Source organism: Zalophus californianus, chromosome X (assembly GCF_009762305.2).
Source record: "Zalophus californianus isolate mZalCal1 chromosome X, mZalCal1.pri.v2, whole genome shotgun sequence".
Taxonomy (NCBI): Eukaryota; Metazoa; Chordata; class Mammalia; order Carnivora; family Otariidae; genus Zalophus; species Zalophus californianus.
In genome coordinates this window covers 24,405,464-24,477,552 of record NC_045612.1, presented here as the reverse complement: position 1 = coordinate 24,477,552, position 72,089 = coordinate 24,405,464, and the positions used below count along the sequence as shown (strand labels likewise).

The 72,089-nt window shown below is 37.2% G+C and overlaps 1 pseudogene; it reads left to right on the top strand.

Moving 5' to 3' along the window:
• The first annotated feature begins 39,545 nt into the window (after positions 1-39,545).
• On the top strand, positions 39,546-39,956 carry LOC113930505 (annotated as a pseudogene).
• Positions 39,957-72,089: the final 32,133 nt, after the last annotated feature.

Here is a 72,089-nt window from a genome sequence, read left to right as displayed (position 1 = left end):
TTTTCCTTCATGGATGATACCTTTCATATAAAAAATCATTGACGGGCACCTGGGTGGCTCAGATGGTTAAGCATCTGCCTTCAGCTCGGGTTATGATCCCAGGGTCGTGGGATCGAGTCCCACATCAGGCTCCCTGCTCAGCAGGGGGCCTGCTTCTCCCTCTCCCTCTACTGCTCCCCCTGCTTGTGCTCTTTTGCTCTCTCTCAAAAAAAAATAAATAAAATCTTAAAAACAATCATTGACAAACCCATGGGCACCTATATTTTCTCCTATATTATCTTCTAAAATATTATAGTTTTGTATTTTACAATTAGGTCTATGATTCATTCTGAGTTAATTTTTATAAAAGATATGAAGTTTGTCCTTAAAATACTCTTTCTTTCTTTCTTTCTTTCTTTCTTTCTTTCTTTCTTTCTTTCTTTCTTTCTTTCTTCTTTCTCTTGCTCATAGATGTCCAGTTTTTCCAGCATCATTTGTTGAAAAATTTCCTTTATATTTTAATATTCTTTTCTGTTTATTCTTTTGAATCTTTACATTTTCTATACAGAAAACCATAATGTCAGGCAATAACGGGAGTTTGTTTCTTCTCTTTTAACTTCATATGTTTTTGTTAATATCTTTATCAAATGTATTGGCTTGGGCCTCCAATGTTATGTTAAATTGATGTAGTGATAAAACATGTGCTATCTTAATTCCTGATTTTTAAGTGAATGATTTCATCATTTCTTCATAGAATATGATGCTTGTCATAAGTTTTAAAAACTATTTTATTCATTGGGGGACCCGGCTGGCTCAGTGGGTAAAGCATGCAACTCTTGATCTCGGGGTTGTGGATTCAAGCCCTACTTTGGGGGTAGAGTTTACTTAATAAAAATAAATAAGTAAATATTTTATTTGTATATAATTCATATATCATAAAATTTACCCTTTAAAGTATATAATTCAGTGCTTTTTACTATATTCAGGAAGTTGTGTAACCATCACCACTATCTAATACAAGAATATTTTCATCACCCTAAATATAAATTCCTTGCTCATTAATAGTCAGCACCCATTCCCTCCAATCCCCAGTCCCTGGAAACCACTAATCTATCTTTTGTATAGATTTGCCTGTTCAGGACACTTTTGTATAAATACAATTGTACAGTATGCGGCCTTTTGTGTCTGTTTCTTTAACTTAGCATAATGATTTAAAAGTTCATCCATATATTGTAGCAAATATCAGTATTTCATTAGTCTTGATTGGTGAATACTTCTTCATTGTATGGATATACCATCATTTTAAAATAAATTCATCAGTTGAGGAACATTTGGATTGTTTCTACTTTTTGCCTTTTTAACATAATGCTATTTAAAAAATATGTACAAGGGTGCTTGGTGGCTCAATTGGTTGACCTACAACTCTTGGTTTCAGCTTGGGACATAATCTCAGGGTCATAGGATCAAGCCCCATATTGGGCTCCATGCTCAGTGTGGAGTCTGCTTGAGATTCTCTCTCCCTTTCCTTCTCCCTTTCACTCAGCCCCTCACCCCTGCTCATGCCTGCACCCTCTCTTTCTCTCTCTCTCTAAAATAAATAGGGGTGCCTGGGTGGCTCAGTTGGCTAAGCGTCTGTCTTTGGCTTGGGTTATGGTTCTGGAGTCTTGGGATTGAGCCCCTCATAGGGCTCCCTGCTCAGCAGGGAGTCTGCTTCTTCCTCTGCCCCTCACCCCACTTGTGCTCTCTCTCTGTCAAACAAATAAATAAAATCTTAAAAAAAATAAAAAATAAAATAAAATCTTTTAAAAATATTACTGTACAAGTTTTTATTTATACATGTTTTCAATTATCTCAGGTAAATACCTAGGCCATATGGAAACTCTATATTTAATTTCATGAGGAACTGCTAAACTGTTTTTCAAAGCAACTGTACTATAAATTTTTAAGATAACTTTTTAAAGTAAGTGAAGCTTTTTTCCATTTATATTTGTTTGCACACCTTCATGCACCCCAATTTTTATAGCAGCAATGTCCACAGTAGCCAAACTATGGAAAGAGCCAAGATGTCCATCAACAGATGGATAGATAAAGAAGGTGTGGTATATATATATACAATGGAATATTGTTTCAATCAAATTTGAATTTATATTAAAATTATGAATGGATGTTGTATTTTACCAAATTATTTTTTCTGCATTTATTGAGATATATGTTTTTTCCTCCTTAATTTTAAAATTACATTAGTAGATCTTCTAACATTGAATCAAACTATCATTCTTAGTATAAATCCATCCAGGCTATAATGGTTTGACTAATTTATACATGTCTGGAATTCATGCATTCATAACTTAGTTGGAATTTTTGCTTTAATGTTGATGGATAAGGGTCCTATACTTTTTTCTTTTCTCATTTGATTCTTTCTTTGTGTTGGTATAAAAGTTATAATGCTTTCCTAAAATTGGTTTGGAGTATTTCTTCTTTATCTATGCCTTTAAAATTTAAAATATTCCTTTTCTTGAATGTTTGACAGAACACACTCATAAAACTGCCTGGGTTTAGTGATTTTTTTTGTGATAAGACTTTTAAATACTGATCTCATTTTGTTAATAATTGCAAAAGACAAATAAGAAGGCTTATTTCTTTTATTTCACTCATGTTTTCAAAATTATTAAGATAATGTTGTTAATACTATTTTCCATTTATCTTTTAATATCTGCTACATTTTCACTTTTCCTATGTTTTAGTGATATAAACCTAGTCCAGGAATTTTGGTTTCCAGCATATATCCAGGCAAAACTGTATCCTGGACTTAGTTATATTTGAAATTGAGGAAGAAGTGAGTTACCTGGAAGTCTGATATGACCTCACTCTCTTCTAATTTCAAAAGCAAATTACGTATTTCTTTGGTGTTTGTTGTGATCTCTCCTCTTTCATTCATGATTTTATTTATTTGGGTCATTTCTCTTTTCTTTTTGATAAGTCCGGCCAAGGGTTTATCAATCTTATTACTGGGTATTTACCACAAAGATACAAATATAGTGATCCGAAGGGCTATGTGCACCCCCATGTTTATAGCAGCAATGTCCACAGTAGCCAAACTATGGAAAGAGCCAAGATGTCCATCAACAGATGAATGGATAAAGAAGATGTGGTATATATATATATATATATATATATATATATATATATATATATATATACACACACACAATGGAATATTATGCAGCCATCAAAAAATTGAAATCTTGCCATTTGCCACTATGTAGATAGAACTGTATTATGCTAAGTGAAATAAGTCAATCAGAGAAGGACATGTATCATATACTCTCACTGATATGAGGAATTCTTAATCTCAGGAAACAAACTGAGGGTTGCTGGAGTGGTGGGGGGTGGGAGGGATGGGGTGGCTGGGTGATGGACACTGGGGAGCGTATGTACTATGCTGAGTGCTGTGACTTATGTAAGACTGTTGAATCACAAACCTGTACCTCTGAAACAAATAATGCCTTATATGTTAAAAAGAAAAAGATAGTAGGAAAAGAAAAATGAAGGGGGGGAATTGGAGGGGGAGATGAACCTTGAGAGACTATGCACTCTGAGAAACAAACTGAGGGTTTTAGAGGGGAGGGCAGGTGGGGGGAGACGTTAGCCTGGTGATGGGTATTAAAGAGGGCATGTATTGAATGGAGCACTGGGTGTTATATGCAAACAATGAATCATGAAACACTACATCAAAAATGAATGATGTGATGTGTGGTGATTAACATAACATAATAAAATTAAATCTAAAAAAAAGTAAATTATGGTTGTTTAAAAAAATAAAGTGAGGGGCGCCTGAGTGGCTCAATCAATTAAGCATCTGTCTTCAGCTGAGGTTATGATCCCAGGGTCCTGGGATTTAGCCCCACATTGGGCTCCCTGCTCAGCAGGGAGCCTGCTTCTCCCTCTCCCTTTGCCACTCCCCCTGCTTGTGCTCTCTGTCAAATAAATTTTAAAAATCTTTAAAAAATTGTTTTTAAATAAAGTGATATAAAAATACATGATTTTAAAAGTTACAATCTCTTATTATTTTTTCCCAGGTGTAACCACTGTTAACACTTTGGAATATACTCATTCCAGATATTATTTATTTATGTACATATTTATTTCCATTCAAATGAGAGCATAAATATACTCTTTTAAAACTTCACTTTTTTTAACTTAATACATCTTAAGTATATTTTCATGTCCTATATCCTAGAATTTAAGAGTATTTTTGATAGGCTGCATACTAGAAGTCTAATCTATTTTCATTTCTACCATGGTTCCTCTTTTGAATACTCCAGCTCACAGTTACCTCTCCCTTCTTTGACCTCCTTTAATATTTATCTTATTTAATTCCTCTACAATTTAGCACTTGACTATATACCATCTTCTATTTTCTTTAATACATTGGTCTCTTATTGTTTCATATTAACCAGTCTTGTTTCCTTGGTAAGATTGTTTCATTTTCTTGTATTCCACCATCACAGTAAGAACACAGTGGATGCTCACCTACTTGTTTACTTCATTTGATCTTATAAATCTGGGCTTCTCAAATTCAGTAAGCAAATGCATACAAATGATATTCACATTGATTTCTCTTTAACTAACCAGGAAATTTTTTTTCTCACTACAATCTTGAAGAAAGAAAACATGTTGTGTTCACATTCTGCACAGCCGCCAGAAAGAAAACATGTTGTGTTCACATTCTGCACAGCCGCCAGCACACTGTCCAATCTCAATAAATGTTAAACAAGAAAAGCTGAGGTATATTAAACATTGCCCTGAAGTTCATTTTCTCTGCAGATTCAGTATTTATTCTAACCCAAGCTTTCTCTGGCCTACAGTTGATTTTCATAAAGGGATTCATTTGTTCATCTGTCTCCTTATTTTAGGCCGAATGTGTTTACATGTAGGGATGGGGCCAGGACAGAAATAGTTTAATATTTCTAATTATTTTATTTGTTCATTAACAAATGAGAGTATTTTTACACCAAATTAAAAAGAAAACAAAGCTTTTCAATAGCTGATGAGCTTTCCTGACACATTCTCATTCACTTGTGCTAATCAACAAAGCATATGTATAGAGTACTTACTATATTTAATATAGGATATTCTTAGTATAATATATATTCTTAATTTTAATGTTGGTAACTACAATTTGTATCTTTTGACATCCTCTGGAAACATTTTTCTTTTTATATGTAAGAGAATAGCTTCACACATGAAGTATTTTGTTCTGAAAAATCCCTCTGCATTGCTTCCCTGCTTATGCTGTACTAAACACTAGGTGTTTTATTAATATCTTGCAATTTCCTTATCTTTCAAACTGTTGTATAATAGAATCTCTCTGCTACTGGTGAGAGGAAAGTATATCTTGCCATAAGATTTCTGAATGTGCAATCTTCTCAACAGGAATGCCAAATGCATCTGTAGTTCCCTTTCCAGTTGTTTTGTACACAGGCTTCTAACAAGATTGTGTCCAGATAGTTTTTGCTGAGGTATAGAGTAAATGTCTTACAAGAAAAGGATTTATAATTTGACATAGACAAGAGCTTTCATGGCCAGCTGTGTGCTCCACTATTTTTAGAGGAGAGCTTTGAAACCCCTCATACAGAGCAGTGTTTAGAATAAATGCCAATGCATGATAATCCTTAAGTTCATCTGGCCTAGCTAAGATATAAATTACCATAGCGAGAAATCAAACTGAGTCTTAGTATCTGAAATCCTTCAGATGAGAGTCTTTCCAATATTACTCTATAACTGTGAAGTATGTTAAAAACCAAACGTATTCTGTACTACATGCACCTGCTTCTTACATTTTATGTGTTCTAGAATCACATCAAGATGAGCCAGTAATACCTTCTCTAGCAGAAGTGAAGTCATTTAAAGATATTTTTTAAGTTTCTAAGATTCACATTTCGTATTTTAAGAAACACAGGACAGTATTTGCTTACAAAAGGAGGAAATAAAGATGTTGGTGACTTATGATTAAGCATGGCTGATTAAATCTATGAAAATTAGATAAAAATCATAAGATTGAAGAAAGCAGAAGAGGTAAAAACAATAGAGGAGAGATGCGAATAACATGAGGGAGCAGTTACAGATATAATAAAACCTAGAAGGCTGAAAGCTAAGTGTATAAGAGAAATGCAGAAACAGGATAGAGAATAACAGTGAAACAGTCAAATTTTTCTGTTCAGAACCTAGGGTAGGATCAGAAATTATAATCACCAGGTAATTCTGAAGGTCTAGATGGGGGCATGTTTCAAAAAAAAATACAAGAAGAGTGTTTTATAGTCTGTGTAAAGAACACTTAGACCTCTAGATCCACTCCCAATTCTGACATAAAAGGGAAATATTGAAACAAAGGGATTCTGAACTTGTAGATCATTGGCACAACTAAGAAATGCAGATGCAGTATCTAGAATATTATTTCAGAGTCTACATCCTGAATGATGCAATGCTCTCAGCCCTTTCTCCCCCAATTTCTAGAGCACTGGCATTCAAAATTAAAATCCCAGGAAAGGAATTGGTGAATGGATTTCTACCTGGGCTGATTAAGCAACTCAGAAAAGATAATGCACATGTAAAGATTGCAATCAGCTTTTTAGTGCCTCATTCTTAAATATGAAAAAGTCCTACAATGAAAACTGCAAAAATGAAAAATAGACCAAAACAAACAAAATTGGGATTTTAGAGGAAACAAAGTTAGTACAGAGAGCAAAACAGGATGCCATCATCTTCATCATCATCATCATCATCATCATCATCATCACCATGCACTGAACAATAAAAGAAATCAATAAAATGGTTGGGAAAAAAAGTCAATGAAACTGCACAGAAAAAGTAGGTAAAATGTCAGAACTTGTATACAACAGAAAAGATAAGAAAACAGTAGGAAGCCCTACTTCTGCATAACAGAATTTACAGAAAAGTTTGAAAATTAATTAAAGAGAAGAAATTATCAATAAAATCATAAAATGGAATTTCCCATAGCTGAAGAATATGAGCTTCCATAATGAAGGTGCCAACCAAATACAATTAGTGAAAGAAGGCTTATACAAAGGCACACTATTGTGAAATTTCAGACAACTGGAACAATGGGAATATCCTACATGTTTCCCTAGAGAAAACAAAACAAAACAACCAGATAAACAAAGAAGGTGGCATACAAAAGATGTGAAAAAAGAATAATATCAGTTTTCTCCTCTTAACTATAGAGAACAAACTGATGGTTACCCAAGGGGAGGAGTGAGGGAAGGGTTAAATAGGTGATGGGGATTAAGGAGGGCACTTGTGGTGATAAGGTGCTGGTGATGTATGGAAGTGTTGAATCACTATATTGTACACCTGAAACTAATATTACACTGTATTTAACTAACTGGAATTTAAACAAAAACGTTAAAAAGAGAGTAACATCAATTTTCTCAACAGGAACCCTGGAAAGTAGATGATATTTGAGAAATATTTTTAAAAATCAATAAGAAAATCATTTCCAACCTAAAAAATATATCTGGTTAAAGCATCAAACAAGCAAGAGGTAAAATAAATAAATACATTTTCATATATGAAAGATTTAAAAGAAAAATCAAACACACAGCCTTTCTCAAGAAACTACTGAAGACAGTGTGGAGATTCCTCAAAAAGTTAAAAATAGAGCTACCCTATGACCCAGCAATTGCACTACTGGGTGTTTACCCCAAAGATACAGAGGTAGTGAAAAGATGGGCCATATGCATTGCAATGTTCATAGCAGCAATGTCCACAATAGCCAAACTGTGGAAAGAGCCGAGATGCCCTTCAACAGATGAATGGATAAAGATGTGGTCCATATATACAATGGAATATTACTCAGCCATCAGAAAGGATGAATACCCAACTTTTACATCAACATGGATGGAACTGGAGGAGATTATGCTAAGTAAAATAAGTCAAGCAGAGATGCTAAGTGAAATAAGTCAAACAGAGAAAGACAATTATCATATGGTTTCACTTATTTGTGGAACAAAAGGAATAGTATGGAGGACATTAGGAGAAGGAAGGGAAAAATGAAGGGGGCGGATCAGAAGGGGAGATGAACCATGAGAGACTATGGACTTCAAGAAACAAACTGAGGGTTTTAGAAGGGGGTGTTGGGGGATGGGTTAGCCCAGTGATGGTTATTAAGGAAGGCAGGTATTGCATGGAGCACTGGATGTTATATGCAAACAATGAATCATAGAACACTACATCAAAAACTAATAATGTATGGTATGGTGACTAACATAACATAATAAAAAATAATTAAAAAATAAATAAATAAGATAAAAAATGATGCTGGCCTGCCAATAAAAATTAAAATAAAAAATAAATAAAAGAATCATGAATTCAAAACTTGAAAAAAAAGAAGCTACTGAAAAATATACTCCATGAAATCAAAACAAAATAGAGATACAGGAAACAGAGTGAGGCAAATGCAATCCTTAAGATGATGCTTAAAGAGGCGGAGCAAGATGGCAGAGGAGTAGGAGACCTGGATTTTGTCTGGTCTCAGGGATTCATCGGAATAGGGATCAAACCATTCTGAACACCAAGGAACTCAACAGGAGACCGAAGAAGAGAGTAGCAACAACTACCTGAACAGAGAAGCGACCACTTACTGGAAGGTAGGACGTGCGGAGAAGTGAATCTGAGGCAATATTCGGGAGGATAGATGGCGGGAGAGGGGGCCTCCGTCGGCCGCTTCTGGCAACTGATAGAGCGGAGCCCAAAATCGGAACTTTAGAAGCCGGCTCCACTGAGGGAGTTGCTCCAGTGGCTAAGCGGGGAGTGGAACCCTTGTGGGACAGTGTGGTCTCAGGACCCTCAGGGTCACAGAAAGACTGGGGGTGCCTGAGTGCAGCAGAGCTCCCGGGTATCAGAGCAGGGAAGCCGGCTGCAGAGACGGAGCCGAGGCGTGGACTCTCAGCTCGGGGTTGCCATAAACTGTGATCTGCGGTCCAGTTGGGCCACTTCTCCTCCAGCAGGGACCCAACAAGTGGCAGATCCGGGGATACTCCCCTTCCTCCCCCTGGAAGAGCGGCGCGGGAGCGCACCGCAGGGATCTGCTGGGTTTGGAGACCCCACACGGGGTTGGGTGCCAGAGATAGAAACGCTCGGTCACAGGCCAGGTGAGCACGCAGTGCGGCTGGAGACAAGGGAGACGGGAGTGACTGCTTTCTCTGGGGGCGCACTGAGGAGCGGGGCCCCGAGTTCTCAGCTCCTCCGAATGGAGATTGGGAGGCCACCATTTTCACCCTGGTACTCCAAAGCTGTACCAGAGCTTTCAGGGAACAAAAGCTCCTGAGAGCAAACCCAAGCAGCTTGCTTAGCCCGGACCCACAAGGGTGGGGCAATTCCGCCTCTGGCAAAGACATTTGGGAACCATGGCAACAGGCCCCTCCCCCAGAAGATCGCCCGAACAGCCAGCAAGCCGAGACCAAGTTTACCGATCAAGGAGAACGGGAGAACTGCAGCACTAGGGGAATACTGCACATAGAATTCATGGCTTTTTTTTACCATGATTCATTAGTTTTTCAAAGTTAATTTTTTAAAATTTTTTTTAATTTTTCTTTTTCCCTTTTTCAACCAACACTTTATCAATCCCTTTTTTAAAAAAAACATTTTTTATTTTTCATTTTTAGAGTCATATTTTATCCCTTCATAGTAGTTACCCTTATTTTTGGCATATATATATACAAGTTGTTCTCTCTTTAAAATTTTTAGATACAGTTTCTTCTAACAGATCAAAATATACCCTAAATCACTAGTGTATGGCTTTGTTCTAGTCTCCTGCCTGATCACATTCTCTCCCTTTTTTTTCTCTTTCTTTTTTTTTTAATCTTCTTCTTTCTTTTTGCAAACAATATATGTTATCAATTCCTTTTATAAAATCCTTTATAATTTCCATCTTTACAGTCATCTTCCATCCCTTCATTGTATCAACCCTTATTTTGTACATATATAAGTCTTACTTCCTTTAAAATTTTAGGAGGCACTTTTTTCTAACAGACCAAGATATGCCCAAAATATACTGTGTGGCACTGATCTATGAACTAGCCTGATTGTATTTGATCATATTCTGCTTTTTTTGTATTCTGTTTTTGTTTTTATCTTTTTTATCTTTTTTTTTCTTTCTTTCCCTTTCTTTTCCCCTGGTTTGAGGTCTTTTCTGATTTGTATACGATATATTTGCTGGGGACATTGTTAATCTGTTAGCATTTTCTTCTCTCATTCATCTATTCTCCTCTGGACAAAATGACAAGACGAAAAAAATCACCTCAGCAAAAAGAACAGGAGGTAGTACCGTCAGCCAGGGACCTACTGAATACGGACATTAGTACAATGTCGGACCTAAAGTTCAGAATCATGACTTCAAAGAAACTAGCTGGGCTTGAAAAAAGCGTGGAAGTTATTAGAGAAACCCTTTCTGGAGAAATAAAAGAACTAAAACCTAACCAAGTGGAAATCAAAAAGGCTATTGATGAGGTGTAATAAAAAATGGGGGCACTAACTGCTAAGATAAATGAGGCAGAAGAGAGAATCAACGATATAGAAGACCAAATGATGGAAAATAAAGAGGCTGAGAAAAAGAGAGATAAACAACTACAGGATCACGAGGGCAGAATTCGAGAGAAAAACGATACGATAAGATGAAACATTAGAATAATTGGGATCCCAGAAGAAGAAGAAAGAGAGAGAGGGGCAGAAGGTATATTGGAGCAAATTATAACAGAGAACTTCCTTAATGTGGGGAAGGAAACAGGCATCAAAACCCAGGAGGCACAAAGAACCCCTCTCAAAATCAATAAAAATAGGTCAACACCCCAACATCTAATAGTAAAACTTACGAGTCTCAGAGACAAAGAGAAAATCTTGAAAGCAGCTCGGGAGAAGAGATATGTAACCTACAATGGTAAAAATATTAGATTGGCAACAGACCTATCCACAGAGACCTGGCAGGCCAGAAAGGACTGGCAAGATATCTTCAGAGCACTAAACGAGAAAAATATGCAGCCAAGAATACTATATCCAGCTAGGCTGTCATTGAAAATAGAAGGAAAGATAAAAAGCTTCCAGAACAAACAATACTAAAGGAATTTGCAAACACGAAAACAGCCCTCCAAGGAATATTGAAAGGGGTCCTCTAAGCAAAGAGAGAGCCTAAAGCAACATAGACCAGAAAGGAACACAGACAATATACAGTAACAGTCACCATACAGGCAATACAATGGCACTAAATTCATACCTTTCAATAGTTACCCTGAATGTAAATGGGCTAAATGCCCCAATCAAAAGACACAGGCTATCAGATTGGATTCAAAAACAAGACCCATCAATATGCTGTCTGCAAGAGACTCATTTTAGACCCAAAGACACCCCCAGATTGAAAGTGAGGGGGTGGAAAACCATTTACCATGCTAATGGACACCAAAAGAAAGCTGGGGTGGCAATCCTTATATCAGACAAATTAGATTTTAAACCAAAGACTGTAATAAGAGATGAGGAAGGACACTATATCCTACTTAAAGGGTCTATCCAACAAGAAGATCTAACAATTGTAAATATCTATACCCCTAACATGGGAGCAGCCAATTATATAAGGCAATTAATAACAAAAGCGAAGAAACACATTGACAACAATACAATAATAGTGGGGGACTTTAACACCCCCTGACTGAAATGGACAGAAAATCTAAGCAAACGATCAACAAGGAAATAAGGACTTTAAATGACACAATGGACCAAATGGACTTCACATACATATTCAGAACATTCCATCCCAAAGGAACGGAATACACATTCTTCTCTAGTGCCCATGGAACATTGTCCAGAATTGATCACATCCTAGGTCACAAATCAGGTCTCCAACCAGTACCAAAAGATTGGGATTATTCCCTGCATATTTTCAGACCACAATGCTTTGAAACTAGAACTCAATCACAAGAGGAAAGTCGGAAAGAACTCAAATATGTGGAGACTAAAGAGCATCCTACTAAAGAATGAATGGGTAAACCAGGAAATTAAAGAAGAATTAAAAAATTCATGGAAACCAATGAAAATGAAAACACAACTGATCAAAATCTTTCGGATACAGCAAAGACCGTACTGAGAGGAAAGTATATAGCAATACAAGCCTTTCTCAAGAAACAAGAAAGGCCTGGGCGCCTGGGTGGCTCAGTTGGTTAAGCAACTGCCTTCGGCTCAGGTCATGATCCTGGAGTCCCGGGATCGAGTCCCACATCGGGCTCCCTGCTCGGCAGGGAGTCTGCCTCTCCCTCTGACCCTCTTCCCTCTCGTGCTCTCTATCGCTCTCATTCTCTCTCTCTCAAATAAATAAATAAATCTTTAAAAAAAAAAAAAAGAAACAAGAAAGGCCTCAAATACACAACCTAACCCTACACCTAAAGGATCTGGACAAAGATCAGCGAACAAAGCCTAAACCCAGCAGGAGAAGAGAAATAATAAAGATCAGAGCAGAAATCAATTAACTGGAACACAAAAGAACAGTGGAACAGATCAACGAAACTAGGAGCTGGTTCTTTGAATGAATTAACAAGACTGATAAACCCCTGGCCAGACTTATCAAAAAGAAAAGAGAAATGACCCAAAACAACAAAATCATGAATGAAAGAGGAGAGATCACAACCAACACCAAAGAAATACAAACAATTATAAGAATATATTATGAGCAACTCTATGCCAGCAAATTAGATAACCTGGAAGAAATGGGTGCATTCCTAGAGATGTATCAACTACCAAAATTGAACCAGGAAGAAATAGAAAACTTGAACAGACCTATAGCCACTAAGGAAATTGAAGCAGTAATCAAGAATCTCCCAAGAAACAAAAGCTCAGGGCCCGATGGCTTCCCAGGGGAAATCTAACAGACATTTTAAGAAGAATTAATACCTATTCTCCTGAAACTGTTCCAAAAAATAGAAATGGAAGTTAAACTTCCACATTCATTTTATGAGGCCACCATTACCTTGATCCCAAAACCATACAAAGACCCCATCAAAAAGGAGCATTACAGACCAATATCCTTGATGAACATGGATGCAAAAATTCTCACCAAAATACTAGCCAATAGGATCCAACAGTACATTAAAAGGATTATTCACCACGACAAAGTGGGATTTATCCCTGGGCTACAAGGACGGTTCAACATCCCCAAATCAATCAATGTGATACAATACATTAACAAAAGAGAGAACAAGAATCATATGATCCTCTCAATAGATGTAGAAAAAGCATTTGACAAAGTACAGCATCCTTTCTTGATCAAAACTCTTCAGAGTATAGGGATAGAGGGTACATACCTCAACATGATAAAAGCCATCTATGAAAACCTACAGCAAATATCATTCTCAATGGGGAAAAGCTGAGAGCTTTTCCCCTAAGGTCAGGACCGTGGCAGGGATGTCCACTCTCACCACTGCTATTCAACATAGTATTATAAGTCCTAGCCACAGCAATCAGACAACAAAAAGAAATCAAAGCATCCAAATCAGCAAAGAGGAAGTCAAACTCTCACTCTTTGCAGATGATATGATACTGTATGTGGAAAACCCAAAAGACTCCACCCCAAAACTGCTAGAACTCATACAGGAATTCAGTAAGGTAGCAGGATATAAAATCAATGCACAGAAATCAGTTGCATTCCTATACACCAACAACAAGACAGAAGAGAGACAAATCAAGGAGTCTATCCCACTTACAATTGCACCCGAAACCATAAGATACCTAGGAATAAATTTAACCAAAGTGGCAAAGGATCTGTACTCAGAAAACTATAAAATACTCATAAAAGACATTGAGGAAGACACAAAGAAATGGAAAAACGTTCCATGCTCATGGATTGGAAGAACAAACATTGTGAAAATGTCAATGCTACCTAGAGCAATCTACACATTCAATGCAATCCCCATCAAAATACCATCCACTTTTTTCAAAGAAATGGAACAAATATTCCTAAAATTTGTATGGAAATAGAAGAGACCCCGAATAGCCAGCGGAATATTGAAAAAGAAAAGCAAAGCTGGTGGCATTACGTTTCCGGACTTCCAGCTCTATTACAAAGCTGCCATCATCAAGACAGTATGGTACTGGCACAAAAACAGACACATAGATCAATGGAACAGAATAGAGAGCCCAGAAATGGACCCTCAACTCTATGGTCAACTCATCCTTGATAAAGCAGGAAAGAATGTCCAATGGAAAAAAGACAGTCTCTTCAACAAATGGTGTTGGGAAAATTGGACAGTCACATGCAGAAGAATGAAACTGGACCATTTCCTTACACCACACACAAAAATAGTCTCCAAATGGTTGAAAGACCTAAACGTGAGACAGGAGTTCATCAAAACCTAAAGGAGAACACAGGTAGCAACCTCTTCCACCTCAGCCACAGCAACTTCTTCCTAGAAACATCGCCAAAGGCAAGGGAAGCAAGGGCAAAAATGAGCTATTGGGATTTCATCAAGATAAAAAGCTTTTGCACAGGAAAAGAAACAGTCCACAAAACCAAAAGACAACCGACAGAATGGGGGAAAATATTGGCAAATGACATATCAGATAAAAGGCTAGTATCCAAAATCTATGAAGAACTTATCAAACTCAACACCCAAAGAACCAATAATCCAATCAAGAAATGGGCAGAAGACATGAACAGACATTTTTCCAAAGAAGACATCCAAATGGCCAGCAGACATATGAAAAAGTGCTCAACATCGCTCGGCATCAGGGAAATCCAAATCAAAACCTCAATGAGATACCACCTCACACCAGTCAGAATGGCTAAAATTAACAAGTCAGGAAACGACAGATGTTGGCGGGGATGCGAAGAAAGGGGAACCCTCCTACACTTGTGGTGGGAATGCAAGATGGTGCAACCACTCTGGAAAACAGTATGGAGGTTCCTCAAACAGTTGAAAATAGAGCTACCATACGATCCAGCAATTGCACTACTGGGTATTTACCCCAAAGATACAAATGTAGGGTTCCGAAGGCATACGTGCACCCCAATGTTTATAGCAGCAATGTCCACAAGAGCCAAACTGTGGAAAGAGCCAAGATGTCCATCAACAGATGAATGGATAAGGAAGAAGTGGTATATATACCCAATGGAATATTATGCAGCCATCAAAAGGAATGAGATCTTGCCATTTGCAACGACGTGGATGGAACTGGAGGGTGTTATGCTGAGTGAAATAAGTCAATCAGAGAAAGACATGTATCATATGACCTCACTGATATGAGGAATTCTTAATCTCAGGAAACAAACTGAGTGTTGCTGGAGTGGTGGGGGGTGGGAGAGATGGGGGGGCTGGGTGATAGACATTGGGGAGGGTATGTGCTATGGTGAGCGCTGTGAATTGTGCAAGACTGTTGAATCACAGATCTGTACTTCTGAAACAAATAATGCAACATATGTTAAGAAAAAAGAAAAAGAAAAGATCGCAGGAGGGGAAGATTGAAGGGGAGTAAGTCAGAGGGGGAGAGGAACCATAAGAGAGGATGGACTCTGAATAACAAATTGAGGGTTCTAGAGGGGAGGAGGGTAGGGGGATGGGTTAGCCTGGTGATGGGTATTAAAGAGGGCACATTCTGCATGGAGCACTGGGTGTTATGCACAAACAGTGAATCATGGAATGCTACATCAAAAACTGATGATGTAATATATGGTGATTAACATAAGAATAAAAAAATTTAAAAAAAATATTTGATTTATAAAGTAGGCACAATATGACATTAACAACAGTAACTAATAAAATAGAACAAATATAATATACTGTAATGAAGTATGTGAATATAGTCTCTCTCTCTCAAAATATCTTAGTGTTCTGTACTCACCCTTCTTCTTGTGATGATGTGAGGTGATAAAATTCCTATGTGATGAGACAAAATGAGGTGAATAACATAGGCATTATGACTCAGCCTCAGACTGCTATTGGCTTTCTGACAGAATGTCAGGAGTAGGATCATCTGCTTCCAAACTATGGTGGACCATGGGTAACTGAAAACTTGGATAAGGGAGGACTACTATATACTACTATATACTACTACTACTATATACTACTATACTATATGTGCTCACCATAGCACATACCCTCCCCAATGTCTATACAGAGGTGAAGCGCATCTTGGCTTGTATCCATTATTTTATAAGAACCTACCATATAACTTTTTGGAACTATTTATTTGGGCTACAGCTTTTTATTTAAGTTTGGTCTGGATTTCAAAGTGAGTCTTACTATTTCAAACCCTCCAAGTAAGAGTCCTTCCACCAAGTGCTTCCAGTCTTACTCTACAACTGTGAAGCACTTAGAAATCATTATGTCTAGAGTTGCTATGCCTTCTTTAAATATTTTTGAACAAAAGTGTAGATATGATGTAGAAGCTATGAATTTGTAAAACGTCCCTTTCATTCACCTCCAATATTACATGATTTCCCTACATAGACAGGGACTTTTATATGTTTTCTTGCTTCTACTTTAGGACTTTTTCTGATGGTTTAATCTGTCTTCTCCCCCTCTTGTATGTGAGATATGCATTTAGCAAGGTCTCTGATGTTACAACTCAACATCTAGTTATTGGTCATGTACTTGGTATCTGGACCATATTAGACGACAAAGAAAAGGGTTAAGAAAAAAAAGAAAAGATGTCTCAGATACACTGCTATTGGTTGAATCCTAAAAAAGTTTGCCTGTAAGTATGTAAGAAATACCAGTAAGATAATAATATAGAGCAATGCATAGCTAAGACCTTAAGCACAAATGTGTTATGAATTTTTACATAAAGGTACAGCACCCTCGGGACGCCTGGGTGGCTCAGTCGGTTAAGCGGCTGCCTTGGGCTGGGGTCGGGGTCCCAGTGCCCTGGGGATCAAGCCCCGCATCAGGCTCCTTGCTCAGTGGGGATCCTGCTTCTCCCTCTGCCTGCAGCTCCCCCTGCTTGTACTCTCGCTCACTCTCTCTCGCCCATGCTCTCTCTTTCTAACAAATAAATAAAATTAAAAAAAAAAGAATATATGTATTTAAAAAAAAGGTACAGCACCCTGGCCCTACTGCACACTTCTTGTCAATGTAAAGACTCAGGCAGTTAGAGTGCTACATTGAGTCCTCCTCCTTGGTAAACTGAAAGAGCTTTTCCTTTCCTTATCTATATTTTCCTTCAGGCTATGATATAATTTTCCTCCATGCCCTCCAAAGTCCATTCTTTCATTTCTCAGACCGATCTCATTTGGTAAACTGCATTAAATTTCTCATTTCTTCTCCAAAGGAAAAAAAAAAGTCAGGAGGGAGAATAGAGAGGGGGAAATGACTAGATCTCAAGAATTATAATCTTATGCTCCTTTTTTTCATTTCAAATACAGAAAGCCTGATAGAAAAACCTTAACTTGTTTTTTTAATTAAGTTTACAGTACAGCAAAAAAAAAAAAAAAAAAGAAATATTTAATTTTGATAAAATTCACACCAGGCTAACTTGAGTCCTGGGAAAATCAAAAGATTTTATTTCCTCAGCTGGACTGTAGTTCTCTCTGGGACACTAGAATAATTCACATTAATATTGATAGTCCCACTCTTTGGGACTATCTACAGAACAGAGGAATATTGTCCAGTTACCTCTTCTACAGAGACATGTAAAATTTGTCAGCAGCTCTCTTTGTTGTCCCTACACAAGCCACAAGCCACAAATTTTTTTCTTTTATAGAGCTTAAAAACAACCAGGACTTTGAAAATTACCAAATGAAACACTTCTTAGTAGATTTTCCCTGGAAGCAAAATATCAGTAAAGACAGCAAGGTAGCAGCCTCCTGGACAGTGCATATTAGTACAGCTCAAAGCTATCTAAAGAAGAGTCTCTGGGTGGAATGAGGTTCCTTCAGCAGATAGGATAAAATTTGAAAGTGCTAGTAGTGGGGAAGGAAAAGGTGAAATAAGTGGTAACTGGAGAAAAGAATTTGTACTGTTCTGATTGTTAAGTGGCGGTTTTTATTCTAGTATAGCATATCTAAGGAAGCCTTTATGATCATAATAGGACCTTAAAATACCTCATGTAAAAGTTGTGTCTTTGTCTTGAAGCACCTATTTTAATTTAAGTGGTTCAAAGATTAGCTGTGGCTCATTAGAAATTCTGTTGGTAGGGAAGACAGGTTTCTGGACTTGCATTTGAAAATAGTTCATTGAACAGATTTCTAAGGATTCCACTTCACAGTTAGAGCTGTATAATAATATCACTAGCAGTTTATAGGAAAATGGAATGGGGCATGGAAATTAGAATTTGTAACATCTAAGTAGCAACAAACAAGGTGAGGTGAAACTGCCCTTTGCATCTTAGAATTACAGAAATAACCCCACCCTAATTTCTATGGTATGCAAATAAAAGGGACAAATGAGAAAATCTATATGCCATCTACGTATGGCTAGATTTCTTGTCAAAATCTTGACTCTTTTTGGGCGCCTGGGTGGCTCAGTCATTAGGCATCTGCCTTCGGCTCAGGTCATGATCCCAGAGTCCTGGGATCAGGCCCCACATCGGGCTCCCTCCTCCGGGGGGGAAGCCTGCTATCCCTCTCCCACTCCCGCTGCTTGTGCTCCTGCTCTCGCTATCTCTGTCTCTGTCAAATAAATAAATAAAATCTTTAAAAAAACATCTTGACTCTTCTTCAGTGTCTTTCTAAAATGTTCTCTGATCCTTTCTCCTATCATTTTGTTTATCCAAAGAGTAACTCAAGACTTCAATAATTACATTTAACATATTTGAAAAGCTTCCACTTATTCATTATTAATAAATCTCATTGCAAAATGGAATCCAGCCATGCACTGGAAAAAAGTGCACTGGACTATAATTCAGGAGATATACTTTGTCCATATTCTGCCTTGAGCAAGTGTCTCAGTCTCTCTCTCTGTTTCTCTGTCTCTGTCTCTCTCTGTGCCTCAATTTCACCTTTTGTAAAATAAAGTGAATCAATTATATGTTCTTCAAGGTCCCTTCCAAATATAAAGTTCTATGATTCCATCTATGGTCCTGTTAAAGAATAAACAGCAAAAAGCAAGCTATAGTCCAAGCAAATAGCCAGGAAAAGTAACACATCTTATTTTTTTTAAGATTTTATTTATTTATTTATTTGAGAAAGAGAGAATGACAGAGAGGCACAAACAGTGGGGGGGAGCAGAGGGAAAGGGAGAAGCAGGATCCCCGCTGAGCTGGGAGACTGATGGGGGACTCGATTCCAGCACCCTGGGATCATGACCTGAGCTGAAGGCAGATGCTTAACCGACTGAGCCACCCAGGTGCCCCAGTAACACATCTTGTTAAAAGTAAAACAAAAACCAAAAAGTACATTGGTAAGGAACCACAATAAAATGACTTTTTGTGGCAAAATCAGCTCATCAAAAGGAATAGAATAGTAATTCTACACTAATCATATTTTAAAAAGTAACCCTCTGCTGTTCCATGCACTAAGAGTCACTACAGATTGCTGTATTTTGGTCAGTTGATAACTGGTAATCACAATAAGTGGAAAGAGATTCAGCAATTTATTGAAGCAAGATGATTAGAATGTCATACACACACAGAAGAGGATGCACTTAAGTAGAAGATATAGTTGGCTATGTAAGGATTTCTGTCTTACTGGGGCTTTGCATTTGCTCTGCCTGGAACTCTGCTCCTGAACAGAAAAGACTTTTAAGGCAAACGTTCCTAAAATATGTACTCATTGCAGGCACTAATGGCCTCAGTCAGAGTAAATACTCTTATTGAATCACATAGAATTTAAAAACAGCAATCTAGAAAAAAGCATGGACTTGTCCTTTTTTCTTCCATTACTGTAAATATTAAATGGTTTTGGTCTTCAGCTATAAAACAACCAAGTCATGTAGCATCTGCAACAAGAGGAAGCTTACCTATGAACTCTGTGTTGAAAGAAGACTTCTTTACATGTTGGCTGTCATGATTTCACATTTAGGGCACAAGTTCTTTGAGTTTAGAGGCTATGACTTACTTGTTTTCATATCACCCCACAATCTCTTACAGAGTATCTAGCATAATCTCATAAATTGTAGGCACCAAAGCTCTCATGTCAATCAATAAAGAAGTTCTTGCATTTTCAGGATCCAAAGTTAGTAAAAAAAAAAAAAAAATGTCTATTATGTACTATGCTGGCTTTTAGTGGATACATAAGAACCCTTTGTAATAAAAATGTTCGGTGTCCAAGGCACACTGACATACCTAAGAACCTTTGGAAGATTTCTTGACTGTTTTAAACATACTCAAATCTAGTTAACATGGTTAATTTATTTAGAAAATATTTTTTCTACACAGGTAGTTTAAAAGGTAATCTATCTAACCTATGTGAGGGTTATTAATAACATGTTAGAGGTGTTTGAATTTGTGAAATTTTATAAATATCTGGCACCAAATTTTCCATGTTGAGTGAAGGTTGATCATGGTTTGGAAAGGCAGTCTCATGTGCACAGTGTCAGGACCCCCCACTCAGCCACATAAGAATGAGCATTGGGCCTGGAACACCTCATTATGTAGAAATAAAGTGCTTGGAGCACCTGGTTGGCTCAGTCAGTTAAGGATTTGACTCTTGATTTTGGCTCAGGTCATGATCTCAAGTTTGTGAGATTGAGCCCACAGTGGACTCTGCTCAGTGTAGAGTCTGCTTGAAATTCTCTCTCTTCCTCTCCCTCTGCCTTCATGCTTTCTCTCCTGCCCTCCTCACTCTCTCAAAATAAATAAATAAAATATTTTTAAAAAGGGAAAGATAAAGGGCTCACACAACCTCTCTTGGGCTTCTCACCTTGTATAAGAATATCCTTTCCTGTTTAAGACTCAATGATTGTTCCACTGTTCTGCTTAAACAAATACATTAACGGTCCTCAGACACACATCCAGCTTTCAGTATTTCAGACTGCATGGGGAGGAAAGGGGTCTTGCTGGAGCATGACCATGGTGCCCATTGTCTGTTCAGGACACTCATTGGCCATGAGGACTGATGTCCACTTTTGGAACTGATCTTGTTCTGTCTCTTCTCTAGGTGCATAAAGATTTTGTCCATTTAGCACTTGACTGTGTTATGTTTTCCTTGGCAACTCCAAAACCAAGATGCAGTGGGCAGAAATGTCTGGACTTTCATACCTGGGGGCTAGCATGGTGATGATCTTTATTAATCCTTTATGTAGTCAAACTCCTTCTCTGACATTGGTTACCAATACATGACATTCTTCTCAACAGTTATAGATAGTGATCATAAGATGATACTGATGCAAATGATAATAGAAAACATAAGGGTTTCAAAGTCAAATACCACTGTCTGTATATAAAAATTATTTTTTCACTATGAAATTCTTTATTTTATTTTTTTATTTTTAATGTCTTTTCTTCTCTTTTTTAATTTAAATTCAGTTAGCCAATATGCAGTATAACATTAGTTTCAGATGTAGTGTTCAATGATTCATCAGTTGTGTATAACACCCAGTGCTCATCACATCATGTGCCTTCTTTAATGTCCATCACCTGATTATCCCATCCCACCACCACCTCCCCCTTGACAACCCTCAGTTTGTTTCCCAGAGTCAAGAGTCTCCGTTGGTTTGTCTCCCTCTCTGATTTCTTCCCCTTCAGTTTTCCCTCCCTTCCCCTTTGATCTTCTGCATTATTTCTTATATTCCAAATAAGTGGAACCATATGATAATTGTCTTTCTCTGATTGACTTATTTCACAGAGCATAATACCCTCCAGTTCCATCCATGTCGATGTAAATGGTAGGTATTCATCCTTTCTGATGGCTGAGTAATATTCCATTGCATATATAAACCACATCTTTATCCAATCATCTATTAAAGGACATCTGAGTTCCTTCCACAGTTTGGCCATTGTGGACACTGTTGCTATGAACATTGGGGTGCAGGTGCTCCTTCGTTTCACTACATCTGTATCTTTGGGGTAAATACCCACCAGTGCAATTGCTGGGTTATAGGGTAGCTTTATTTTTAACTTTTTGAGGAAATTCCATACTGTTTTCCAGAGGGGCTGTACAAGCTTGCATTCCCACCAACAGTGTAGGAGGGCTCCCCTTTCTCCACATCCTCGCCACTATCTGTCATTTCCTGACTTGTTAATTTTAGCCATTCTGATGGGTGTAAGGTGGTATCACATTGTGGTTTTGATTTGTATTTCCCTGATGACAAGTGATGTGGAGCATTTTTTCATATGTCTCTTGACCACTTGTACGTCTTCTTTGATGAAATGTCTGTTCATGTCTTCTGCCCATTTCTTGACTGGGTTATTTGGTTTTGGGGTATTGAGTTTGATAAGTTCTTTATAAATCTTGGATACTAGCCCTTTATCTGATAAGTCATTTGCAAATACCTTCTCCCATTCCATAGGTCGCCTTTTAGTTTTTTTGACTGTTTCCTTTGCTGAGCAGAATCTTTCTATCTTATGGTTTTGGGTGCAATTGTAAATGGGATCGACTCCTTAATTTCTCTTTCTTCTGTCTTGTTGTTGGTGTATAGGAATGCAACAGATTTCTTGGCATTGATTTTATATATTGCCCCTTTACTGAATTCCTGTATGAGTTCTAGCAGTTTTGGGGTGGAGTCTTTTGGGTTTTCCACATAAAGTATCGTATCATCTGCAAACAGTGAGAGTTTGACTTCTTCTTTGCCGATTTGGATGGCTTTGATTTCTTTTTGTTGTCTGATTGCTGTGGCTAGGACTTCTAATACTGTGTTGAATAGCAGTGGTGATAGTGGACATCCCTGCCATGTTCTTGACCTTAGGGGAAAAGCTCTCAGTTTTTCCCCATTGAGAATGATATTCACTGTGGGTTTTTCATAGATGGCTTTTATGATATTAAGGTATGAAACTTCTATCCCTACACTCTGAAGAGTTTTAATTAAGAAAGGATACCTTACTTTGTCAAATGCTTTTTCTGCATCTATTGAGAGGATTATATGGTTCTTGTTCTTTCTTTTATTAAGGTATTGTATCACATTGATTAATTTGTGGATGTTGAACCAACCTTGCAGCCCAGGAATAAATCCTACTTGGTCATGGTGAATAATCCTTTTAATGTACTGTTGAATCTTATTGGCTAATATTTTGGTGAGAAATTTTGCATCCATGTTCAACAAGGGTATTGGTCTATAGTTCTACTTTCTGATGGGGTCTTTGTCTGGTTTTGGGATCAAGGTAATGCTGGCCTCATAAAATGAATGTGGAACTTTTCCTTCCATTTCTATTTTTTGAAACAGCTTCAGAAGAATAGGTATTAATTCTTCTTTATGTGTTTGGTAGAATTCCCCTGGGAAACCATCTGGCCCTGGACTCTTATTTGTTGGGAGATTTTTGAATACTGCTTCAATTTCCTTAGTGGTTATGGATCTGTTCAGCTTTTCTATTTCTTCCTGGTTCAGTTTTGGTAGTTTATACATCTCTAGGAATACATCCATTTCTTCCATGTTGTCTAATTTGTTGGCATATAATTGCTCATAATATGTTCTTATAATTGTATTTCTTTGGTGTTGGTTGTGATCTCTCCTCTTTCATTCATGATTTTATTTATTTGGATCATTTCTCTTATCTTTTTGATAAGTCTGGCCAGGGGTTTATCAATCTTATTCATTCTTTCAAAGAACCAGGTCCTAGTTTCATTGATCTATTCTACTGTTCTTTTGGTTTCTATTTCATTAATTTCTGCCCTGATCTTTATTATTTTGCTTCTCCTGCTGGGTGTAAGCTTTATTTGCTGTTCTTTCTCCAGCTCCTTTAGGTGTAGGTTAGGTTGTGTATTTGATACCTTTTTTTATTTCTTGAGAAAGGCTTGTATTGTTATATATTTTCCTATTAGGACAGACTTTGCTGCATCCCAAAGATTTTGAACAGTTGTGTGTTCATATTCATTGGTTTCCATGAATTGTTTTAGTTCTTCTTTAATTCGCTGGTTGACCCATTCATTCTTTAGTAGGATGCTCTTTAGCCACCATGTAGTTGATTTCTTTCCAACTTTCCTTTTGTGATCGAGTTCTAGTTTCAAAGCACAGTGGTCTGAAAATATGCAGGGAATGATCCCATTCTTTTGGTAGTGGTTGAGACCTGATTTGTGACCCAGGATGTGATCTATTCTGGAGAATGTTCGATGTGCACTAGAGAAGAATGTGCATTCTGTTGCTTTGGAATGGAATGTTCTGAATATATCTGTGAAATCCATCTGGCTTAATGTGCCATTTCGAGCCTTTATTTTCCTTGTTGATCTTTTGCTTAGATGATCTATCCATTTCAGTGAGGGGGGTGTTAAAGTCCCCTACTATTACTGTAATATTGTCAATGTGTTTCTTTGATTTTGTTATTAATTGGCTAATTGCACCCAAAACCATAACATACCTAGGAATAAATCTAACCAAAGAGGCAAAGAATCTGTACTCAGAAAACTATAGAATACTCATGAAAGAAATTGAGGAAGACACAAAGAAATGAAAAAACGTTCCATGCTCATGGATCAGAAGAACAAGTACTGTGAAAATATCTATGCTTCCTATAGCAATCTACACATTTAGTGCAGTCCCTATCAAAATACCATCCAGTTTTTTCAAAGAAATGGAACAAATAATCTTAAAATTTGTATGGAACTAAAAAAGACCCCAAATAGCCGGAGGAATGTTGAAAAAGAAAAGCAAAGCTGGTGGCATCACAATTCCGGACTACAAGCTCTATTACAAAACTGTAATCATCAAGACCAAGATACATAGATCAATGGAACAGAATAGAGAGCCCAGAAATGGTTCTCAGCTCTATGGTCAACTACCCTTCGACCAAGCGGGAAAGAATGTCCAATGGAAAAAAGACAGTCTCTTCAACAAGTGGTGTTTGGAAAATTGGACAGTCACATGCAGAAGAATGGAAGTGGACCATTTCCTTACACAACACACAAAAATAGACACAAAATGGATGAAGGACCTCAATGTGAGACAAAAATACATCAAAATCCTTGAGGGGAACACAGGCAGCAACCTCTTCGACCTCAGCCCCAGCAGCTTCTTCCTGGAAACCTCGCCAAAGGCAAGAGAAGCAAAGGCAAAAATGAACTATTGGGACTTCATCAAGATAAAAAGCTTTGCACAGCAAAAGAGACAGTCAACAAAACCAAAAGACAACCGACAGAATGGGAGAAGATATTTGAAAATGACATATCAGATACAGGGCTAGTGTCCAAAATCTATAAAGAACTTATCAAACTCACCACCCAAAGAACAAATAATCCAATTACGAAATGGGTAGAAGACATGAACAGACATTTCTGCAAAGAAGACATCCAAATGGCTAACAGACACATGAAGAAGTGCTCAACATCCCTCGGCATCAGGGAAATCCAAATCAAAACCACAATGAGATACCACCTCACACCAGTCAGAATAGTTAAAATTAACATGTCTGGAAATGACAGATATTGGTGAAGATGCGAAGAAACGGGAACCCTGCTACATTGTTGGTGGGAATGCAAGCTGGTGCAACCACTCTGGAAAACAGTATGGAGGTTCCTCAAAAAGTTGAAAATAGAGCTCTCATATGACCCAGCAATTGCACTACTGGGTATTTACTCCAAAGTTACAAATGTAGTGATCCAAAGGGGCATCTGCACCACAATGTTTATAGCAGCAGTGTCCACAATAGCTAAAATGGAAAGAGCATAGATGTCCATCAACAGATGAATGGATAAAGAAGATGTGTTGTATATACATATATATATATATATGTATATATATATATATATACAATGGAATATTATGCAGCCACCAAAAAAATGAAATCTTGCCATTTGCAATGACGTGGATGGAACTAGAGGGTATTATGTTAAGCGAAATACATCAATCAGAGAAAGACAAGTATCATATGATCTCACTGATATGAGGAATTTGAGGAACAAGACAGAGGATCATAGGGAAGTGAGGGAAAAATGAAACAAGATGAAACCAGAGAAGGAGACAAACCATAAGAGACTCTTAATCTCAGGAAACAAACTGAGGGTTGCAAGAATGGAGGGGTGCAGGAGAGAAGGGTGGCTGGGTGATGGACATTGGGGAGGATATATGCTATGCTGAGTGCTGTGTAAGACTGATGAATCACAGACCTGTACCCCTGAAACAAATAATATATTTTATATTAATAAAAAAAGAAGCTTTATATCTTGATGAAGTCCCAATATTTCATTTTTGCTTTTGTTTCCCTTGCCTTTAGATACATGTCTTGCAAGAAGTTGCTGTGGCTGAGTTCAAAGACAGTGTTGCCTGTGTTCTCCTCTAGGATTTTGGTGGATTCCTGTCTCACATTGAGGTCTTTCATCAATTTTGACTTTATCTTTGTGTATGGTGTAAGAAAATGGTTCAGTTTCATTATTCTGCGTGTGGCTGTCCAATATTCCCAGCACTATTTATTGAAGAGACTGTCTTTTTTCCATTGGATATTCTTTCCTGCTATGTTGAAGATTAGTTGACCATAGAGTTGAGGGTCCATTTCTGGGTTCTCTATTCTGTTGACATATGTGTCTGTTTTTGTGCCAGTACCATGTTGCCTTGATGATCACAGCTTTGAAATATAGCTTGAAGTCTAGCATTGTGATGTCCCCAGCTTTGGTTTCTTTTTCAACATTCCCCTGATAATTCAGGATCTTTTCTGGTTCCATACAAATTTTAGGATTGTTTGTTCCAGCTCTGTGAAAAATGTCGATGGTGTTTTGATAGGGATTGCATTGAATGTGTAGATTGTTCTTGGTAGCATAGACATTTTAACAATATTTATTCTTCCAATCCATGAGCATGGAATATTTTTCCATCTTTTTGTGTCTTCCTCAATTTCTTTCATAAGTGTTCTATAGGTTTTAGAGTACAGATCTTTTACCTCTTTGGTTATGTTTATTCCTAGGTATCTTATGGTTTTTCATGCAATTGTACATGGGATCGAGTCTTAATTTCTCTTTCTTCAGTCACGTTGTTAGTGCAATTGATTTCTGTGCATTGATTTTTTATCCTGTCACGTTGCTCAGTTGTTGTATGAGTTCTAGCAGTTTTGGTGTGGTGTCTTTTAGGTTTTCCAAATAAAGTATCATGTCAGCTGCGAAGAGTGAGAATTTGACTTCTTTGCCAATTTGAATGCCTTTTATTTCTTTTGGTTGTCTGCTGAATACCTTTTATTTCTTTTTGTTGTCTGATTGCTGACGCTAGGACTTCTAGTACTATGTTGAACAAAAGTGTTGAGAGTGGACATCCTTGTCGTGTTCCTGACTTGAGGTGAAAAGCTCTCAGCTTTTCCCCATTGAGAATGATATTCGCTGTGGGGTTTTGTCGATGGCTTTTATGATATTGAGGTATTAAAACTTCTTTCTATGCCAAATAAAATATCAATTTCTTAAGTATCCATATAGGTATGAATGAAAAAAGTAGTACAAGTAGTTAAAAGCTTTAGCTAAAAAATGTTTAATAATTGATTGTAAAAGGTGAGAATAACAACTTGGAAATATTCATATTTTCTTGGTATTCATAGTTCAAAAAGAAACTACAAAATTATTTGTGATGCTTAATGCTTGAAATTTTAAATTTGGGGGACCAGCCATGGGACATCATTTTTACTTCCCTTCTTAAATGATGACAAAGTCCTCTCCATCAAATTGGCTGCTTTGCATATCTCCTTCAGGTTCAATATTAATGCTCTCAGAGCTCCAAAGGGTCCAAGAAGCCACTAGATTAAAATCAATCTGTGCTTGCCAAATCTAAGCACCTAATTAGAATTTCTGAACATGTATTAAGAATTTCATTCTCTAAAAAATACCATGAGGACTAGTCATTTTAAGGTCCAATTATATAGTATGCTCATTTTCTATTTCCTATTTCTTATCATATGAGTGCATTAGAAAATTCTTGATTGAGAAAGTTTAAACTTATATGCAATTGTCTCCTTATCTCATCCCTTTTCCTTTGTAACACGTACTTTTTTGAACTATAAATCAATACAACTACCAATAATAGATGTAATCAGTTTGACTTTTGATGAAAACTGACATAGAGAAAACATACTTATGACATTTAAAAACAGAAAATTACATAAGTGTTGGCAGTAATATTATGATTACTCAGAGCTTGATGTAAGATAAAGCAGGATAGAATTTTTGGATGGCTTTAATATCATTCCAGTCACTCCAGAGGTACAAACTTTTCAAATATCTTCCATGGTTAGTCCCACATTTCCATGAATGTCCCTTAATTTCATTCCTCCCCATGTAGAGTAATTGATAGGACTTGGTGAAATCAGAAGAGAAGTGGAATAGGGATAAATAGTCAGCATTAGAGGCATAAGGACATTCTAACCTGGCTAAATTAAATGTATTGGTATGATACACATTTGCAAAAACTGCACATTTTTCTAGGAAATTTTGTAAACAATCTTCAAATGGATAAGTCAGTGTCTGAGACTGCTACTACACATTTTAGGGTGACTGTATTGAAGCTAGCATGCATACAGCCAGGTGAGAAATCTGAACATGGGTCGATGAGAAGACCAGAAAAACATCTCATGTGCAGATACTCATTTCAAAGGCACCTTAATTTCCAACACACTTTGTCTCACAAATGTGAAGCTATACTTCCAATGAACACAAAAAAGTGCTGAAATCCATTAGAAGGTACTTGTGAAATAGTCATGTTTGAGGACTTTGCTTTGATGATTTGAAAAGCAGCAGAAGAGCATAAACCTAATTTCCACCTGGACAGGGGTTTGTTTTCCCTGCTCATTTGAAATCGGAGACAACAGTAATAAATGGTTTAGCATAATCCTAAAGTTCTCTCTTCATTTAGACTAAAAAGATTAGTAAGTCTATGAACAAATACATCATCTTATATGATACATACACTTTCTATTGCCATATTTGAAACGCTTTTATAGTTTGCTTAAACTACAATCTTTTGCACACTGATTACACAAGTATATCCTATGACCATGGGTTAGTGCTAGCGGTTCTTGAAAATAATTACATATTATAATTAATAACAACATGGCAAAAGCTTTCAGCCTGCTTTGTTTGGCATATAATGCAAAGTTTGAAACACATCTTACTTTTTCTCAGCCCTTCACATCAGAAGGCATTATTTGCTGCCCTTGTTTTTAGCACTAAATTTGAGTCAGAGGGACAAAAACAATTTGCCAAAGTCAAGCAGAATATCAGGAAAAGTACTGGGAATAAAACCTCAGGCTTACTAATAATGAGGCACCTGGTTTCATTGCCTGATATACTCAAGCACTGTACTTTGACTTGTCCCCTAGTCATACACTACTATTTCCACTTCATTCTCCATAACTGCTCATTAGAGTGGAGCTAACAAGAAGCAACACCAAACAGTGGCAGATATGGTGCTATCTTAAAACAGAAATCTGAATTAAACCAAGCTCAGCTGTGATTCAAACATACAGAAGAATGAGTCGAGCTCTATGATACATTTAACAACTCCTCTCTTATCTTGTATTTCTGTTGAAAAATTACTTTTCACATTTCTCTTGAAAAATTATATCATATCAGGACATGATCAACTTTGTTGCTAACTGGTTATAATAAGACAAGAAGGTTATATGACCAAACACAAAGTGTGCTCATAGAAACTTAGCTGACTATACCTCAATCTAAAATTTGTAGTCCCAAAGTGTATTATTAGTATAGTTCTGAATAGGCCACATACAAACAATGAGACATACAGGTTTACATGATATTTAATGATTAAAAATAGACATCTTGGGAGGTGGGCAAAGATGGCAGAGGAGTAAAGACTCTATTTCAACCAGTCGCCTGAATTGAGCTGGATATCGACCAGACCACTCTGAACACCTACAAAATCAGGATGAGATGTAAGAAGATATATCTGGAGCTCTACAAAGAGAATATCGCCAGGAGTTGGTTTCAAGGTATGAAGTGCGGAGCCATGATTCCCTGGGCAGATATCAGAAGATAAATGGAAGGGGGAGGGAGCTGCCATAAGCGCTTGAGCTGGGAAGGTGAAATAATACAGGAGCACAAAAGCCTCCCATGCTGGGGACCAGGCACACACTCACAGACAGGTAGTGGCTGGGAAAGGACTTTAGGGCAGCTCTCCAGACTGAAATCTGGAGCTGCAGGGGCACACAGTCCAACTGGGGGTGGCTAGTGGTTTTAGAAGCACAAAGGGCAGAGACGTGCCTGGACCTGGAAGCAAGGGCTGAGAGTGCTGCAGTGGGGTGCAAAACCCAGGACACTGTGGTTTTAGCAGCACAGACAGAAACGGAGATAGTGTGCCCTGGAGAGCTCACTGAAGAACAGACTGTGATCTCTCTGCTCTGAGACAAAGATTTGGAAATGGTTACTTCTGCTCTGACTCTCAGAAGAGTTGCGGAAAGCCACGAGGGAAAGTCACCAGAGAACAAAAGCCCCCCAAAACCGGTTTTCACTGAGCCCATTCCCCCCCACAGGGGGCAGGGCAACTCTGTCCAAACAGAATAACAGCGCGACAGACCCCCTCCCCCACAGAAGACAGGCTGGGAAAACAAAAGGCCAGCAACATCTAAGGTCCCTATAAAACAGGTGCATCTTGCTTGGGTTATAGTCAATAATTTGGACTCTGTACATTCCCTCAAACATCCCTCAACAGAATGACTAAGAGGAGGAACCCCCAAAATAGGAAAGACTCAGACACTATGCCTTTTGCCACAGATTTAGAAATAGATATAGATATAAGCAAGATGTCAGAAATAGACTTCAGGGTAACAGGAAGATGATAACTAGAATGGAGAAATAGATTTATTGCAACATAGAGTCTCTAAGGGCAGAAATGAGAGTTGATCTGGCAGAATTTAAAATTCTATCAATGAAATCCAATCTAATCCACATGTCCTAACAGGTAGGGTAAACAAAGAGAAGAATAAATTAGTGATCTAGAAGACAAACTGATAGAAAAGAAGGAAAATGAGGAGGCCTGGGAGAAACAGCTTAAAATCCATGAAAACAGATTCAGAGCAATAAGTGATGACATGAAACATTCCAATGTTAGAATTATTGGGATCCGTGATGGGGTGGAGAGAGAGAGAGGTCTAGAAGATATATTTGAGAAAATTGTAGCGAACTTCCCTAACTGGGGAATTAAACAAACATTCTTGTCCTAGAGGCAGAGTACTCCTCCCAAGACCAAGGAGAAGAGACCAGTGCCTTGGCATGTAATAGCAAAACCCGAAAATCTTAGAACCAAGGAAACCATCTTAAGGGCAGTTAGGGGGAAGAGATTCCTTATGTACAAAGGAACATCCGAATAACGTCAGACCTATCCACAGAAACCTGGCAAGCCAGAAAGGGCTGGCAAGACATATTCAGGGTATTAATAGAGAAGAACATGCAGCCAAGAATACTTTATCCAGCAAGGCTGTCATTTAGAATGGATGGAGAGATACAGAGCTTTCAGGAGCAGCAGAAATTGAAAGAATATGTGACCACCAAGCTGGCCCTGCAAGAAATATTCAGGGGGATTCTATAAAAGAAGAAAGACTCCAAGAGTGATATAGAACAGAAATTTACAGAGACAATCTATAGAAACAAGGACTTCACAGGCAACATGATGACAATAAATTCATATCTTTCAATAATCATTCTCAATGTGAACAGAGTAAATGCTCCCATAAAATGGCACAGGGTTGCAGATTGGATAAAGAGACAAGACCCATCCATATGCTGTCTACAAAAGACTCATTTTGAAAGTAAAGATACATCCAAACTGAAAGTGAAGGGATGGAGATCCATCTTTCATGCCAACTGACCTCAAAAGAAAGCTGGGATAGCAATTCTCATATCAGACAAATTAGATTTTAAGCTAAAGACTGTAATTAGAGACAAAGAAGAACACTATATCATTCTTAAAGGGACTGTCCAACAAGAATATCTAACAATTGTAAATATCTATGCCCCCAACATAGGAGCAGCCAACTTCATAAGCCAACTGTTAACTAAAATAAAGAGTCGTATAGCTAATACTTTAATTGTAGGAGACCTCAATACTCCACTCTCAGCAATAGACAAATCATCTAAGCAGAACATCAACAAAGAAACAAGAGCTTTGAATGACAGACTGGGCCCGATGGACCTCATAGAAATATACAGAACATTCCACCCTAAAACAACAGAATACTCATTGTTCTCGAACACACATGGAACTTTCTCCAGACTAGACCACATACTTGGTCACAGATCAAGTCTCAACCACTACCAAAAGACGGAGATTATTTCCTGCATATTCTCAGACCACAATGCTTTAAAACTGGAATTCAATCACAAGAAAAATTTGGCAGAAATTCAAACACTTGGAAGCTAAAGACCACTCTGCTCAAGAATGTTTGGGTCAACCAGGAAATCAAAGAATTTAAACAATTCATGGAAACCAATGAGAATGAAAACACATCAGTCCAAAACCTATGGGACACTCCAAAGGCAGTCCTAAGGCGGAAATACATAGCCATCCAAGCTTCACTCAAAAAAAAAAATAGAAAAATCCCGAATTCACTAACTTTACACCTTAAAGAACGAGAGAAAAGGCAACAAATGATGCCTAAGCCACACATTAGAAGAGAAATAATTAAGATTAGAGCAGAGATCAATGAATTAGAAACCAGAAACACAGTAGAGCAGATCAATGAAACTAGAAGTTGGTTCTTTGAAAGAATTAATAAGATGGATAAACCACTGGCCAGACTTACCCAAAAGAAAAGAGAAAGGACACAAATTAATGAAATTATGAATGAAATGGGAGAGATCACGACTAATACCAAGGATATAGAAACAATTATTAGAAATTATTATGAACAATATATGCCAATAAATTAAGCAACCTGGACAAAATGGATGCCTTCCTGGAAACCTATAAATTGCCAAGACTGAAACAGGAAGAAATTGACAACCTTAATAGGTCAATAACCAGTAACGAGATTGAAGCAGTGATCAAAAACCTCCCAAAAAACAAGAGTCCAGGGCCTGATGGATTCCCTGGGGAATTGTACCAAACATTCAAAGAAGAAATAATACCTATTCTCCTGAAGCTGATTCAGAAAATAGAAACAGAAGGAAAACGTCCAGACTCATTCTATGAGGCCAGCATTACTTAATCCCCAAACCAGGCAAAGACCCCATCACAAACATGAATTTCAGACCAATATCCCTGATGAATATGGATTCGAAAATTCTCAACAAAATTCTAGCTAATAGGATCCAACAATACATTAAAAGGATCATCCACCCCCAAATTACTAGAATTCATACAGCAATTCAGTAATGTGGCAGGATAAAAAAAATCAGTGCACAGATATCAGTTTCTTTCTTACATACTAACAATGTAACTGTAGAAAGAGAAATTAGAGAATTGATTCCATTTACAATAGCACCAAAACCATAAGATACCTCGGAATAAATCTAACCAAAGAGATAAAGGATTTATACCCTAGGAACTACAGAACACTCATGAAAGAAATTGAAGAAGACAAAAAAAGATGGAAAAACTTTCCATGCTCATGGATCAGAAGAATAAACATTGTTAAAATGTCTATGCTACCCAGAGCAATCTATACCTTCAACGCCATCCTGATCAAAATACCAATGGCATTTTTCAACGTGCTGTAGCAAACAATCCTAAAATTTGTATGGAATCAGAAAAGACTCTGAATCGCCAAGGAAATGTTGAAACAGAAAAACAAAGCTGGGGCATCACTTTTTCTGATTTCAAGCTACATTTCAAAGCTGTAATCAATCACCAAGACAGCATGATACTGGCACAAAAACATACACATAGACCAATGGAATAGAATAGAGAGCCCAGATATGGACCCTCAACCCTATGGTCAAATAATCTTTGACAAAGCAGGAAAAAATATGAAATGGAAATAAGACAGTATCTTCTATAAATAGTGCTGGGAAAATTGGACATCTATATACAAAAGAATGAAACTGGACCATTCCTTTACACCATACACAAGGATAAACTCAAAATGGATGAAAGACCTCAATGTGAGACAGGAATCCATCAAAATCTTAGAGGAGAACATAGGCAGTAACATCTTCGACCTTGGCCACAGCAACTTCTTTCAAGATTCATCTCCAAAAGGTACTGAAACAAAAGCAGAAATGAACTTTTGGGACTTCATCAAGATAAAAGGCTTCTGCACAGCCAAGGAAACAGTCAACAAAACAAAGAGGCAACCTACAGAATGGAAGAAGATTGTTGCAAATGACACTATAAAGGGCTGATATCCAAGATCTATAAAGAACTTCTCAAGCTCAACACCCAAAAACAAATAATCAAGTCAAAAAATAGGCAGAAGATATGAACAGACATTCTTCTGAAGAAGACATACAAATGGCTAACAGACGCATGAAAAAATGTTCATCATCATTAGCCATCAGGGAAATTCCAATCAAAACCACATTGAGTTACCACCTTACACCAGTTAGAATGGCAAAAATTGAGAAGGCAAGAAACAACAAATATTGGAGAGGTTGTGGAGAAAGGGGAACCCTCTTACACTGTTGATGGGAATGCAAGCTGGTATAGCCACTTTGGAAAATAGCGTGGAGGTGCCTCAGAAAATTATAAATAAAGCTACCTTATGACCCAGCAAATACACTACTGGGTATTTACCACAAAGACACAGATGTAGTGAAAAGAAGGGTCATATGTCCCCTAATGTTCAAAGCAGCAATGTCCGCAATAGCCAAACTGTGGAAAGAGCCGAGATGCCCTTCAACAGACGAATAAATAAAGAAGATGTGGTCTATATATACAATGGAATATGACTCAGCCATCAGAAAGGATGAATACCCAACTTTTACATCAACATGGATGGGACTGGAGGAGATTATGCTAAATGAAATAAGTCAAACTGAGAAAGACAATTATCATATGGTTTCACTAAATTGTGGAACATAAGGAATTGCATGGAGGGCATTAGGAGAAAGAAGGAAAAATGAAAGGGGGGAAATTGGAGTGGGAGACGAATCATGAGAGACTATGGACTCCAAGAAACAAACAGGGTTTTAGAGGAGAGAGACGTAAAGGGGATGGAATAGCCCAGTCATGGGTATTAAGGAGGGCACGTATTGCATGGAGCATTGGATGTTATATGCAAACAATGAATCATGGAACAGTACATCAAAACTAATGATGTACTGTATGGTGACTAACATAACAATAAATAATGATAATAAAATGATAGAGTAAATAAAAATAGACATCCTGTCAAAAATCCAACCAAAGAAGCTTGCCATAGAGATGGTTTTAGCTATGTTGACAGATCACTAAATATATAAATCCTCCTTTTCTATTTAGAAGAAATTTGATGGAAAAAGAAGTTTGAGAAGATCTGTATCAGTGACTAGTGTAAGAAAGTGGGGAGTATTGCATTAAATTATCACTTTTCAAGCTGTCTTTATGTTGGGTTACTAAATTGATAACTTTTACTGAATTATAAAACAAGTTACATTGTGGAAATAAATATTCCTCCAAGTGGTTTTACAAATATTTTAATTGAATATCTTTTTAGGGGGTAATATAAGAAACTAAATTGGCCTTTTCGATATATTAAAATAATCTGTGTAGGGACACCTGGTTGGCTCAGTCAGTTAAGCATCTCCCTTCCACTCAGGTCATGATCTCAGGATCCTGGCATCAAGCCTTGGGTCAGTCTCCCTTCATAGTGGGGAGTCTGCTTCTCCCTCTCGCTCTGCCATCCCAACCCCAGCACGCATGCCCTTTTTTTCTCTCTCTCTCAAATAGATAAGTAAAATCTTTTTAAAAAATAAAATAAAATAATCTGGGTAGATGGTCGGAATGTTAAGATAACATAGCATTAAACACTTATTGGCATCACAATCGTTCAAAATCTTGAGTGTTATAATTAGTTCTGTCTCTGGCATTATTATGCACACTCCTAATACATAGAACTAGAGACACTGGTAGGCAAAGAAATTCTCAGTTTTGCATTCCTACTGCTTTTTTAGTCTAGATGCTAATCAGCAGACTAAGTCATGCTAACTCAGAGTTAAAAATCAGAACTATTCTAAGCTTATGGCATTGTGTTTTTCTAGCAAAATGTTTTTACCTGCTTTGACTAATCCTATTTTAAATACTCTAACTTTAAATAGCTCACAGAGTAACTCTTATATTGATATAACTGATTTCATTCTTAATTTAATTTTGTAACAGCTCAGATCTTAAAAGCCATCTATTGTTCCCCTGTCAGACTTAGAAAAGACTGAAATATCCAAGTACATACTTCTTGGTTCATACCAAAATGATGGCTATGTCTACAGGAAATCAATACACTGGATGATTGAGCTTGTTCTATAAATTTAGGGGAAAAAATAAGGAAAATAATCCAATTTAATGATTTAGGGCTAGAATAGTCAAAAATTAGTTTTGTGAAATGGGCTCTGTAAGATGTTTTGTAGAGATACCATTAATGAGAGCAGAATATTATCACATTTATTTCACATTATTTGAACCAACAAAGCATTCAGCTTTTCAAAGAAGACTTCACTTTTGTGGAGCAGTTTTAGGTTTACAACAAAATTTGGAGTAAGGTACAGAGATTTATCATATACCACCTACCCTTACACACACATCACTCACCAAAACAGTATATTTTTTACTAATCGCAACACATCCTAATTCACCCGATGACATAGTTTAACTTAGGGTTCACTCTTGGTGTTGTACATTCTATGGGTTTGGACAAAAGTATGACTTATATCCATCATTATAATTTGATACAGAATATTTTTACTGTCCTAAGAGTTTTCTGTGTTCTGCCCCTTCATCCCCCATTCCCAATCTTGGCAATCATTGATCTTTTTTTATTTCCATATTTTTGCCTTTCCCAGAGTGTTATGTTTTTGGAATCATATAATATATTATAACCTTTTCAGATTGGCTTTGTTTTCAGTTAGTAATATGCAATTTAAGGTTCCTCCATGTCTTGTCATGGCTTGACAGTTCCTTTCTTTTTAGTGCTGAATAATATTCCATTGTTTCAATGTACTATAGTTTATTTATCTATTCACCTACTAAAAGATATCTTTATTGCATCCAGGCTTTGGCAATTATGAATAAAGCTGCTATAAACCTCTACATACAGGTTTTTTGTCAACATAGTTTTCAACCGCTTTGAGTAAACACCAAGGAACATCATTGCTGGATCCTATGATAAGACTATGTTTAGTTTTATAAGATACCACCAAACTGTCTTCCAAAGTGGCTGTATGATTTTGCATTCCCACCAGCAATGTAGGAGAGTTCCTGTTGTTCCACATTCTTGTCAGCATTTTGGTGTTGCCTGCAGTTTGGATTTTGGTCATTTTAATAGGTGTGTAGTGGTATCTCGTTGTTTTAATTTGCATTTCCCTGATGGCATATGATGTGGAGCATCTTTTCATATGCTTATATGTCACCTGTAGATCTTCTTTGGTGAGATGTCTGTTAAAGTCTTTGAACCATTTTTTATTCAGGTTGTTTGTTTTCTATTAAGTTTTTAAAGTTCTTTGTATATTTTGGAGAACAGACTTTATTACATGTGTCTTTTGCAAATATTTATCCCTAGGCTGTATCTTGTCTTCTCATTATCTTGGCATTTTCTTTTTCAGAACAGAAGTTTTAGTTTTAATGAAGTCTAGCTTCTCCATTATTTTTTTCATGAATTATGTCTTTGATGTTGTATCTAAAAAGGCAACACCATACCCAAGATCATTTAAATTTTCTCTATGTTATCTCCTAGGAGTTTCATAGTTTTATATTTTATATTTAGGTTTATGATCCATTTTGAGTTAATCTCTGTGGAGGGTAAAAGTCTGCATGTACATTTATTTTTTCTCATGTGGATGTCCAGTTGTTCCAGCACCATTTGTTGAAGAGACTATCTTTGCTCCATTGTAACATTCACATTTTTTGGTAATTTAGATTTTACATTAGTGATGCCAGTAGAAATTGGTACTCTATTCTGTCACTTCAGATAATAGCTGCTTTTCCATTTTCTTTTTATTACAAATCAATAATGTAATTAACATAACAAGATCCCCAGAGCTATTTATGTAATTATTGCTTTTATAAAGAAAAGAACCACCACATAAGATGTAAAGCAGCTTAAAACAAAATCATAAAACAAGTTCCAGGAAACCACTCTTCAGAAAAACAGAATAGTGTATCTTTTACACAACTTTTTTCTTTACAATTTTGTAATAACTGAAGGTAGACTAGCACCAACCAAATTAAGGAACTTACTCTATTCACTGAAAGAATCAACACAGTCCAGTTTGGGTTCCCAAAAGAAAATGTGCTGTCTTTCAGTTATGTTGATACTATTTTAGACCATTAATTCCTTTATTTTGTTTAACTTATGGAAAACAACTTTAGTACAAGAATAAGAAACTAAGCAGTCTGGCCATGCATATACGCCACTTACTATATTAACCAAATAAGACTTATAACCAACATAATCTGATGTATATTTAATGTCATTCATGAATTGTTTGCACGATAAGTAGGCATAACTTTTAAGTAGTTAGCATACCTCTCTCTCTCTCTCTCTCTCTCTCTCCCTCTTTCTCTCTGTCTCTCTCTCTCACACACACACACACACACACACACACACTTCTTGTCTCACTTTTAGATCTCCCATATCTCAAATACCATTTGAATTATTTTGTAGACTGTGAATTGAAGACAGTGAGGGGCAATGACAGAGATTCATATTAAGCCAGATCACATAGTCAAGTAACTGTGGGAGATGCAAGCATCGGGAGCAGTGAATAGTTAAGAGTTGAAAGATTTTGGTGCATAGGTAGACCATAAGATAATGCAGCCAGGAGTAGGGCTTTAAAATCTGAATCTATAACAAAACCTATGAGAACAACTGGAAGGGGATCGGGCAACAGGTTAGTTTCAAATCTGGACAGGGGCTATGTTCTTGTTTTTTTTTTTTTCTTTAAAGATTTTATTTATTTATTTGAGACAGAGAGAGAAAGAGAGAGCATGAGGGGGGAGGGGCAGAAGGAGAGGGAGAACAAGACTCTCCACTGAGCAGGGAGCCCAATGCGGGGCTCAATCCCAGGGCCCTGAGATCATGACCTGAGCAGAAGGCAAAGATGCTTAACTGACTAAGTCACCCAGGTGTCTCTGGAGAAAGGCTATGTTCTTAGGTCTAAAGAAACTCTGATAAAATTAAAGGGCTTCTGGTCCAGGCAATATTGGGATTACTACTTGAGAAATAATACTTGAAGACTCATCAAAACTTCATATTAAAAAGAAGCCAGAGGGGCGTGCCAGCCTGTGGGCTTTTCCCACCTACTTTCCCACCTCTGGAAGGGAAGGACACACTTTCTAATACGTGGTGCTTATATTCCTAACAGAGCAACTTTCCTTTGATGACTTTCAAGAAAGCTGTGTTGTGAAGTGGCAAAATCTCCAGGAAGCAGCATGCCATTGCCTCTGGGGAAACTGGTTCTTTTTTCCAGTGTGGTGGCCAGTGGGAGCTGTGCCCTTATATATTACCTTATACAAAATTTTTTTTTCTAGGGCTTCCTATTACCAGCTGGCATTGGAGCAACTACACAGCCACCCTGAGGCCCTGGAGGTTCTGTGCACTTCTCTCAATGCCTACTATCTCCTTCTCACCAACAAGTACAACTTTGTGGACATTGGCAATGCCTAGTTGAAGATTCCCATCTCTGGTTCCAAGTCAGAGGGCCATCTCTATGTCAGCTCAGCCAGAGATGCCCCTTTCAGAGGCAGCACTTTCAGGAGCTCTTCTTAAAGCTCAAGAATGGTCAACAGATACGTGTGTTCAAATTCAGTGGGGACACTGGTGATGAAGTGAAAACGGAGTAAAGGTGATCAAAAAGACAGCTTTCTCCAAGCATGACCTTTCCTCATCACCATGTACCCTCCATGGCTGTGAGCCAGTTTTCTAACCACGGGGGATGATTTTATGTACTGGTATATGATAATTTTGGTATAACTCTAATTTGACCACAACTATTGTGGAGTTTTTATTTAATCAGAAATGAAAATTTTACTACAAATTCATGAGAATTTATTTGAAACTCACTGTCTAGGGCACCTGGGTGGCTCAGTCGGTTGGGTGTCTGACTCTTAGTTTCAACTCAGGTCATGATCTTATGGGTCATGGGACTGGCACTGGGCTCCTGGCTCACCAATGAGACGACTTGAAGATTTTTGCCCTCTGCACCTCACCCCACACATACATGCACTCTCTCTCTTTCTCTCTCTCTCTAAAATAAAATATTAAAAAAAAAAGAAAACTCACTGTCTAAAAGCAAAGCACAGGAGGGGAGAAAAGATGGCAGAGGAGTAAGGGACCCTATTCCAACTGGTCCCCAGAATTGAGCTGGATATCTACCAGACCACTCTGAGCACCCACAAAATCAGCCTGAGATGTAAGAAAATAGATCTGGATCTCTACAAACAGAATATCATGGGCGGTTGGTTTCGAGGTACGAAGCAGGGAGCCGTGAATCTGCGGGCAGATATCAGAGGATAAACAGCAGCCGGAAGGAGCCTGGCCGTGGGGAATCCTACACCACCAGTGAGAGACAGCCTCGTGCGCTGGGGACAAGGCACAGACTGACAGACCGGTAGCGGTGGGGAAAGGACTTTAGGGCAGCTCCCTGGACGGTAACCTGGAGCAGCAGGGTAGCATGAGCGACCTGGGAGCGGATGGCGGTTTTAGAAGCACAAAGGGCAGAGACATGCCCTGACCTGGAGGCAGGACTGGGAGCGCTGTGGAGGCACACAACCCAAGACCTTGTAGTTTATAGCAGCACGGACAGAAATGGAGATAGTGTGGCCTGGAGAGCTTATTGAAAAACAGACTGTGATCTCTCTGCTCTGAGGCAGAGGGTGGGAAACGGTGTCTTCTGCTGTGACTCTCGTAAGAGACACAGAAAGACACCAGGGAAAGCCACCAGAGAACAAAAGCCTCAAAAAACTGGTTCCCACTGAGCCCATCCCCCTCCACAGGGGGAAGGGCAACTCTGCTCAAACAGGGTTGCCTGAGTAACAGTGCGGCAGGCCCCTCTCCCAGAAGACAGACTGGGAAAACAAGAGGCCAGCAACCCTAAGGTCCCTAGAAAACAGGTGGATCTTGCTTGGGTTCTGGTCAATAATTTGGACTCTGTACATATCCCCAACCACCCATCAACAGAATGACTAGGAGGAGGAACCCCAAAATAGAAAAAACTCAGAGATTATGACTTATGTTGCAGATTTACAAATGGATGCAGATATAACCAAGATGTCAGAGATGGAATTCAGGCTAGCAATTGTGAAAACAATAGCTAGAATGGAGAAATCAATTAATGGCAACATAGAGTCTCTAAGGGCAGAAATGAAAGCTCAATTGGCAGAACTTAAAAATGCTATCAATGAGATCCAGTCTAATCTAGATAATCTAACAGCTAGGGTAACTGAGGCAGAAGAATGAAAAAGAGACCTGGAAGACAATTTAATAGATAAAAAGGGAAAAGAGGAGGCCAGGGAAAAACAACTCAGAATTCATGAAAAGAGAATCAGAGAAATAAGTGACAACATAAAGAGTTCCAATGTCAGAATTATTGGAATCCCAGGGGGAGTGGAGAGAGAGAGAGGACTAGAAGACATATTTGAGCAAATCGTAGCTGAGAACTTCCTTAATCTGGAGAATGAAACAAACATTCGTGTCCTACAGGCAGAGAGCACCCCTCCCAATATCAAGGAAAACAGGCCAACACCCCGGCATGTAATAGTAAAACTCACAAATCTTAGAACCAAGGAAACCATCTTAAAGGTAGTTAGGTGGAAGAGATTCCTCACATACAGAGGGAAGGACATCAGAATTATGTAAGACCTATCCCCAGAGACCTGGCAAGCCAGAAAGGCCTGGCAAGACATATTCAGGGTACTAAATGAGAAGAACATGCTGCCAAGAATACTTTATCCTGCAAGGCTGTCATTTAGAATGGATGGAGAGATGCAGAGCTTCCAAAATCGGCAGAAACTGAAAGAATATGTGACCACTAAGCAGGCCCTGCAAGAAATATTAAGGGGGGGTCCAATAAAAGGAGAAAGACACCAAGACTGATATACAACAGAAATTTACAAGGACAATCTATAAAAACAACATCTTCACAGGCAACATGATGACAATTAATTCATATCTTTCACTAATCACTCTCAACGTGAATGGCTTAAATGCTCCCAGAAAACGCCACAGGGTTGCAGATTGGATAAAAAGACAGGACCCATCCATACGCTGTCTACAAGAGACTCATTTTGAATCTAAAGATACATCTAGACTGAAAGTGAAGGGATGGAGATCTGTCTTCCATGCCAAGAGACCTCAAAAGAAAGCTGGGGTAACAATTCTTATATCAGACAAATTAGATTTTAAACTAAAGTCTGTAGTTAGAGACACAGAAGGACACTATATCATTCTTAAAGTGTCTATCCAACAAGAAGATCTAACAATTGTAAATATCTATGCCCCCAACATGGGAGCCGCCATCTGCATAAGCCAATTGTTAAGCAAAAAAAAGAATCTTATTGATAACAATACCTTATTTGTAGGAGGATTCCAAAATCCTCAACAAAATCCTAGTTAATAGGATCCAACAATACATTAAAAGGATCATCCACCATGACCAAGTGGGATTTATCCCCAGGATACAAGTGTGGTTCAACATTTGCAAATCAATCAATGTGATAGAGAATGGTCGAGTTTCATTCTTTTGCATGTGGCCATCCAGTTTTCCCAGCACCATTTTTTGAAGAGACTGTCTTTTTTTCCATTGCATATTTTTTCCTGCTTTGTCGAAGATTATTTGACCATAGAGTTGAGGGTCCGTATCTGGGTTCTCTATTTTGTTCCATTGGTCTATATGTCTGTTTTTGTGCCAGTACCATGCTGTTTGGTGATCACAGCTTTGTAATATAGCTTGAAACCAGGCAACGTGATGTCCCCAGCTTTCTTTTCCTTTTTCAACATTTCCTTGGCAATTCTGAGTCTTTCCTGAATATTAGTAAGAAGAGAGACAAGAATCATATGGTCCTCTCAATTGATGCAGAAAAAGCATTCTACAATATACAACATTCTTTCCTGATTAAAACTCTTCAGAGTATAGGGCTTAGGGAACATTCATCAGGTTCATAAAATCCATCTGTGAAAAACCCACAGCAAATATCATCCTCAATGGGAAAAGCTGAGAGCCTTTCCCTTAAGATCAGGAACACATCAAGGAAATGTTGAAAAAGAAAAACAAAGCTGAGGGCATCACGTTGCCTGATTTCAAGCTATATTAAAAAGCTGTGATCACCAAACAGCATGGTACTGGCACAAAAACAGACATATAGACGAATGGAACAGAATAGAGAACCCAGATACGGACCCTCAACTCTATGGTCAAATAATCTTCGACAAAGCAGGAAAAAATATGCAATGGAAAAAAAAGACAGTCTCTTCAATAAATGGTGCTGGGAAAACTGGATAGCCACATGCAAAAGAATGAAACTCGGCCATTCTCTAACACCATACACAAAGACAAACTCAAAATGGATGAAAGACCTCAACGTGAGACAGGAATCCATCAAAATCCTAGAGAAGAACATAGGCAGTGCCCTCTTTGACATCGGCCACAGCAACTTCTTTCAAGATACATCTCCAAAAGCTAGTGAAACAAAAGCAAAAATGAACTTTTGGGACTTCATCAAGGTAAAAACTTCTGCACGGCAAAGGAAATAATCAACAAAACAAAGAGGCAACCCACAGAATGGGAGAAGTTATTTGCAAGTGACACTACAGATAAAGGGCTGGCATCCAAGATCTATAAAGAACTTCTCAAACTCAACACCCAAAAAACAAATAATCAAGTCAAAAAATGGGCAGAAGACATGAAAATACACTTCTCTGAGGAAGACATACAAATGGTTAACAGGCACATGAAAAAATGTTCACCATCATTAGCCATCAGGGAAATTCAAATCAAAACCACATTGAGATACCACCTTTATACTAGTTAGAATGGCAAAAATGGACAGGGAAAGAAACAACAAATGTTGGAGAGGTTGTGGAGAAAGGGGACCCCTCTTACACTGTTGGTGGGAATGGAGTTTGGTACAGCCACTTTCGAAAACAGTGTGGAAGTGCATCAAAAATTTAAAAACAGAGCTACCCTATGAGCCAGCAACTGCACTCCTGGGTATTTACCCCAAAGACACAGATGTAGTGAAAAGAAGGGCCATATGCACTCCAATGTTCATAGCAGCAATGTCCGCAATAGCCAAACTGTGGAAAGAGCCGAGATGCCCTTCAACAGGTGAATGGATAAAGAAGATGTGGTCCATATATACAATGGAATATGACTCAGCCATCCGAAAGGATGAATACCCAACTTTTACATCAACATGGATGGGACTGGAGGAGACTATGGTAAGTGAAATAAGTCAAGCAGAGAAAGTCAATTATCATATAGTTTCACTCATTTGTAGAACATAAGGAATAGCATGGAGGACATTAGGAGAAGGAAGGGAAAAATGAAGGGAGGGAAATCGGAGGGAGAGATGAACCATGAGAGACTATGGACCCTGAGAAACAAACAGGGTTTTAGAGGGAAGGGGGGAGGAGGATTGGTTAGCCCGGTGATGGGTTTTAAGGAGGGCACATACTGCATGGAGCACTGGGTATTATATGAAAGCAATGGATCATGGATCACCACATCAAAAACTAATGATGTATTGTATGGTGACTAACATAACATAATAAAATTAAAAAATAAATAAATAGAAGCAAAGCACAGAATAAAAGAAACCAGTATTAAAAAAAAAAAAGAAGAAGAAGAAGAAGAAAAAGCCAAAGTCACTCTTCTAAATGAAAATCAGGGAATTTCTTGCTTGACATTTCCAGTGGTTCTCCATCACATTTAGAATGAAATCTAAATTTTACCATGGTTTATAAGACTTACCTTGACTTGTCCCAATCCTAAACCATCTTTTTGGCATTCCTTGGAAGATGCTAAACTTACTTTCATCTCTGGGATTTTGCACTTTCTGTACTCTTTGCTTATAATCTTGGCTCATTCCCTTAATGCATTAAGGACTCTACTTAAATGTCAACTCCTCAGAGATGTTCTCTCTGAGAATCCTATTTAAAACAGTAACTACCACTCTTGAACCCTTTACCACTCTTTATTTTTCTTTATATGTGGCACTGTTGAATATGTTTATTTATTTATTTTATACCCTCTCCATTAGAATATCAGTTCCATGAAGGCAGAACTTTCTGTGTATTGCGTCACTCTTATAACACTAACGGGAGAGGTAGATTTATTGTTATTAAGTTAATTAAATGTAAATTTCAGGAACTTTCATTTGCATAGGCCCCTTTCAATGCCTTACATGTAATTCTGAATTTATAATTTTGTAGTCTTCTTTTCAAATTGAGCTTATCAAAGTGATATTAGCTTTAGACCCTATTAAACCTCTGCTTAATATCTAGTGCCTGACATTTCATAAGCCCTCAATAAATATTTTTGAATGAATGAATTTTAAAAATGAATAAATACTTAAATATCTTAAGATAAAAAGATTTGTTAGATCTCTCCTTGATATCAAGCTTTGATAAGGTTGGGCTTGGTTGAAAGGTGAAAGATGTTGGGTGTCTATTGAGAATAGTGGAACAAGGCTGCTCTGAAGGATATGGAAGAGATACTAAAAAAGGATGCTGTAGGCTCTTAAACTTTATTTACTTCATAACTTTTCCTAGTGTTGGGATACTACATTATGACTTAGTGCCTTAATAAAAGATGTTCTAATTATAATTCCATTTTTTTGTGACACAGCCTTTTTTTTATCTTATATTTACTAAGATACAAACTATCCTTTCTAGTATATCCAGGGAGTATCCACACTTTAAAGAAATCATTGAGGCACCTGGATGTCCCAGTTAGTTAAACTTCCAACTCTTGGTTTTGGCTTAGGCCATGATCTTGCAGTCATGGGATCAAGCCCTGTGTGGGGCTCTGTACTAGCATGGAGTCTGCTTCAGATTCTCTCTCCCTCTCCCTCCCACTACTCTCTCTTTCTCTCTCTCTCTCAAATAAGTAAATAAAACTTTTAACAAAAAAGAAGAAATCATTGAAGCATGACTGTCTCCTCATTACTAGATTAGATTATTCCTCCCTTTTCCTACATTGTTTTTATACTCAAGACTTTTAAGAAAGTTTATGGATTCAACCAGGATTGTGTAATAGAGTGGCATTTGCCCAGTGGAAAAAGAGATGCACATTGTATGTGTATACCTTATAAATATAGTTGAGTATTTATATTTAAATATTTAAATATATACATATTTATATATATAATTTATATATATTTTTATATATATAATAGACACCAATATATTTTATATACTAAAGGTGAGAGAAAGAGATTTAACAAGCAAACCTTAGGATTTATTTTCACTTGTTAATTGTAGCTCCTCCATAGGATCATCCAGCCCTCTTCCTGAGTCATTAATAAGGAATTCATAAAAATCAGCCATTAATAGAAGAGATTAATTAAATAATACATCACAATTTAAATAATGGTCAAAACTGGTTACAATGAAAACTGTCCATGAATTGATCACTTGCAATTTATAGAAGCCCATCTGCCTTGGTTTTTAATCTACTCAAATTGTTTTTTGGCCAGTAGCACTGCCTGAGGCAAATTTATATCAATCTGACAAAAAGCAATAGAAAGTCTTGCTTCAGAGATTTTCATTGCTTAAAGCTACAATACTTCTTTAAAAGCTCCAAGGTGTTATAATTAAAAATGTATCAATTGCTTAACTTGTCAACCAAAGGCAGTTATTGTAAAGCATTATTTCCCCTCAAACGGCTAGATTCTCATTGTTCATGTGTGATTGCATTTATAGAAAAAATATAAGTAAAGTGTAAATTTAACTTCTAGGAATTAAAGTTCATCAAAATATCTCCAAAACCTTTTGGAATCTGTTTACTTTTTGGGAGGCTGTACATACTAACTTTCCATTCGCATTTATAGATAAATGTGCAAACACAATTAATGTGCAGGTTTTTGATGGTGACTTGAGAGGAGAGGTGGAAAAACTTCCTCTGGAAATGCTAATTTGACTTTAGTAACAGAATGGCAATTGAAACTGTAAAGATATTTCTTTTTAGTGATTTCTTCTTTATTTTATCCTTCCCTTGCCTGCTCTTTTTCCCCAAGAAATGAAGAATGAAATTAGTAACGTAATGTTTAAAGAAATAATTAAGCACTGCAGGCTCAAATCATAATAATTTAGGACAATTTCATGCTTTTACCACCATACCAAATTAGCAAATTTTCTCTGTTACAAAAAAGTTCATGAAGCAAAATTATCCTATCTTCCCCTGATTCCACTGCCAATAAAAAACAAAACAAACAGGCAGACACATGGATGTCAAAGAGAATTTTTTTTTTACCTTGTATGAAAAGGAATAAAATCAGTTCTTCACTAATTAAAATTTAAGAATCAGTTCCACTCTGTTGTGTGTGTACAAACAAGTTGCTTTTCATGGAAAGATTTTATTTTAATTAAATAACAGACTCAACCCACTGCAAATAATTGTGTTGTTAATCTCCCTACACTACTTTGACCTGAAAGTGAGGAAAAACTGGCCAATGTTAATCAATTGCCTTAGAGGAACACAGAGCTCTTTTGACAGAGGTGCATAATGGATGAAGCACAAAATGAGATAATTGGGAGATGTTTATCCTAGAGGGTGCTAAATTTGTAATTACAATTAAAAAGTTCTCATATCCTAATATTATTCTTTGGAGAGGCACACACTCTGTCTTCATCTGACTGCATCAATATATATTTTTCCAAACCAATAAAGTTCTGTTCATCTGTGACCTGGCCTGAGGTTGGGAATTTAAGAGAAGAATGTAAATAATACCAACTATTCATATTTTTTTCTTAATGTAAGTGCTATTGCATAGTCATTCAGAGATAGCTTCTTAACCAGAGAAGTAATGTCCTTCTTGAATATATGACCCTGGAGTGGATCTAGAAAAAAATAAGTAATTGAATGCTTTTCTCCAAAGTTTTAGAAGTGCCTTGTTTCAGGATTATGTCTTATAAACTCCAAAATCACCAACTGAATGTCTGTGTATTAGGATGTTAGAGAATTCATGGACAGATAAAGAATTTTTCAGAGGTGTTTTATTCAAGTAGTGATAGTTCAACAACTTGTTTCTACCAAGAAAATTACAACATGTTGTTGAGAGCTCTTTTGTGACCTGTCATATAGTCAAGGTATAATCCCTTAACACATAACAATAATAGAGTTATTAATATATTGCATTATATTTCTTCACCATTTTTAAAACACTTTTGTTGGTTCCTTGAGAGTTCCCTGGGTGAAATTCAAAACTGGCCGCATAGGTGGAAGGCAAAAAGAGACTGAACAAAGAGGAAGACCACCTCATATTGGTAGGTGGCAGTTTTAATACACAAGGGAATTTACATACTAGGCTTGTCTTGGGTAGATACAAGACAAATAGATCTCTGCAACTGCCTTAATGGGGCTCAGTCTCAACGAGGCCTGACTGTCACAAGGCCGCATCTTTGAAGTGGTTCCTAGTGTGAGAATGGTGAGCTGAATGTACATTCCAAGAACAGAGGAAAGGGTAAGAATTCTCCAACTGCCTGGGTCCAGCTCACAGTTCAAACTTCAGTCACATCCTCTCAGTGAGTTCCTTACAACAATCTTGTGAAATACGGATGTTTTCATCATCTCCATTGCCATTGTCTAGTTGAGAATTTTGGGGCTTAGTCAGTGGGTAGCAGAAAGAGAATTTGAATTCAGGTCTTCTGACTCTAGTTCTAATGCTTATTTTCCCATTGCAACATTAAGATATAATAATTTTCTTTTTAAAGATTTTATTTATTTATTTGAGAGAGAGAGAATGAGAGACAGAGAGCATGAGAGGGAAGAGGGTCAGAGGGAGAAGCAGACTCCCAACTGAGCAGGGAGCCCGATGTGGGACTCGATCCCGGGACTCCAGGATCATGACCTGAGCCGAAGGCAGTCGCTTAACCAACTGAGCCACCCAGGCGCCCAAGACATAATAATTTAAAGAGCCAAAGAAGAACGTAGAAAGGGGTTAAAACCATAATACTGATGATCATTCTTTGCAGGCCAGTCACAGGTATATTTACTAGCCTTATTTCTTTCACAAGTTTCACAGTGCTCATAATGCATGTCATAATGCCTAGCTACGTGACTGGTCTGGATAGATCATAGAAAACATCCATTTTAATTTAAATATTTATAATCTACATCTCTCTGCTAAGACATATCCTCCAGTTGGTCTATAAGCCCTTAACAATTACTTTGAGAAGGTTTTACTGTGGCCATAGTTATTATTGGTGAAAAAAAAAAAAAGAACATTTCAAGAATCAATGCTCAGACAGGAATGGGGACCCTCAGAAGTTTTATGAGACATCAATGCTGAAGCCTTCATTTCTGTTTCAAAGTTTAAGTGCTGTTTAAATCTTATTATTTTCAGGGTAACTGTATAAAGGATTTAAAAAAATAATTTAATACATTCAGGTAGAGTTTCATGATGCTTATTTAATATTAGGGTTGAAAGGAAACTTAGCGTCTACTCCAAATCCTTTCTTTGTACAAATAAAGATGATAAGGTTCAGAGATGCTGTAACTTGCCCAAGTCCTCACAGTTAGTGGAAATACAATTCTGTTTTCTTGTGTGCCACGTAAATCTCTTTCCATCAGATCCCCTAAGTCTCTCCTCAGTCCGCTGCAAATGTATGTTTGAGTAAAACATATAATTTTAATATTAGAGTAATCATAGTTGCATAAAATTAGAACCCAAATAAAATGACTTTTTATCTTATGTTTAATAATATGAATTCTCAATGTTTTTCACTAGTAAAAATAACATTATTATTACAAATTACATTATTGTGTTTTCTAATTCTGTATTACTCTCAGGTGAACTTTTTAAAAATTTTATTTATTTATTTGAGAGGGAGAGAGAGAGAGAGCACAAGTGGAGAGAGGGGCAGAGGGAGAGGGAGAAGCAGACTCCCAAAGTGGGGCTCAATCCCAGAACCCTGGGATCATGACCTAAGCCAAAGACAGATGCTTAACCTACTGAGCCACTCAGGCACCCCCAGGTTAATGTTTTTAATGTCAAAGCCTCCGGGCTTCATTTAATCCACTTGTGATTATTAGAATATGCCAATATGAGCTATTTCTCAATAATTACATGAATAAAAACATTGTGTATATATGACTCATAAGCTTAACATTTAAGACTATTAGTTTTTTAAGATGGCATGTTCAGCTCTAAATGAAGACCCCACCTTCTGATTAGATAAAAAATCTTTTAGGTTTTCTTAGAGTAGTCACATTAGTTATGCTATGAATCAAAAATAATTTAACTTATTTTGCATCACATGAAAGCATTTTATGAGGTAGAATACAACATAGTGTAAAGAATAAAAAAAAATTGACTCTTGTACTTTGCATTTTTTCATAAGCTACAAAACAGAAACATCAGAGTTTCAGACGTTTAACATAAAATATGATGTCTAGATAATACTACAAATGTTCCCTGTGTTCTTGTTCCTCTTCCTCTTTTTATGTTTTCTCACTGTAATTGCAAGTTTTGTAACCACTCTCACTGCCTCTAATTTCTCTTCTTATAATTCTGAATTCAGCTGTCAGATTAATCTGTCTAAAACCATTTTCAGGATAAGACTTTTAATTGATTCTCAATACCTAAATTTAAATGTTTCCACAATCTGTCCCTACCTATCCTTCTCCAGCTTTTCTCCTGCTTGAGCATTGTAAAACCCGGTGCATTTCCTGCACTGTCCAGGGGAGGGGGCCCCTACCCACAAATAAGAAGTATTGGTTTCCTGGCTAGTCCTGAAATGATTATACAGACTCCAGGCTATCTCAGATAGCTAAAAGGAACCATTCAGAGCATTTGAGGAATACCTCTAGTTTGTAATATTTTTAAGACAAATACAGGACAATGGGTGACAGCACTATGAATCTTCAGTTAGTAAACACCCAAAATACTCACTTTGAACCCTAATAATCTCCCCTCTCTCTTCCTCCTTGCATATATTACTCTCTCTCCAGTATTTCTCTTTTCTATCTTCCTCAACAATTCTAAGTATATGACTTAAACATTCTGTACCTCATTTTCTTAATCTGTAAAACGAGGATGAGAGTAACACCTAATCCATAGAGTCAATATGAGTATTCAACATAAATCACATGGAACAATGCCTGACATATAGTAAGTTTTCTTTTTTTGATGGGGAGGCTATGTGCTTAAATATTTATTAGCCATGTTTTGATATAAAAATTAATGCATATCTTTTTTTTATGTACTGTTCAATGATTCATTAGTTGCATGTAACACCCAGTGCTCCATCACATCATGTGCCCTCCTTAATACCCATCCCCCAGTAACCCATTCCCTATCCCCCTCCGCTCTGTAACCCTCAGTTTGACACCTGGAGTTAAGAGTCTCTCACAGTTTGTCTCCTCTGTTTTCTTAACACTCGGTTTTCCCTCCCTTCCCCTATGGTCCTCTGTGCTATTCCTTATATTCCTCATATGAGTGAAACCATATGATAATTGTCTTTCTATAGTAAGTTTTCAATAAGTGTTAACTATTATTCATTTTGTTATCATCATTACTACATCATTGTTATCATCATCATCATCATTTCCCAGCAACCCCTGAACATGATATAAAATGGAAGAATGCATTTTGTATTTTTCTTACCCAGTATATTTTAGTTCAGGTTTCTATCTTTAATTTTGAAATGCCATTTATTGAATTCATAATACATAATTATGAAAATAACAAAAGAACAACATTAAATTGATTACTCTATAGGACTATTTGTTCTTCTCTTGCAATCAATAGCCTTAAATGGGAAGATGAGACTGGAGAGCTCTACTTCTGCTCAAGTGGGTAAGATGACCTTTTTAGAAAAAAAAGGGAGGAAATGGGAGAAAAAAAGAGGAGAATAACACTTCCACAACATGGCAGCCAAGTGGCATCTCATTCAAAGTTTCAACTACCTAGAATTTGTGAAGGCAGAAACGTTTTCTCCTTCAATTTTGTATAGAGCTACGGTGTGTTAATTGTTAAAATGGTGCCTTCTCTTATGAATATCTTCCAAATTCTAGAATAATGCAGGGCACCTGGGTGGCTCAGTGGTTGGGCATCTGCCTTCAGTTCAGATCATGATCTGAGGGTCCTGGGATTGAACCCCGCATCCAGCTCCCTGCTCAGCCAGAGGCTTGCTTCTCCCTCTCCCACTCCCCCTGCTTGTGTTCCCTATCTCAATGTCTCTCTCTCTCTCTGTCAAATAAATAAATAAAATCTTAAAAAAAATTCTAGAATAATGTCATAAACTTAATAAATATACGCCAAGTATTTATTTTCTGCCAGACACTATATAAAACAGGTGCTCAAAAGCTTATGCAATAAATGTTTATATTTGGATGGTGTCTTAATAATAAGAACAAAAACGAAAAAGCTCTTCATATTATCAAATGACTTACTTTGGGTAAGTTGTATTCTTATTTAAGCACTTCTTTGTTTAAATCCTTGGCATTTTTTTCTATACCTACATACACTTATCATATAATTATTTTCTCTTTCCAGATAGATTACAATGTCTCTGAGGGCAGGGACTATGCCTGCTATAAATGTTGTGAATTTTTTAATCACTCTATTTTCTATGGATTTAAAATGTCCTGGAATTCACTGAAAATAAGAGTTTAGTATTTGGTTGCACATGTATCCAAAAGCATCTAGCATAAAGATAAACGAGCATTTTTTTCTGAGATTCTTGTGTTCAGTTTCCTCAAGTAACTGTGATGCACCTTATGGAAGCTACTTTTCAACTGACTAGGATTATCTTTTTTTTTTTTTTAAGAGAGAGAGAGAGCACCCATGCATGTGTACCCGACTGGCAAGGGAGAGCAGGGGGGAGGCAGGCAGAGGGAGAGAGGAAATTCCAAGTAGGCTCCACAGGGCTTGATCCCACAACCCCGAGATCATGACTGGAGCCAAAATCAAGAGTCAAGGCTTAACCGACTGAGCCACCCAGGCACCCCTCAACTAACTAGGATTATCAACAACTGCCTCTCATCCTGCAGTTTTTAGCTATCAGCAAATCCATGTTTTTTACTTAGTCCCTTTCTTGTTTTATACCCCCTACTAAGATGGAAAGCAGTATAAAAAGCTTACTCTCCCTTTATTTTTTTCATTACATGTGTTAAATAGAGATTTGTGTTTTGTTTTGTTTTGTTTTGTTTTGTGTTTAATGAGTGTGTTTGCAAAATCATCATGGTTTTATGTCTTCTATTACAAGATTACAGACCTGTGATTAGAATATTCCAATTTTCTACTAAAGGAAACCTCAAAATGCCCATGACTTCTGTCACACACCTCACTTAGCTGGCAGTAACAGAAGTGAGCTCAGAAGTCAGGAACAATGTTTTTACCTCTATGAGTCATAACATTTCAGGGCTGGAGAGGAAACAGAACTCAGAGGTCTGTATTGTAAAGCCAGTGGTAATAACTGCAACGCACTTTAATTAGAAAGAAAATATCTTCCGTCCTTTTAGGAGAAGAAAGTGCTTTTCACCTAGTTTTAATTTAATGACTTCCTGTTATAGCTGTTGAATTTTAAATGACAAATTTTGCTGTTCAGTTTTCATACTGGATGAAGGAATTTGCCACTTAGCATATTTATAACTCAACCCAATTTTAGTGATAAATATTTGGTATTTCAGATAACATACTTAATGAGCTCATGGATGTTTCAAATAAACTGTGCCATTTTTTTCACTTGTGCATGGATTTTATTACTAGTTGAAAACTCTGAACACCTCTCCCCTTCTTCCTTTTCTCTCATGTCCTTTCCCCTCACTCTGGAAGCCTTTGAGTGAAGGTGCACATCTGCTCCCATAAACACACAAATTAGCACATCAATGTTTCTGATGAAAAAAAAAGTCAGTGCAATAAGAGAAGGTTTTGAAAGTAAGCCAGTTTGTCAGTAAATCATAAGCTTCATTACCATAAAACTCTAACAAATAGAACCCACATCTCATTAACTGAAAGCACAATATGACTGCAGCAATATTCATGTCCCCAAAGAGTGCTTATCCATAGGAAAAAAAGATAAAAGTTTTGCTTAGAGCTGCCACTAATGACAGCGTTAACTTTATTAAAGAATGTCTAAGCATTTTGCAAATGTACATTTTACCCCCTCCCCCATCTTTTTTTCTGATTAAGCATAGTGACTGGTTATACAGTATAAGAGTTAGATGATAATAGCTTCGTTCTACTTTAACACCATTCTAATTATGCTCTACTAAGGATGGAGACCATTTTTTCCAGGAACTGCTTCTAACTGTCTATGGCTGGTAAAATTCTTCCACATTACATTTAAGGCCAAAATTCTGCACGCCATTTATTTCCCTGATGAATCTCTGTAAAGGTAAAGGAGAAGGCATTCACTTCCCTACTTTTTGCAAAATAGAAACTTATTTTCAAACCTGGAGTATTCTATCATTTTGAAAGTGCTTCTATCACTTCCAAACCAACTTTTTTTAAAAGATTTTATTTATTTATTCATGACAGACGAGAGAGAGAGAGGCAGAGGGAGAAGCAGGCTCCCAAGGAACAAGGAGCCCGATGCGGGACTCGATCCTGAGCGGAAGGCAGACGCTTAACCATCTGAGCCACCCAGGCACCCTCCAAACCCACTTCTAATTAAGTTATTTTGTCCTTATTTGGTAAAAAACAATTCTTTAATAACTATGCTATTGTGTGTGTCATTCTGTATCATTTTTTAAAAAGCTTTATTTAATTATTTATTTATTTGTCAGAGAGAGCACACACAAGCAGGGGGAGCGGCAGGCAGAGGGAGAAGCAGTCTCCCCGCTGAGTAGGGTGCCCAATGCGGGGATTCGATCCTGGGATCCTGACCCCAGCTGAAGGCATACATTTAACCAACTGAACCACCCAGGCATCCCTGTTCTGTATGTTTAAAAATATTTTGGGGGGCGCCTGGGTGGCTCAGTCGTTAAGAGTCTGCCTTCGGCTAGGGTCGTGGCCCTGGGGTCCTGGGATAGAGCCCCGCATCAGGTTCCTTGCTCTGCTGGAAGCCTGCTTCTCCCTCTCTCGTTCCCCCTGCTTGTGTTCCCTCTCTTGCTGTGTCTCTCTCTGTCAAATGAATAAATAAAATCTTTAAAAAAATAAAAATAATAAAAAATATTTTTTAAATTCTAAGAAAGCAAAACTATTTGTAGTAAAGTTTTGCTAAAGAGTACCAGTTTCAGAAAGAAGACCTAATTCCAAATTAGATAGTTCAAACTGCTGAAGAGTGCCACTTTCAGAAAGGAGAACTAATCCCAAATTAAGTAATTAGGCTGACAGAAGGTAACACAGAGTAATGGGGAGTAAAGGCATTGCCTGTTTAAGATGAGTAAGAATGGTTGTTTCATCACCTATTTAGAGACTAAGTTTGTGAAAATAATAAGGTAAAAGTTTAAATGCCATAATGTCTTGGACTTGCTTAAAAATACTCTAGGAAAAAAGTAGGGGAACGATGAAAAATGAAACATTATTGGAAAAAATGTTGGTAATTGTTGAGGCTGGGTGATGAGTATATGGGAGTTCTCTATACTATTCTCTTTACCTATGTGAATGCTTGAATTTCTCATAATTTAAATTTTAAACAAGGAAAAATATTTTAAAGCATATTGGGTAAGCAGGTGTAACCTCTCTTTTATCTGTTTTCTATTATGCAAGGAAAACAGGAAAGGCTGAAGGAGAGTCAGTATTGTGGAAGGAAAGTTCTGCTGTGTTCCATTGTCAGAGTAGGAGTTGAATCCTGAATATGCCAACTATTAGCTTTATGACTTTTTGCAAATACCTGAACTTCTTCATTTATAAAATGGGGATGATTATTTATACATCACAAATTTGTTATGAGGATTAACTAGAAAAAGATATGTGCATGTAAGTGCTGCATAAATGCTCTTTTCCTTTACCTAGAAATAAGATTGCTAAGGAAGAAGTAAGACAGCAATCTTAAAAATAAAGAAAAGTAACCCTCAGTTTGAACAAACTGAGGGTTGCTGGAGTGGTCGAGGGTGGGAGGGATGGGGTGGCTGGGTGATGGACATTGGGGAAGATATGTGCTACGGTGAGCGCTGTGAATTGTGTAAGACTGTTGAATCACAGATCTGTACTTCTGAAACAAATAACGCAACATATTTTAAGAAAAAAGAAAAAGAAGAAGATAGCAGGAGAAAAAAAATAAAGAAAAGTAAAAAACACAGTTTAATTAGAATTTCACAGAAAATATGAATTTTTAATATAAGTATGACCCTTGCAATATTTAGGGCAGAAGGAGACCAACTTACCTGAAAATCAAATATGACTGTCTGTATTTGAACTGTCAACCACATCTGAAAGTGATACTTTAATAAGTTAAATAGTCTTGCAAAGCCTTGCCGTAACAAGTATAATGAATTTCCAGGTAAGAGTGTTAGCTATAGTATTAGGGTTAGCACCTAATGGAAGATTTGGCATTGAAAAAACAAAAGGAGACTATTAATAAAGAAGATATTTAGCAGAGTGATAACAACCCAGAAATACAAACAATTCCAAATCTCCAAGGGCTAAATATTGCTTGAGATTATCCATAAATAAAGGGCAGGAGAAAAAGGAAGGAGTATTTAAAAACCTAGGCTCCCAAAAAGGTTACAACACAAGAGGTTTCTGACATCAGGGGAAAAGAAACAATGTGTTTGCTTTCTTGTTTTTATTAAAGCTATTTAATGTTTTTTCAAGTGGTGTTTTTGATTAACAATGTGACTTGGAAATTTTGTTAAACATGTGTGTCTGGGAGACCAATGTATTTACTTTAAATTCATTCTCTGTCTCTGTCTGGCTGTCTCTGTCTCCCCCACACATGGTTTTAACTCCTCTGTTCCTTCTACTGTTCAATTGTTCATTGTTTCTTTAATATGTTACTTGAATTTCTATATCTATTTTACTAGGAATGCATCTCTTTATGTTCTTAACATTCTTTTTTGAATTTTAACAATAATTTTTTTAAAAAGCACAGCCTTAGAACTATAAAATGGTGTGCCTGAAATCCTCAGTAAGCAATATCCAAAAAAGACTTGGATCCAAGGTTTTGCTTACCAAATAAAGGAGTATCATCTCAAGTGAAACTAATACAAATGTTTCTCTACTCTATGTGTAGTATTACTATTTTTCATGGGGGCATAGTTAAAATATTCAATCATATCTACAACAAGTCAAATCCATACATGTATTAACTTAAAGTTAGAATTTTAAAAAAGCAAACAAACTGGCAGCCGTCTTAGAAGTTCACTTGAAGTTCTATGCACATTTATGAGCTGCTATAGAAGTAAAATGCACACAATTATGAGCAGATACACAAATTTAAAATGCTGATTAACACACAAAAAATGCCCACTCAGTGAATCTCTATTATCAAATATTGCTGTGCAAAGTTTTAGCTTGACTGTATCCATACATAAATTTACAATTGCTCTTTATTTGTTCAATGTGATATTTAGATGTTTCTTTCTGCATGTTGCCTTTGTACTTCACATATATGTTTTGTTCCCCTTGAGGGAGCATATATTTTCCTTCTTTTATAACACTTCAGAAACACCTAGTGTTTTACAAAAAATGCACAGAATTACAAAAAAACTGAGTTAGAAATATCAAATAATGTTATATTGCTTCTCTTAAGTAGTCAAATAACATCCAGCATATAAAGGTCAATTCTTTAAACCAGACCCAGACTAGAGGAGGCAAACGAGGTATGTATGGTGCAGATTCAAGGAGACATGCATTCTCAGGGAAGGCATGGCACTTTTCTGATTCTGAAGGCTAACACCTCAAATTTTGCACCCAAACTGCCTCACTTGCCTCACCCTATTTCAGGCCCTGACTTTAAAAGTGCCAGCACGCTGGGTCACCTGGGTGGATCAGTTGGTTAAGCGTCTGACTCTTGATTTCGGCTCAGGTCATGATCTCAGAGTTGTGAGATGGAGCCCAGGCTTGGTCTCCCTGCTTAGCTGGGAGTCGGCTCCTCTCCCTCTCCCTCTCCCTCTGCCCCTCCCTCTGCTCGCTCTCATGTGTGCATGCGCTCTCTCTCTCCCTCCCTCATAAATAAGTAAATCTTTAAAAATAAATAAATAAAAGTGCCAGCATGCTTATAATAGCACTTGTATGTTTAAAGCTCCACTTTTGAAAAAGAGAAAAAAAAAAGATTTCTTATGAAAACTTTAAGTAGAGTGTATCAGAGAACTTTGCCAGAATAAGGCACAGTTTTTCTCCAGCATGTATCACAGTCATGCTGAAACATCTGCTCACCTCTGCAAGCTACTTTCAGCTTCTTGACATAGGACTATTTGCTGATTGCCACCTGCTTGTGCAGCTCATGCTTTAAGTTTTGTCATTCTTTGCCAATTCTTGCTACTCCTCTGGGACCAAGAGTAAATAGAAGAGATTCTTTGTATTCTTAAGATATTACATTTGAATATATCTTTGGCTTTTTTTCCTTTTCTCAGATTTTCTCTTCATAGTCAAGATGTTTCACATCCCACACTAAAATTTTAACAATATTTATTCATAAATGTTAAAGTAAAGATAATAATGCAGTTATAATTAGCATGATGACATTAAACCCTCAATATTACCTGACAAAGTTACTGAGCCACATGTGCTTAGGAAATTGTTGGATTTGCTTCTGTAGTAAAAAGTTACAACACACTTCCTTCTTAATGTTCTTTTTATGCAGTAGAGAAGTACTCAGTAAAATAATATGAAACTAATTGTTGCAATCTAAGACTGAAGCTGTGATCTTGTTATTATTACCATGATGGGAAAAATGCAAGCTATCATGATGGCAAAATGTAATACTGTTATGTCATAAAATAATAGTAGAGTAATAGCATATATCTGTGATGATTTTTAAAAAATAGTTTGAAGCAGGGGTGCCTGGATGGCTCAGTGGGTTAAGCATTGGACTCTTGATTTTGGCTCAGGTCATGATCTCAGGGTCCTGAGATAGAGCCCTGAGTCAGGCTCCACACTCAGTGTGGAATCTGCTTAAGATCTTCTGCTTCTTTTTTTTTTTCTAAGATTTTTTTTTAAAGATTTTATTTATTTATTCATGAGAGAGAGAGAGAGACAGAGGGAGAAGCAGGCTCCCAAGGAGCAGGGAGCCTGACGCGGGACTTGATCCCAGGACTCCAGGATCATGACCTGAGCCGAAGGCAGACGCTTAACCATCTGAGCCACCCAGGCACCCAAGATCTTCTGCTTCTGCTCCTCCCCTGCTCCCACTCTCTCCTCTCTCCCTCTCTCTCTTAAAAAAATGGTTTGAAGCAGCCAAAAGATGTATGTATACTTCTGGTGTGGGAAAAACACAAAGGTAAAGCACCATTTTTGCCACATCATAGCAAGACCACATACTATTAACATGACACCTCTATTGATGTTAACCTTGATTTCTAGGCTGAGGTAGTGTTGTCCAGGTTTCTCCACTATATAGAGGTACTCTTTTTCTCCCTTTCTAGACTGTACTTCTTAGAAGGAAGTTACTATGCTTAACTCACACTTAATGAATGGGGAATTATGATCTCCCTCAATGAGAGTGGAGTAACTATATAAAATATTTGGAATTCTTATGCAAGAAAGGTTTGTCCTTAGTTCCCCTTTCATTTATTTATTCAATTTTTTATATATATCATCATGAACTCATAGATATTTAATTTACACTTGGGTTATAATCCAATGTTACTTAAATTAATTTGTTGAAATTATTCCAACTTTGTTCATTGGGAACTCTTTCAATGCAATACTATGTTCTTTTGGCATATCACATCATTGTGGTTTTTTCTTTTTCTTTTCTTTTCTTTTTGCACTTCCTTTCATTCTGGCAGTAGAAGGTGCTCCAGTTTCATCTTGTACATTTCCTGTCCCAGTCTCCACTCAGCTGTATCTCCAAGGAGTCCTGGTTCCCTTACTGGAGAATGATACTAGAAAACAAGATCTAGATACTACATGTGCTCATTGCTACTTGGGTGTTGTTGCTTCTTGGCTCCCTCAGCTGACAAAGCAAGGGGATATATGTGTGTGTAATAAACAATGTGTATACAAATATTATACAAGTATTTCTCTATGCAATCATCCTTATCTTTATTAAGCTAAATTAACACCAGTTCATACTGATGTCTCCTACTCTAATCCTTTACCACATGCATCATTCTAGCCTCCTTCCTGTGCTTAATTGTAAACCCTCTTTGATAATGACAAACGCGGTTCCCACCATTTGCCATGTATTTACTTAATTGTTCAATTCCCATGTATGTGTATAAAAATATCAGAATTGTTAACCCATACAATCATGGGAAAGTAATTTATCAACTAGAGCTTAGTGTTTCTGTACAGCTCTTTTTGCCTTTAGTCTTTTTTTTAATTTAATTTAATTTTATTATGTTATGTTAGTCACCATACAATACATCATTAGTTTTTGATATGGTGATCCACGATCCATTGTTTTCGTATAACACCCAGTGCTCCATGCAGTATGTGCCCTTCTTAATACCCATCACCAGGCTAACCCATCCGCCCACCCCCCTCCCCTCTAAAACCCTCAGTTTGTTTCTCAGAGTCCATAATCTCTCATGGTTCGTCTCCCCCTATGATTCCCCCCTTCATTTTTCCCTTCCGTTTCCTAATGTCCTCCATGCTATCCTTTATGTTCCACAAATAAGTGAAACCATATGATAATTGACTTTCTCTACTTGACTTATTTCACTTAGCATAATCTCCTCCAGTCCCATCCATGTTGATGTAAAAGTTGGGTATTCATCTTTTTTGATGGATGAGTAACATTCCATTGTATATATGGAGCACATCTTCTTTATCCATTCATCTACTGAAGGGTATCTTGGCTTTTTCCACAGTTTGGCTATTGCAGACATTGCTGCTATGAACATTGGGGTGCATATGGCCTGTAGTCTTACAGAGTCCACTCATTTCCAAAGTTACATAGATCTGAAACTTATTCCTCCACCTCTTTTAGTGAGATTGTTTTAAAAATTTGTAATATAGTTAACTGGTTTTGTCACATTCTGCATTCCATCCTGAGATTTCCCTGACCTCACAAAAGATGTTTTTAATTTGCATACATTTCAATTACCTCCTTGTGCTCTGAAGTTAATGGGTTTTGACAAAAATATAGTGCTATGTACCCACACTTAAGAATATCATATCCAGGGCTACCTGGATGGCTCAGTCGTTAAGCATCTGCCTTTGGTTCAGATCACAATCCCAGAGATCAAGCCCCACATTGGGTTCCCTCCTCAGTGGGGATCCTGCTTCTCCCTCTGCCTGCCATCCCCCCCTGCTTGTGTTCCCTCTCCCCCCCATCAAATAAATAAAATCTTAAAAAAAAAGAATATCATATCCAATAGTTCTTCTATTCTTAACAATTCCCTGTGCTTCACCTGTTAAAGCCTCCCCAATTCCCTGCAATCCTCTAGTAAAAAAGTTCTGTTCCCCTTTTGATTAATAATTCCATCTTTAAATTATTTCTCTCTTCTCCCATTCTACTCTAAGCATTCATGAGAAGCCAAGCCACACCTTCAACACTTTTCTTAGATATTTCCTCAGCCAAATATTTAATGTATTGCTCACAAGTTCTACCTTCCACAAAACATTTGGCAAAACATTGGCAGGAACACAATTCAGCCAAGCTCTTTACCACTTTATAACAAAGATCACCTTTCCTCTAGTCTCTGATAGATTCCTTATTTCTATCTGAGACCCAATCAAAATGGCCTTTACCACCCATATTTCAACCAACATTCTGTTCATGACCTCTTAGATATTCTCTAAGAAGATGAAGGTTTTCTCTTACAGTAGTCCTCTTCCATGAGCTCTCACTAGAATCACCCTTAACAGTCCCTTCATGGTAATGTAGGCTTTTTCAAGCATGCACCTCAAAACTCCTCTAGCCTATACTCATTACATGGTTCCAAAGTCACATCCAAATTTTTATATATTTGTTACAGCAGTACTCCATTCACAGTACTGATTTTCTGTCTTAGTCTGTTTAGGCTGCTATAACAAAATACCACAGATTGTGTGGCTTATAAACAGTGGAAATTTATCTCTCACAGTTCTGGAGGCTAGAAGTCCAAATCAGAATGCCAGCATGGTAGGGGTCTGGTGAAGGTCCTCTTCCAGGTGGCAGACTGCCAACTTCTTGTTGTGTCCTCCCATGGTAGAAGGGAAAAGCTTCCTCTCTGGGGCCTCTTTTTTTATAAGGGCACCCTCATGACTTAATTACATCCCAAGGTCTTCACCTGCTAATACCATCACCTTGGGCATTATGTTTTCAACACATAAATTTAGGAAGGACACAAACATTTATACCACAGTACTTCACTATTTTGGAAACAGAAAAAGTTATATTAAATAAGCCTTCAATGGAATAGTTATCAGACTTAAACCAATATACTTTGAACAATAGTGTACCTAATCTATCAAATAATGAACCCTACTAAGTCCAGGTTCTGCTTCTAGTAGCATAAAGCCAGAAAGATTATTAAATTCTTTCACTTTACAAATGGGAAAATTAAAGTTTAGAGAGATCAAATGTCTCAATTTGAACCCTGTAGGGCCACGAGCAGGCTGCCCCAAGATGGGCCACTTTAGCATAAACATTATTTTCAGTTAAAAGCAATCAAAACCCCATGAATTCAGGAAAAACTCTTTAACCACCCCTCAATTGCCTGCTTATACTAGGGAGAAAGCTATTAGCAGAGATTTTTCTTTACCTAAGAAACTTACTTACATAATAGGGCAATCTTTGTTTTCTAAATGTCTCCTTTCCTCTTCCTGCTAATGGTCTTTCTCCTCTTTGTATCCTTAGATGCCTTCCCCTCTCTTTGGCTCATATGAGCATCATATTGCCTCACTGTCTTTGGAATCTCCATCTCAATGTGCATTACCCATACATACACATGCTATTAAATTTTATTTTCTCCTGCTGATCTGTCTCATGTCAATTTGATTCTTAGTCCAGCTAGAAGAATCATGAATGGCAGAGAAAGTTCTCTCTCCCCAACACCCCCAATTTACACAAATGAGTTAGTGTCATAGCCAGGACTAGAACATATTTTTATTCCAAGCCCATTTTTTCTAATCAATTCCCATCACAACTCAAATTAAAATACTGCACTTTTCACATACTTCACTTTACAAAACACATCAAATGATGACTTAATGTTGAAAAATCAACTGTGGTTGATTACAGAGAAGGAAGAATAGCTCAATCTTTTTGAGGGGAAAAGAATGTTAGAAGAACATAAAAAGCTAATTAGAATAAAAAGAAAAATTTAAACATAGTGAAATCCTTCTATTTTAAAGATTTATTTATTTATTTATTTGAGAGAGAGAGAGAGTGCATTTGAGCATGGGGGAAGGGGCAGAGGGAGAGAAAATCTTAAGCAGACTCTGTGCTGAGTGTGGAGCCCCATGCAAGGCTCAATTTCATGACCCTGAGATCACAATCTAAGCCTAAACCATGTCAGTTGCTTAACCAACTCTGCCACTCAGGCACCCTGTGAATTCCAAATAGATCAATTTAGATTCTATCTTATTCTCATCATTATATCTGAATGGTTATTATTTCTCACTCTACAAAGTTATCTCTATCTCCAATAAGAAACATTCAGAAAAGAAAAGAAAACATGACATTTTATAAGCAAAACAAAATTTTCAACTTCATTTTGTAAACATTGTACCCTGTCAAATGTCCTTTTTTGATAGATAATTTTTCTGATCTTTTTTTACATTCATATTCTCTATCCCACAAAATTCATTTCTTTAGGACTGGAGACATGTAGATGTGGTATGTGTGTCACTTCTTTATGTGCCCAAATGCTCTAAAGTTTTCTCCTTACAATATCCAGAGATGTTGACAGCAGTTGCTCCAAATTTTTAATAATGAAGACAACCTTTAATTTCTAAAAATTGTATAGATCCCACATAATAGTTACATTTTAGTAGTTGTTGACTGATAACGTCTATAGACTCCAACATTCATTAATTAACATTTCTAAATGAATTTATATTTTGGTTGTTGTTGTTTTGGGTTGTTTTGTTTTTTTTTTAAAGGTTTTATTTTTTAAGTAATTTCTATACCCAATGTGGGACTCAGACTTACAACCCAGAGATCAAGAGCTGCATGCTCTAACAACTGAGCCAGCCAGGTGCCCTTGAATTTGTATTTTCTTAATCACATCATTTGCATATGTTTTAAATTTTGTAGGTAATTATTTGTAAAGCATGTTATTTATTCAGTGTGTTCACAGTGACTGGGGGCATACCATTTCCTGGACTCCACAGTAATACCCTGTCTCCCAACACCAACAATGAGCCTGAGTTTGAACCCCACAAGTCCCCTTATGGAAGCCCTGTGTTTGTAACTACCTGGAAAGAAGCCAGGGAGGGAATGTACGCTGGTCCTTCTTCTTACTCATAGTCATATCCATATTCATGCACTATCAACTTCAAGAAGACTTAGACTTCACTAGACTTGTTCACCACCTCAGTTGAAGGGTTTCAGGGAACATTCCCTCCCCACCAAATGTGCCGCTTTAAATGTGGATTTTTTGAGCTGAAGGCACTTGACACTCTGTGGGCTCAAAAGAAACTTTTGTCCCTCCCTTAACCACACAGAAGAATCTAAATTGGGGCTCTTTCCCAGAATAAGAGTTATTAACAGAGATAAATTTTATCTGAGTGATTCATTTGTTATGGTAGGGTCAACATCTAATTAGCAAACTTCTGCCCTTCTTATCACCTTGTGAAATGCATTCCTTTTCTCTGAAATCCCAGAGTCCTACCCCCATCTCCTTTGTTCAGAATGACATATATACCTCATTTTTCCCACTGTCTTTGGAATTTCCCTGTATGAACAATTATTAAGTTTTATTTTCTCCTATTAATCTGTCTCATGTCAATTTGATTCCTAGTCCAGTTAGGAGGATCTGTGAAGGAACAAGAATTCTTGCTCCTGACACAGTGCTAGGAAAATGCCTGGCTCTTAGGCTGTCTTCAATAAATATTTGATGAGTATATGTGTCTAGGAAGAAGTTGCTGTGGCCGAGGTCAAAGAGGTTGCTGCCTGTGTCCTCCTCAAAGATTTTGATGGATTCCTGTCTCACACTGAGGTCTTTCATCCATTTTAAGTCTATTTTTGCATATGCTGTAAGGAAATGGTCCAGTTTCATCTTTCTATATGTGGCTGTCGAATTTTCCCAACACCATTTGTTGAAGAGACTTTTTTCCATTGGATATTCTTTCCTGCTTTGTTGAAGATTAGTTGACCATAGAGTTGAGGGTCCAATTCTGGGTTCTCTATTCTGTTCCATTGATCTATGTGTCTGTTTCTGTGCCAGTACCATACTGTCTTGATGATGACAGCTTTGTAATAGAGCTTGAAGTCTGGAATTGTGATGCCACCAGCTTTGGCTTTCTTTTTCAACATTCCTCTGGCTATTCAGGGTCTTTTCTGGATCCATACAAATTTTAGGATTGTTCCAGCTCTGTGAAAAATGTTGATGGTATTTTGATAGGGATTGTATTGAAAGTGTAGATTGCTCTAGGTAGCATAGACATTTTAACAATATTTGTTCCAGGTGCCTGGGTGGCTCAGTCAGTTGGGCGTCTGCCTTTGGCTCGGGTCATGATCTCGGGGTCCTGGGATCAAGTCCCACATTGGGCTTCCTGCTCTGTGGGGAGCCTGCTTCTCCTTCTCCTCCCTGCTTGTGCTCTCTCTCTCTTTCTCTCTCTGTCTCTGTCTCCCTCTCAAATAAATAAATAAAATCTTAAAAAACAACAACAAAAAAATATTTGTTCTTCCAATCCATGAGCATGGGACGTTTTTCCATTTCTTTGTGTCTTCCTCAATTTCTTTCATGAGTATTCTATAGTTTTCTGAATACAGATCCTTTTCCTCTTTGGTTAGATTTATTCCTAGGTATCTTATGGTTTTGGGTGCAATTGTAAATGGGATCGACTCCTTAATTTCTCTTTCTTCTGTCTCGTTGTTGGTGTATAGAAATACAACTGATTTCTGTGCATTGATTTTGTATCCTGCCACTTTACTGTATTCCTATAAATCTGCAAAGATACCATTTTTAAGCATGCCTCCAACTAAGAAATTCTCTTTATTCCAACTCTTCAAATCTGACAACTGTGGAAACACTTATGAATTACCAAGAAATACCCTCCCTCTGATAACATAAACATCTCTATGCCAATTAGGGGACATATATTAGCCAAGGTAATAGAATATTTAATTTCAGGTGAAACTAGTTATCCGAATATTTATTTTCTGAGTTTGCAAAGGGTGAGTACATATAACTAGAGATCAAATACAGAAGAATGCTTATTTTGGAAGCACAGCACAATAATTATAAGAGTAAATATTTTAGTATTTCCAAAAGCTATACTATAAATCTGGGAAATTTCTGCCTAAATGATGTAACAAGTGTATTGAATAATGACTATTACCAGGCACAGGGCCAATTGTTTTATGTACATTGTTTTATTTAATTCTCCTAACAACCCTATAAGATTGGTAATATCATTATCTTTATTTTACAGATGAAGAAACTGAAGTTAGGGGAAGGTAAATAACTTATCTAAGGTCACACTGGTAATTCTTGAGCCGTTGCTCTTTGCCACTATATTCGAAGACACACTAAGGGAAAATTTCATTTGTTTCCTACCTAGATAAATGAGAACATTTTTACTTTTATCCTTAGCTCACTGGAGTATTAATTGCAACTGCCATTTCCCATAATTCTGGTTATTTAGTTATGTGCGTTCTTATTTTCTATTTGCCACTTTAAAAGAGGGAAGAATTGATAAGTAGCATTAAAAAAGTTTTTAAGGGCACCTGAGTGGCTCAGTTGGTTAAATGGCTGACTTCAGCTCAGGTCATGGTCTCCCAAGTGGGGCTCCAAGCTCAGCGGCGAGTATGCTTCTCCCTCTTCTTCTGCTCCTCCCCCAGCACATGCTCTCTCTCTCTCTCTAATAAATAAGTAAAATATTTAAAAAATAGTTTTGTAGGGGCACCTGGGTGGCTCAGTCATTAAGCATCTGCCTTGGTTTGGGTCATGATCGCAGGGTCCTGGAATGGAGCCCCCACATCAGGCTCCCTGCTCAGTGGGAGGCCTGCTTCTCCCTCTCCTGGTTCCCCTGCTTGTGTTCCCTCTCTCTCTGTGTCTCTCTCTCTGTCAAATAAATAAATTTAAAAAGTCTTAAAAAAAATAAAACTCTCATGGTATTCTTTAAAAAAATAAAAAATAAAATAAAAAATAGTTTTGTAAACACTAAATTTTATCAAAAGTTACATCTAGAATTCACTATTAGTAAAACTGAACTCCATAGTGTTAGGTGGAGTTTCATTATAAACAAAATAATTAGGTCAGAAATTGGGGTAAAAACCCAGGTGGTTGTAAATTAATTCACTATAGTGTTACCAAGAGATCTATCACAGCCACTAACTCAGGAAACAAATGTTGAGCCTTAGTGTGCTGCTGTGGCCAACTGCTCCATCCCAGGGAATCCCAAGAGGGCTAGACAAATCAAAAGCATAGCTTCTGGCTGGATTTGCCAACAATGTTGCAGAACAAACTTGGATAAACTTGTCACAAAAGAAGCCAATAACTCAAGAAATGAGGGTTCAGAAAAAAGAAAGGGAGAAATTTGTTTTGGGTGCCAACCGTGGGGGGAGGTGGCAGGCTCAAGCCTTAACAACTGACCTCTCCACCCACAAGATGGACACCTAGAATTTTATAGAAAAGTTGGGGCAGAGAGGTGCTTTCAAGATAACAGGCAAACAGGCATAACATGATTATGGGTGGGGGTTGGTATGTGTTCAGCCCATGATCTTGGGCAGGGAAGGGGACATGTGGGTGTGGTTTTCTAGGCATTCCATTGTTATCAGGGTTTTTCTGGTCTGGCTGTTGGGATGTTCCAGGTCATTGTAAAACATCATCAATGCCTCAAGAAGATGCATTAAGAAACAGGCATGATGGGTTTTAGTTAGAGCATGAGTTAAGCAGTCTTGTCTATTTCTGGTTTTAGCTGGGGGTCTACAGTTGAGCAAGTGGGCTTGCTAACAATAGTACTTATCATCAGTTTTGAACTTCTAGAAGTTGTCAGTTCTCCTTTTTTATTTTTTTTGATCCAATAGCTTTTTCAGAGTTACTTTAAATTCCAGAATGACAACAAAAAACATAAACAACAGAATAAACATTTGTGGAACTTGGCCTGTAACTCCTGACCAGACATTTATTTTTATTTTTTTTTATTTATTTATTTTTTTTTAAAGATTTTATTTATTTATTTGAGAGAGAGAATGAGAGACAGAGAGCATGAGAGGGAGGAGGGTGAGAAGGAGAAGCAGACTCTCTGCTGAGCAGGGAGCCCGATGCGGGACTCGATCCCGGGACTCCAGGATCATGACCCGAGCCGAAGGCAGTCGCTTAACCAACTGAGCCACCCAGGCGCCCCAGACATTTATTTTTAGCCTCCTTCAAAATTTTCAGAAGAATTAGGCATTTGACATTTTGTCTTTGCATAAGGCCTACTTTTCTCTATGTTTCTTCTTACCATCGTCTCTCATTGTTTTCTAGGTCCTATCTGATCTTATACATACCAAAGAGCAAAAGATGAATGCGTATTTAGAGCAGAAGGGTTGGAAAGAGGGAAAAGCTTTTTACTGAGTATCACCGTTGACCTCAGTAGTTCATTTCATTCACTTGTACTTAAAGTAGTAATAAGCTATTTAAGAGATCAGTGGCATGATTTTCAAACTCATTTTCAATAGATGTGTATGGGGTACAGGTAATTTCAGAGACCAGCTAAAAGTAAATTTTCAGCAAAAATGACAATACACTTTTTGTTCCCTGACTTACAAGTGTGGAAGACCTTTATCAGCATGGTTTGCAGCTCTCAAGAATTTGGTTATAGCCCTAGTAATGGTATAACTTACATTAGTTCACATACCCAAAGTCTTCAAGATTTCTTAAGATGTTTACTGTTTACTTCAGTAACAATCTTGGCATAATCTTTTTTAGCATGTTTAACTTTCTAAACAGTAGATGTTTATGAATTTTTGTTTGCCATCACTGCTTCTGGGTTCTAAACTTTAGATAAAATGTGTATAAAATGTTTTAGTAACAGCAAACCAACTGATACTGAGGTACTTAAGATTTGGACCCTTAAAATGTTTGACAGATAGATGGAATATGTTTATGCTTATATTAATGCACATAATAAGTTCACAGAGATAAAATATAATGCCACATTTACTTAATAAGTTCTCTTTACACCTTTACATTTTAAAGACTCTATTAACATCAATTTTCCTTTTACTGCAATTTCCTGTTATATGGTGGTATATTCTGGTATGTTGCCATGAAATGAATTTATATTTAAACCATATTACATTTCCAAAAATCTCATCTCTAAGTTAATTTTGTACTGTAATTTTTTTTTTATAACAGAACGTTGAATAGCATCAACTGTGAATTCACCTAAGCCATGAGGGCAAATGATTTTGTAGATATATCATATCTTAATTTAGGTTTAGAAGATAGTGGAATCTAAAATGTAGCTTCTGGGAGCTCCTGGCTGGCTCAGTTGGAAAAGCCTGTGATTCTTGATCTCGGGTCATGAGTTCAAGCCCCTCATTGGGTGTAGCGATTACAAACAAACAAATTTAAAAATATAAATAAAATAAAATGTAGCTTCTGTTAGCAAATAATAAGGTGTAGAAGAGAAAAACTTTTCCTGCACCCTTCAAGAGTCTTCTGGTTGGTGTAAGAATTAAATTGATATGAGACAGATTAACAGGAGAGAATCAAATTTAATTACATTACATATGTATGGGGAAATCCACATAAACATGAGAGATTCCAAAGACAGGTAAAATGAGGTATAGTCATTCTGAACTAAGGAGAAGGAAGTAAGGGTCTGGGACCTCAAAGGGAAGGAAAGCAATTCATAGGAAGAAGAAAAAGAGTACATTTTTGGCAAACAAATATTTTCTGGGCTACACAGAAACAATAGGACATAGAGAAGAATTTTAACAAACAGATTTTGCTAAATTCTTCCCTACCACCCTTAGTTCTTATAATGTAGTTATGTATGGTGATAGCTCTCTTCCTGGAGCACGTCCTTTAAATTATTTTAAGCAGTTAGTGGGAAAGTCAGTTTCTTCCTAAATCTTTTTGGTCTTGATTGTTTTCAGCTTGAAATATCTGCAAGCTGAAATGGCACATTTTAGGGCAACTGGTTCTGAGCCCCTGTGAGGGTGTGGTATACTGAATACTAAGAACCTCATATTGGCAATTCCAAATCTCTTTCTTGTGAGTAATCCAAAGCACAAGACTAAGCAAATATAATTAGGTTTTGCTGCATAAAGTAGTTATTTGTTTAAATGTTGTAATCTTCTTACTAAATACAATCTGAAATTTAATTTGGTGACAAGCAGTAAATATTGAAAAGGAGGCTGAGCTTTCATCAAATCTAACCCCGCCTTTGATGATTTTTATATTTGCATAATTAAAAATTTCTTTCCCCTGCTGTTTTCTCAAGTCCAATGAAATCATGGAGAAATTTTCTTGAAAATACAGGGTGGAGAGGGCAAGAGATCAAAAAATTTTTTGTTATTTTAATCTCATGGAAGCCAAACAATGTTGCAATATAATGCACAACAAACACATAAGAATGTAATGTAAACATATAGGAATGGTCTTCTTTCAACTGGAAGTTGGGAAAGTTTTTCAAGGACCTTCACAACAGAGCTAAAAGGACCCAAATATAATAAGAAAGGTGATTTTTTCTCCAGTATCAAAATAAAGTCTGATGAATTTACCAAAAGCCGGAACTACTGCTTTCATTTACGCTGATATAATAGAAAGGGATCATCTTGGGGAAATTTTAAAGTGAATTGCAAGGCATTGTCAGCACTGAATAGAGAAAAGACATTGGTTCCTTCTCTGGAGCAGTTAGAAATGTTCCCAATAGCTATTACAGAGCTCTGGAAGCAAGCAATCCAGCAACTGGACACTCCATATATAATGTTAGCTGGAGCTCCCTAGAGAGCGTTTAAGTCTCACCACATGCCTTCAGTCCAAAATAATCTGACCAGTTAAAAATACATAAAACAGAGTAAAAAAAAAAACAAACAAATTTACCCAGAGGTGTATAAAAATGAACTAGCTGCACAGAGTGAAAACAAAGAGAATATCTGATTTTGAAGCCAGGCTTTGGTGACAATTTTCTATGTGGCTCTGGTCAAAGGCCAAAAGTGGAAAAAAAAGCCTGTGATAATTATCTAAGTTAAGTCCACTGGAGAAACAGTTTCTTCTTAATTTCTAAGACACTGAGGCAAGTGTTTTAGCATGTTTCAGGCCCAAATAGTCTGGATATTATTTTAGATCTCTGAGATAATATTCTTTGTTGTTTAAAAATAATGTTATTGTTTAGTAAAGTGATGTTAAGTTAAAAAAATCAAATGATATAGAAAGATTCAAGAATGAAAATTAAAATCCCCCTTAAAGTCTATTTGTAGTAGTTTTTAGGAATAGATTTAATTTGAGAACTTTCTTTTCCTATTCAAATCCTTTTCATCCTTTGAAGTAGAAGTGCAGTTTTGTCTCTCCTGAGAAATCCTCTGTGATTAGATTACTTAGCTTCTACCCATCTTTGCTTTTGATTAATTTTAAGGAAAGTAATGTAAACATTCTACAATTAGACATTTAT